This window comes from Silene latifolia, chromosome 7 (genome assembly GCF_048544455.1).
Source record: "Silene latifolia isolate original U9 population chromosome 7, ASM4854445v1, whole genome shotgun sequence".
Taxonomy (NCBI): Eukaryota; Viridiplantae; Streptophyta; class Magnoliopsida; order Caryophyllales; family Caryophyllaceae; genus Silene; species Silene latifolia.
In genome coordinates this window covers 5,313,057-5,384,061 of record NC_133532.1, presented here as the reverse complement: position 1 = coordinate 5,384,061, position 71,005 = coordinate 5,313,057, and the positions used below count along the sequence as shown (strand labels likewise).

At 40.4% G+C, this 71,005-nt stretch overlaps 6 protein-coding genes and 1 pseudogene across 14 annotated transcripts in view; 6 read left to right on the top strand and 1 right to left on the bottom strand.

Moving 5' to 3' along the window:
• Window positions 1-5,368, top strand: part of LOC141591475 (oxysterol-binding protein-related protein 3A-like) — a 7,095-nt gene extending 1,727 nt beyond the window's left edge. Inside the window, exons 3-11 of the mRNA XM_074411820.1 lie at window positions 513-629; window positions 740-812; window positions 895-1,013; window positions 1,338-1,459; window positions 2,381-2,557; window positions 3,071-3,215; window positions 3,919-4,097; window positions 4,421-4,676; window positions 4,928-5,368. Of these exons, the coding sequence (XP_074267921.1) occupies window positions 513-629; window positions 740-812; window positions 895-1,013; window positions 1,338-1,459; window positions 2,381-2,557; window positions 3,071-3,215; window positions 3,919-4,097; window positions 4,421-4,667 (1,179 nt within the window). The 3' untranslated portion in view covers window positions 4,668-4,676; window positions 4,928-5,368. The remainder of the gene's footprint in view (window positions 1-512; window positions 630-739; window positions 813-894; window positions 1,014-1,337; window positions 1,460-2,380; window positions 2,558-3,070; window positions 3,216-3,918; window positions 4,098-4,420; window positions 4,677-4,927) is intronic.
• Window positions 5,369-10,394: 5,026 nt separating this feature from the next.
• On the top strand, window positions 10,395-17,094 carry LOC141591474 (telomere repeat-binding protein 5-like). Its single transcript, XM_074411819.1, has 10 exons — window positions 10,395-10,820; window positions 12,229-12,344; window positions 12,442-13,234; window positions 13,524-13,718; window positions 13,795-13,857; window positions 14,052-14,131; window positions 14,241-14,482; window positions 14,872-15,186; window positions 15,535-15,598; window positions 16,438-17,094. Exons 2-10 carry the CDS (start codon window positions 12,267-12,269, stop codon window positions 16,612-16,614), a joined length of 2,007 nt encoding a protein of 668 aa, XP_074267920.1. The 5' UTR covers window positions 10,395-10,820; window positions 12,229-12,266; the 3' UTR covers window positions 16,615-17,094.
• A 5,292-nt stretch (window positions 17,095-22,386) lies between these two features.
• LOC141591473 (scarecrow-like protein 14) lies at window positions 22,387-25,285 on the top strand. The gene is made up of 2 exons (XM_074411818.1): window positions 22,387-22,481; window positions 22,849-25,285. Exons 1-2 carry the CDS (start codon window positions 22,442-22,444, stop codon window positions 24,972-24,974), a joined length of 2,166 nt encoding a protein of 721 aa, XP_074267919.1. The 5' UTR covers window positions 22,387-22,441; the 3' UTR covers window positions 24,975-25,285.
• Window positions 25,286-26,236: 951 nt separating this feature from the next.
• Window positions 26,237-41,416, top strand: LOC141591472 (plant-specific TFIIB-related protein PTF2-like). Of its 9 annotated transcripts, XR_012520907.1 has the most exons (7): window positions 26,237-26,422; window positions 26,713-26,793; window positions 27,450-29,172; window positions 29,925-30,000; window positions 30,094-30,149; window positions 30,242-33,482; window positions 41,264-41,416. XR_012520907.1 is itself a non-coding variant. In XM_074411816.1 (3 exons), the coding sequence occupies exon 3, from the start codon at window positions 27,452-27,454 to the stop codon at window positions 29,117-29,119; it is 1,668 nt and encodes a 555-aa protein (XP_074267917.1). In that variant the 5' UTR covers window positions 26,237-26,422; window positions 26,713-26,793; window positions 27,450-27,451; the 3' UTR covers window positions 29,120-29,419. The 9 variants fall into 9 exon arrangements, 2 of the variants coding, with proteins under 2 accessions (XP_074267917.1, XP_074267918.1); XR_012520908.1 differs by having other exon boundaries at window positions 30,101-33,482; XR_012520905.1 differs by having other exon boundaries at window positions 30,094-33,482.
• On the bottom strand, window positions 33,640-34,481 carry LOC141593168 (pathogenesis-related protein 1A-like; annotated as a pseudogene).
• Window positions 41,417-56,779: 15,363 nt separating the features above from the next.
• Window positions 56,780-59,953, top strand: LOC141593167 (uncharacterized). The gene has a single exon (XM_074414119.1). The coding sequence runs from the start codon at window positions 56,780-56,782 to the stop codon at window positions 59,951-59,953; it is 3,174 nt and encodes a 1,057-aa protein (XP_074270220.1).
• A 40-nt stretch (window positions 59,954-59,993) lies between these two features.
• Window positions 59,994-61,121, top strand: LOC141593165 (uncharacterized). The gene is made up of 2 exons (XM_074414118.1): window positions 59,994-60,285; window positions 60,598-61,121. Exons 1-2 carry the CDS (start codon window positions 59,994-59,996, stop codon window positions 61,119-61,121), a joined length of 816 nt encoding a protein of 271 aa, XP_074270219.1.
• The last annotated feature ends 9,884 nt before the right edge of the window (window positions 61,122-71,005 follow it).

Sequence of the window (71,005 nt, the reverse complement as noted above, 5' to 3'; positions counted from 1 at the left end):
CTAATAAAGTTTTGGAATTTGCCCACTCTTTATAAACTATATATATGTAAAGCATTGTAGATCTTCTTTGCTATGTAAGTGACTGATTTGTACTCCGGCTATCCTTAATGAAGGGAAAAAATCTAAGTAATTTAGCTGTTATTTTCCCTAAAAATGAAGGGAAGAGAAAAAGTAATAAGAGTATAACCACATTATTTGACCATTAATGTGAGCTCAACGTTTCCTTCATTAATGAAGGGTAATTTTCTTTCCGAAATTCAGTCGATAAACCGTTGCTTTGAGTTCAGACTTAAACAAGGTTTACCAAGTCACTGAGTGAAATCTATCCAGTGTTAGGTGTCTGTGACTTGGTGCTTTATCACATGTTTATAGTGGATATCTCTGTCTATCTCATATTCCTTGTACTAAGCATGTTATCTGCTTAGCAGAAAGACTTGTAGTGGGATACCTCTTTACTGTCAAGCACAGAGTGAGGGCTAAAATACTAATCCTTCCCATTTTACTTATCACAGGACAGAGATAGCTACTGGAAAATGATGCAGAAGTATATTGGAGCAGATGTAACGTCAATGGTCACACTTCCTGTAGTGATTTTTGAGCCAATGACTATGCTGCAGAAAATGGCGGAGGTTTGTGCAAACTGTTCTTCATAACAAGTGCTTTGTTTTTAGAAAGGAATTATGTTCAAAGGTTTGTGGCAATGGTGCTAATATCCAAAATTGATCTATGGCTTTGGCAGCTGATGGAATATTGCTACCTGTTAGATCAGGCCGATCAATGTGAAGATCCTTACATGCGAATGGTTTATTCTGGTGAGCACGATTTTTCTTGGAGGTTGTGTCTGATACAGTTATCATACAATTGAAAGGCTAATATTCCTGTCATTTTCTGCAGCATCGTGGGCAATCTCTGTGTACTATGCTTATCAACGCACTTGGAAGCCTTTCAATCCCATTCTTGGTGAAACTTATGAAATGGCAAATCATCATGGGATTTCCTTTTTGGCAGAGCAAGTATGTTTATTGTCGAACTTCAGGGCTCATTTTGGGATACTATCCTTTCACCGTTTTGATATGTCAGAAGCTTAAGCTTCATTGTTGATTGTTTCTATTTCAATCACTACTCCCTCTCGTCAAATCCAAGCGCCATGGTTCCCCCCTTTTACATGAGGCATTTTGAATTATGGGTTGTTAGGATTTGACCAGAGAAAGTACTAGATAATGAGTCTACACATTTTCCTTATTATTGCACTGATCAACATTGCTCAGACCTTAGAGAGGTTTAAGGGGATTAGTTGCTTATTAATGATCATTAATTATCTGTTTTTCCAAATTTAGGTGAGTCATCATCCACCTATGAGTGCTGGGCATTCTGAAAATGAGCACTTTGCATACGACTGTACGTCAAAGCTAAAAACTAAATTTTTGGGCAATTCTGTCGATGTTTATCCCGTCGGAAGGTACATTCCCTATTTTGGTTTGTGTAACTTTGTTATCATTTGCTTATATAGTTTTATTGATATTTGGTAATATGTAATACTTTGTAGTTGATTATTAGGCTTGTGTTAGATGTGTTCAACTGTTGCTTTAGTCGCTTGACCAAGGAATCCCTTTCTGCCGAATGGATATTTAATGCTCTTGGGCTCTTGGCGAAACCACAAGGGTGAACCTAACTGAATATTTAAAGATAACTCCTCGACCTGTATTACAAATGTGCAAAATGTGTCATGGCATGGTTGACTTGAAATTGTTATCAACTAGGCAAAATGACTTGCAACATTAGTGAAGGCAATTTCATTGTTGAGAGATACGTTAAAGGCCCAAGACATCTATATTGTCAGAAACTTGCAATAGGTCATTATTGTGTATGAATTTTTAAAACGCACAATTCCACTGCATTGCTTAAGATTGCCTAAAATTCTTTCACGTTAAAAGACAAAGTATACACGTTTTCAATGGAGCCAAAGACTCATTACTCTTTGGTTTTGGATTATGATGGAGTAAAGCAAAATGGCTTACTAAAGTGGCTGCGCTTCTTTCTCTTGTGAAGTAGCAGTCCTTTGATGCAGTTCTCGACGCAATTTTCATCTTGGATCATTCGGAAACAGCCTCTTTGTGTTTCTAACACAAGGGTAAGGCTGCGTACATCCGACCCCCCCTTACCCCGCAATTTGCGGGAGCCATTGAGGCATGGGGTAATGTTGTTGTTGTTGTTAAAAGACAAAGTATACACGCTCTGGTATGCACTATATGTAGTGCAAGTTTAACTGCCTAAGATTTTAGTGGCAGCTAATTTGAAAGATTTTAGTGGCAGCTAATTTGAAATGATAGGTTTGTAGCTAACTTATGACATGTTTCCCTGTGGTTAATGGCGGATGCAGGACACGTGTGACGCTGAAAAGAGATGGTGTAGTGTTGGAGTTGGTTCCACCTCTTACTAAAGTGAACAACTTGATATTTGGACGAACGTGGGTTGATTCACCTGGCGAGATGATAATGACTAATTTGACTACAGGGGATAAAGTTGTGCTGTATTTTCAACCATGTGGCTGGTTTGGGTATGTTAACCTTCGCCTTCAAAATTTTAGCCTTCCTTGCCATCAATTTATTTACCTTTTTGTTGGGTTTATCATTGATATAAGTATATAGTGTTTGTTGCTCAGTGAGGCACTAGCCAAGATGCGTATGTAGTATGCACCCAGCGCCCAAAGCACATCTTGTTGATAAGGTTCAACTAGCAAGGCACGAAATTATTCAGTTTCCACTTTTTCTTCTAGTTATTATGTTATGCCTTTCCCTTTGCCACTATCCCCCCATTTCATTGTTTTACTTGTACCTCTTTAAGCTCAAAAAAGGCATTTGTTTCGAAAAGAGTGTGCTTTGCGATTCGTAGTCTCAGTGCGCCTCTCACCTTTTTAATCTATGCTATGGTGGAGTATTTGATGTGAATAGCCAGAATTTATTTCTCACTGGTTATGTGTATCAGATTTGGCAATTCACTTGTGCTTTCTTTAATGTATTCTCCTTTTTTTAGTGCATGTTGGCTTACTTGAACTCGCGTTTTCTTCCAGTGCTGGACGTTATGAGGTGGATGGTTATGTATATGATGCTAATGAGGAACCTAAAATTTTGATGACTGGTAAATGGAATGAGTCAATGAGTTATCAACCATGTGATGCAGATGGGGAGCCTCTTCCCGGCACAGAACTGAAAGAGGTATATTTTAGAAGGCCGGTGTTTTTTCTGTCATATATTTGTCTTGCCTTGATACTTCCAAAAGCATATATAAAATGTGGTTCTTAGAACCAGATGTCAGGAAAATTCGCTGCCCGTTGTTTAGCTTAAAATTTCTAGGGCTATTATTTACCATGTAGTGTGTCAGAAGCTGGTCACTGGGCAGGCATTTTTCTCTATCCAATTAGTCTCTCTTAAGACGGATATACCCGTCAAGATTAAATCGGGTCAAATTGCATCGCACTTACATAGATAGGACAAGTTTTTGTCAATATCTAGGCATTATGCGTTTGTCTTATCTATGCTATTTGACCCGTTTAAGTTTAAGATGTATACGCCCGTCTTAAACAAGAATTTGTGTTCTCTCCACTACTCTACCTAAGCGTGAAAATATTTTCTTATCATTTTTTAGAGTAACAAAAATGTGAATCATACCTGTTATTCTGGATCTACAAGAGTGCTTTGATCTCATTGCCTGGGGGTACGGCAAAATTGTATCCAAAGCTGAAGTTAGTCACTCTTTGTGCTCGGTAAATATGCTGGACAACAGATCAAATATTCTATATTCCCTGATCTGACTCATCACCTTTTGAGTCAGTGAACTGTGTTACTTTTTACAGCATTAAGCTCCTATTAAGTTTGTTTTCCGTTACCCTCAATTTTGGACGATTAATTTGTTGTGCAGGTCTGGCATTTGGCAGATACCCCCAAAAATGACAAATTTCAATATACTCACTTTGCTCACAAGATAAACAGCTTTGACACCGCTCCCAAGAAATTATTGGCATCTGACTCACGTTTAAGGCCGGATAGATTTTCTCTTGAAATGGGTGACTTATCCAAGGCCGGTGCAGAAAAGAGCAGGTTTTCAATCTTTCTCGCTTCTTTTTTTGTTTACATATCTTATATGTTGCCAATTTTAAAGGTAGATTAAAGTTGTATCGAGGAATGATCCACCAACTATCATTTGTTATTCAATTTGGAGAATTTTTCACGGATACATATTGATTTGGAGAAGAGAACCCATCTCACAGTTAACTGTCGTTATTGAATTAACGGTGTTGGGTTAAATTGAGATGAACTTGTTAAACTTCGATTAACTAATGCCCCTTCAAATAGATATCTGTTTTAGAAAGAAAAATTTCTGCTGTTTGGTTCTGACTATTGTGGCTTTGCCCGATTTTCAGTTTGGAGGAGAGGCAAAGAGCAGAAAAAAAGAATCGAGAAGCCCATGGCGTTAAGTTTAGCCCAAAATGGTTTGACCTAACCGAAGAAGTTACAACCACCCCGTGGGGTGAGTTGGAAGTCTATCAGTTCAATGGAAAGTACGCTGAGCACCGCGCAGCTATAGACGAGACAGACGATATCGAAGTGGAAGACGTGAAGAACAAGGAGTTCAATCCATGGCAGTGTAGTGATTTATCTGCTGCTTGAGCTTTTAAGGTGAAGTTTCCTCTACAGCCAACACCAAGTTTCCCGTCTCCTGCCATCCCATTTATATTGTCTCCTATTACTTTGTTGGCCAAATTTAACCGCTATTTTCTCACTACATACAACAGCTACAAGCCTACAATTTTTTGAAAAACGGATAATACGAAATTAGTTTCTTTGTATTCTTTGTTCATACTTCATGCTACAACGCGTTGTAACTTATTTAACATTTGCGAACATTCTTCTTCTCAACTCTCCTGCAGACCTTAAAAATTTTATGGCGACAATGTGCTAGACACGAGCCCGTTTTAAATGCTGCTAGCAGTGAAAGGAGAAGCGTGATTTCAGATTTGTACAGCCCTCGACATCAAAGATGGTCAGTTCCACGAGCATCGACAGTCCCTGGTAAACTCTGATCGCTCACCATTTCTTCAACTTGGCTCATTGTTGCTAGCTTTCCCTTGAATTCTCTGCACATTGTTTATTTGATTTTTGTACTACCATGTTGCCCCGAAAATATTAGGCCATTGGAGGAGATGTGTGTTAATATGTCTTGACATTATTTTTTCCGATTCACGAATTCAAGCGTTGTTAGTAGCTATTGTTCTTTTTGGTATATTTTCAAGTTATTTAAGGATCTTATTTTTGGTTTCTATACATTTTCTATCACATTCTCCTATATATTCACTATTTTTTGAGTTTTCCTTCTCTTCTCTATTTTACTGTTTTATCTTTTTTATTATCTTACCGGACATTGATGGTTTCAGACTTTCAGACGATTATTATTATTAAGAATAATAACCAATTCCAAAGCCTCCAATTATTTGTTCTTCTTCTTGTCGCTGCGAGACACTGAATGCTAAACTTCCATCATTTGGCGTAGCTCTCAATCTCTCATAATGAATTTTTCACATTGCTGCGCCGGATTGTTTGTTTTTAGATGACCAATTTACTAAAATGATGATCTACAACCGCTGCAAAAGACGGAAAATTCAACTGAATTTCGTAAAGATCAAATAACATTACGCCTTTTAAAACAAAGATCGCTATTATTAGATAGAAAATGTACTGAATCATACAAAACAGTTACGATAAAGGAATAAGCTGATCGCGGATTATAATTTATTCGTGACTTTTTAACAGTAAAACCTTGTATTTTATTCAACAATTGGATGTTTTGTATATGAAAATAATTCCCTATTTAATGGCACAAATTCTTGTTTCAGACAGATACTTTTGGTCTTATTTGTCAGACGGATAAAATGTTGTCATTTTTTAAGAAAATAACCAATTAATTCACAAAATGTTATGACTAGAGGTGTTATTTTTTACCCTGAAAATGATGTGAACAATAATGGTAATATGTTATCAGAAAATAATATTTTATTGTAAAATGATGACATGTTACCCGTCTTATTTCAGACCAAAAGCAATGGTCTTAAGAAAACGGACTGATTTAATGGTGTACAGAAGAATCAAAATGTTGCGTTACCGTCAAGTCCGGACTCTGGAGTCTTCTCTGGAGTTCATGCTTTTCTTACGCTTTCACAATATCCACTCCTTTTTTTAATACTAAGGATAAGAAAAAGAATCTATATTGAGTTTTTATTCAATATAAGCAACCTTCTTGCAGAAAAAAAATACAAACACGTGGGGTTATAGGATCATGTAAAACCGTATTATACAAGTAAACTCGTGATAATACTTTGAACATAGGATTAAATATTATACAGGATAATGGTTCATTAGGAGTAATTCAAGCAATTATTTGTGTCGGGTTTTATGAAATCTCTTATACGAGAAGATAATCAAAACCTCGTGTTCTAAACTTAACCTAACCTAATGTTTGAGTCGACGATATTTGTCTTAAACTTACAACCTGGAAAGTATGGTATGTGAGATAGAAAGAATGATGTCTAGGGACTAATAAAAGGTTTGTCTTACATATGCACGTGAACGCATATTTAACCTGTTTTTATCTTAAAGCGGATTGTCGTTTTATGAGAGACTTAATGTAGATCAAATAATCAAACATGAATAAGTGAAATCCAAGACTTCAACGTAAATACTTATGTAAGGCGGTTTTACACGAGTTTTAGGTAAAACAAATTCTTTTACTGGGTATTAGTTACTTTTACATAAAGACGAAGCAAGACATTAATTCGGAGTAGTAGTACATTTTATTACCGTATTAAAACAAGGTAAGATTCCCGCATGTAAGTAAAAATTTGTGGGATTAATTACAGAATTTACTGTCTTGACACGTGCTGATTTTAATGCCGTACGAAGAGTGACGAAGTATGTATTATGTGTATGAGATCTACCTGCCACGTGCTACTTAAGTCTACTTTGTTGCTTCTTAATTCCTCCGTCTTACATATGTGATCTCTAAACATTTAATTTATGTATCCCAAGATTATACTCCCATTAATTTTATTTATATCAATCAGATTTTATGAATTACGATGATATACTCCCAACATTGTACTTTAATTATACCATTTGCTCTTCCAACGGTTTTTAAAATCAGTTAGTCTTGTTTAAGTAGTAAAATTAGTTTAATTTTTTTTATTTTTTTTAATTATTTAATTTTATGTTTAATTTATGGTTTTTTTTTAAAATTAGTTTTTTTTTTTTTTTTTTTTTTGGTATTATCCGTTTTAGTAGTGAAGTCCTACTCCCTTCATTTAACTTTTATCACCCCCATTTCAGTATAATACCCTCACATATATTGGAGAAATTGAGTGATAAAAGTTGAATGGAGGGAGTATTATTTTTGACGGAAATTGTTTGAACTGGATTGAATTTAATGAACATGATCCGAACTGGTTGAATAATAAGGAATTAAGGATAATAAGTTGAACTTAACTTAACTTAATAGACCTGAATTAAACTAAACTAATATCAATTGAAATTAAATCCAAAATAACAAGGTCTAAAACATATAAATACTATAACTTCATTACAATACAAGTATTATATTCAAGAACACAAGAAGTATATAATTGAAATTTCGTGTGTGGAGTTTTAAAAAGGAACTACACTATAAACTAAACTTTAACCTTATTTGTATAAAGCCGTTTATAAAAGTGTTATTGTACAACTAAATAACTAAAATAATTTACCTAAATATTTTCACTAAAATAACCTTTACAAAACCATTTTTTCATAATAAGGACAATAGAGTTTTTGTTAATATTGTTTTACAATTGTTTTACTACCGTTTTACGGGAGACTTGCTTAAACTTTAAATAACTATAAAAAAATTCACTAAATAAAATGGAATATTATCTCAAGATTCCATCTCATTATCTCATATTCTCATTTCTCAAGTACATGTCAAATATTTGCTCTAACTTACAAGTTTTATATTAATAGAGATAAGATTGTAATATTGAATTTCGAGAATACTTTTCACTCAACTGATTCCTTTGGTTCCTTGTCAATTTTTGATTCATTTATCACCTTTTAAACGCATCATGTTTACCGCAAATTCTAGATTTCTAGTATACAACTGTTGTAAGTGCAATCAAAAAAATTGTGACCACTTTTAAGCAAATAGTAACCACATTTTTTGTAACTAAAAAATGAACATTTATTGAGGCTGATAAGGTCCATTATCGGGCCTGAGCCACACCCGCATATAGAGGAGAGAAAATCCGACTTATAAGTCAAAGGATGTTCCATCCCAAAACTAATTGGCAATGGGTGGAGTATCTCCTTAGTTTATATGATATACAACTCTCTCCTCTTTTTTCGATGTAGATATTCACATGTGCTTTTATCATGCATGAGTTGTATCTTGACAGAGACGGTCATTATTTAATTTAAAGTGATTATTATTTACCAAAAAATGATCACATTTTACCAAAAAACACGGTAAAATTGTCGCACAAGAGATTTGCTCATCATTTATTTGTGTACCATGATAAGATTATAGAGGGAAGATAGCATAAAGGAATTATATTGATAATAGTTATTGTGTTACATTGATATGGTGAGGTATTTATAATACCTCTCAACTTAATAAAACATAACCCTATTATACTAAACCCTAGACGATAGCCGGCGGCCTTAATAGGCCTAATATCCTAATAGTTTTGTATTGCCTAATACCATGAACAACTAAAACAAGTTAAAAGAGTAATTTCGCGTCACGATTAATAATAACAAGATTACTAAAAGACGTAACAAAATTAGCCCGATTAATTGATCTGACCTAAAAAGCTGACTCGAAACCCAAAATTGTCCGAACTTCAACACCTAAATTTGACTAGAAACCCTAATTACCCGACCCAATCCGACTCGGACATGACTTCGGCTTTGTTGACCTGTCCAAATTGAGCTTATCCAAACACCCAACACAGTACAAAATGACCTGACCAACATATCCAAAACCTAAAATGAGCCGAGCTAACCCGAAATACCCCGATAATGCGACAACCCAAACTGACGCAATTTGAATTGGCCTGACTTGGGTCCGACCCGACTATCCCGTTTATCAGGAAAAAAAAAATGGTTTTTCAATAACATAATTAAAACCATTTCTCACATGTTTTTGCCAAAGTAAAGGTCTTATCAAACTAACCCATTTTCATTTTATAATTTTTTTTTTTGTAAACTATCCAGTTTAGTTCGGATGCAAGCCGATAGGACGACCACTAAAACGGTAAAACTCATCCTCGTGAATTTTAAACTGTTGTGCTTTTAGAGTTCGAACACGAGACATCTAATTAAGTTAAACAACCGTTTACCAGTTGATTTAAGTGCTCATTAATACAATATTCCCTCCGTTTCAATTATTTATTTGCCTATTTCATTTTTTTGTTTTAGCCAATTATTTACCTTTTATTTTAGAAATGTCTTTGATGGACAATTGAATCTTTTACACTTAATTCGATCTACTCGTCATCTTATAATTGACCTCTTATTTTCCAAATCAAGGGCGGCAAACAAATGATCGGGACAACAGAGGATGTACAATGTATTTGTAACAACTCAATTTTCCATAACAATTAATTATTCAAACATTCATCATAGTAATACGGAGTAACTTGCTTCTACAAATTACTCACTCACATGCAAAAAGAACAACTAGTCTTGCTTGTGACGGACTAATTCCGTCACAAGCTTGTGACCTCTTACAAAAAGAGAGAGGGGACAAGGTAAGACACCCCCTATGTGCTTCCCACTCACCTTTTAATGGGTAAATTGTGAGAGAAAATGGTATCCATTACAAGCTTGTGACGAATATCGCCCGTCTTCAATGAGATTTTGTGCAAAAAGAAATAAACATTAACTAATCTCTTCCTCTCTTTATTTTCCAACAGAAATTTCCAAAAATACAAAATTCATAATTCCATTTTTAGATTATGAGCGGGAATAGTAGCGCAAAACACAAATAGTAAATTTCATTCAAAAACACAAAATGCCCCACACCCCTAAAATAAAACCCTAAAATTTCTATGGCACTCCTAAATCTAAAAAAAATACTAAATTTTTTACAAAAAATCCAAAAAAATTATTAATTTAATTTAATTATTTTTTTTTAAGAAAATCACAAAAATCCTTTAATTGGTGACCCAACGTTTTTCTCGACGATAAATACCAACCACACCCACACGATTAACCCCATCTAATCCACGTGTCGACATCTTAACGCCTCTTAAAATCAATGGTGGGCCATAGTTTTTTTACAAACAAGTAACCGGTAATAGCCGGTAAAATATAAAAAAATAAAAAAAATAAAAAGTTTATATAAAGAGGGTTTAAGCAAATGAAAGATGGGTGGTTTTCAAAGGGTTTTTGGTGATCTAAGATAAACAAGAGAGAGAAAAAATAATCAAAATTATTCACAAAATAATTAAAAAAAGGGAAATAATATTAATATTATAATAAAAAGGGGGAATTTAGGGGATTTTGATTGATTGAAATTGTTGTTAATTTGTTGATTTTTTGGAAGATGGATAGGAATTGGAAGACGTGAAGCAATAGAATTTGTGGGGTTTTTGTAAAGTTTGAATCTATTTAACTTTTTAATTAGTGGGTTGTGAAGAACATTTGTGATTTGGGTGTAAATTGGGTTGATTTTAGGTTAACGATTTGATTTTTTTGGTGGGTTTTGTTGGAAAAGAAGGGAGTTGTTTAATTTTGAAGGTAAGATTGTCGAATTTAATCGTTATTTTTGCTTGTTTTTGAGACATTTCTGGGTTTTTTAGGGTTTTTGTTGACGATTTGGGGAATTCTGTGGGGTATTAGTTCGATCTGATGTAATGTTTGATTTAGGTATTGATATATGTTTGTGTTTTGCGGATTTGTTCAGTTATTTTGGTGAAATGTTGAAGATCTATGACTTTTAATTCATCAATTTTTGCTGAAATTGGTCGATTTTTTTTGGTCGAAATTGTTGATTTTTTTTTTAATTTTTTTTTTTTTGTAGAATTATTGAATTGAAATCATGGGTTCAGGGTTTTAGATCGAAAAAAATAAATAAATCCATGATATTTTTTTAATTTTAATTTTAATTTTTTATATCATAGAAAAATGCTTAGAATTGTGTGCATATATTCCTTTAGACGATTTTAGATCACAAAAATTCTCTTGTTTTTCCCCCACATCTCTTGTATCGTCTACTTGTGTTCAATCAATGGTATTACATGTAAAAAGTTTATCATGTCCCTTGTCTCCAAAGCTTGAATTGTATTTATGGTCCACAAAATATTGTTGTTTGGTGATAAATTTTGGTGACAAGATTGAATTACATCTACTTGACCAATATGTCCGTCAAAACCGATATATCCGTCTTAACCAAGAATTTGTGACCATATATTTGTATGCTAGAAATATGATGCTTTAGCTTTGGTTTTAGTTTGTTAGTTTTGTTGCTATGGTGATGATATATGATGTTGATGATGTATGGTGTGCTTGAGGGATGTGTGTTTTTGGTGTGATCATGTACTTTGTGTGGGTGTGTGGATGTATGTGTGCTTTGGATCATGATCATCATCTCCATCAATAATGTGGTGGGTCCCATCTCAAAAAAAGATTTTAATTTTGTTAAATTTTTTTTTTTTTTTTGGATTTTGTTTGCTTGAGCTTCAAGGAGGATTTCACTTGATCCCTTTTGTTCCCTGCACACATTTATTAGAATTAAATATGTTTGTGTCGGTTAAGAGTTCAATGATCATAGACTCATAGTGTACTGATTAATAAGGTATTGTACATTTGTACATCCTTATAATCCTAGATGATTGTTGTATGAACGAATCGACTTTGTCTCGTTTCCATTTGATCCTTGACTTGTCATTTATAATTTTAATTGTTTTCTGGATTTTTTGCCGTGTTTGTGGTGGTGAATGGTGATAGTGATGGTGTCTTCCTTGTTGATACTTCGGAATTTTGGATCATTCCATGTGTTTTCATGTTATGGTGATTGTTGGTTATCTTTAATGCTGTAAATTGATGAATGGTATTGTGAATGCTTGCTTGCTTTGAGTGAACATTTCGCATTAGAAATGTGTATATGCTTTCTTAGATTGTAATGTGAATGTGTTGCGATTTTCAGTTAATAACTGAAGGCACTTTGGGCATGTTCTTCGCGATATGCAGCAGAAGAGGTTAGATTATGGGTTCAGTGGATATCATGTGCCTTTCGTTCCTAGAGCTGCAAGGTCTACCAGGGTAAATTTACGCGTCCTTGGTTATTTTATCATGTTGCACATTTTCACCTTATAAACACCGCCAATTGAGATTAATTATTGAAGTTTTTGCATTCTAGAGGAGGGGCCTTGTCCAGAAGAAAGTGGAAGATAATCAACTGTGTGCATTCGATTTACTGGCTACGGTAGCTGGCAAAATTTTACTTGAGGGCGAAGGATCTCATGAAACGGTACCTGTAACTGATTTAAGCAATGTGAAGGATGTTGCCATGGATGTAGATAACAATGACATTCGGTCGTTGGTAGTTGAGCATTGTGATCGGGGAGGCCTTGAACCTGCTTCTCCTCCCTTGACCCTAGAGCTAGGAATACGAGGTTTCAACCAAGATCTCAATGTGAAGGAGACCCCAATCCCGACACCTAACACTTCAGTGGGCCTGACTTCTGTTTTACCTGTCTCTGATTGCTTGGAGAAGAATGGCCCTCTTGCGATGATTGATTTAAATGGCGCCTTTGGCTGTCACATAGAACCTCGTGTTCCTTTAGTCGCTGAAGATGCAAAATGCTGTGTACAGGAGGGGGATAGATTGTTTGGTAACGGGCCCAGTATAGAGGATCCTGAAATACTGGACGAGAAATCTCCCACCCTTGTCAGCTCTGATGCCAGTGTAAAGTTAACTTTAGGCAATGATCACTACCCTTGTAGTTCACAGTCGCCTTGTAGGGATAACAATAATGTAAATGTAGTTAGTAGAGATGATGACGAAAACTCTTCGGAGTGCATTCAGCCTAGCACCAAAAAGACCGCAAGGTCAACAGCTTGTATAGGTGATCGAAGAATTAGAAAGCTTTTGGAGTCTAAGTACCGGAGAATAGCTTCTCGAGCAAGGGATGGAGATCTTACCGACTCTGGTAAGTCGTATGCCCAATTAGTTTCATTGTTTTCTTAGGCACTTGATTTTTTTGGGTTGTCTCAATGTGTTATTTAGAATTTTTTTTTTGGCAAGCAACTAAGTTTAAGCACATGAATGTCACACTATTCGCTTTCCCTTTTCTCTCGTGTCTTACAAAAGTGTGTCAAACCAAAGCGCAAGGAACACTGAAACACACGGAGTAGCTTGCTTCTCCTTGATTATGTGAGCTTATTGATTGATCATTATCGCTATATTTATCTGATGGCGGTTGTCTTGTTGGTATGCAGAAGTACGTTGCATGTTCAGCAGCAGAAAAACTGGCTTTAAACGCCAAAGATCGCAGAGAATCTACCCATTTAAGAGGAGGAGGTTTTATCACCATAGTTCAAGTTCTCATGCTGATATTAGCTACAACAAGAGTGTCTATAATTATCCTGACAAGGCTGTTGATGCGAATGCCTCAGGTTTTGGCTCAATGGGAGGTGTGTCATCTGGTATATGTGCTGATTACCATCTAGTAATATGTGAAACATCCGCTAATTGTAAATCGTCTTGTAGTCAATGGTTCGTCTGCGTGTGTTGGTGGCCAAAGCACAACATTCTCATCGAGGGAATCTCGTGGTATGATAATCGCACTATATGGATCAATTCACATATTCCCTCTTTTCAGTCAATAGGCCTCATTGTTTAAAATTTCCGCATAGGAATGGGTTTTATCGATTGAAAAGGAAGTACTGTTTTCTTTTCGTTTTCTTTAACTTTCATTGGTGTTAGAGTGGAGTTTTTCATGTCGAGATGTCTTTCATTTGCTGCAGTGAAGCTTAGGATAAAGTCCTTTCGAGTGCCCGAGCTTTTCATCGAGATGCCAGAGACGGCAAGTATTGGTTCACTCAAGGTAATTAATTGTGCATATTAGACACTCTGAGTGCTATTAACTTTCTGAATGAATCGATCCCACATCTCTCTCTAATCAATACACCATCTGACATTTTGTACCACCACAGAGGACGGTTATGGAGGCGGTTTCTGCCTTACTTGGAGGTGGACTGCGTGTGGGGGTGTTTCTTCAGGGGAAAAAGATAAGAGACGATAATAGAACCCTTGTGCAATCTGGTATATGCCATGATAACAAGGCAGAATCCTTGGGTTTCAGTTTGGAGCCAAACCCTTCACAGGTCCGTGTACCTGCGTGCTCGGAAGATAATTCTCTTATCGTCTCACCTGATGTGCCTCAGCCTATATCTAGGTGAGCTCCCATTCCCTTCTGTGTCTGTTTCTTAACTTGTTGAAGTTGTTTGGACATTTCTGGCTAAGCATTCCTTGGTGTAATGCATCCGTTTTAGTTCGGATTCAAGTGTAGTGGGATCACAAGGGCGGTGAAGTTTTCGCTCCTGCTGCCTTCGTAGGTTAACTAGGTCAACGTCCTAGTTAGCACTGAGAGCAGTTATTGGCGTCTTTCTTTTCTACCCATTGGGCTTTCTGCTAAGTGATCGTGACTCGATGAGATGATTCAACTTACCCCAGTTGTTCAACCATGATGTGACAATAGAATCGTTTTAGATGGTCATGTAGCGTCTTTGTCGTACTTCTTTGTCTCACTTGTTTTGAAATATTAAACAGAAATCGTTTTCTCAGGTGTCCCCTCACAACTCCAGTTCAGCAAGGAACGTCAAATCTTTTAGCAGATCATCTGGCCACCAACCTAGCCAATGTCATAGAAAGTGATCATGATTCTACACCTTCTCCGGCTGATATCTCTGCAGAGAAAGTCACGGTTGATTCCTGCGCACTAGTCGCTCTTCCTGGCGGAACTCCACAGGCATTGTCAGTAGTTCACTCACACCCGAAACCTAAACGATCTGACATGGGTCAGCGTCGCATTCGCAGACCATTCTCTGTGACTGAAGTTGAAGCTTTAGTCCATGCAGTTGAGAAGTTGGGAACTGGAAGGTATGCCTACCAGACATACAATTAATAAGAATTTAATTCACTATATTAATAAATAATTCGTGTATAAATGAAGCCGTCCCACTAAAAACATTGGATAAGACCATCTCGGTTGAGAAATTGTTTTGTCTGATGCTATGTTACTCCGACTCTTCTAATTTCTTCACGTCACGTGTCTCGTGTCTCGACATTTCGGACGTGGGTATTTACACTTGACACCTCATTTTAGACCAAAAATATGCCTATTTTTCAAAAAAATAGCCGAGTCCGACACTTGGACACGCACCCGTGTCGGATACTTCTAAACGAGTCCAAGTAAAATAGGTCTGATGTTAGTGATGCTGTTTATAGGTGGCGCGACGTGAAACTGCGAGCATTTGACAACGTGAAGCATCGGACTTATGTTGATTTGAAGGTGAGTTTACTTATTTTTTTACAATGCGTCTACGAGACCAACCTAAATCCTTTCACGTATTCTTCATCTCGTTAGAGGTTTAACGGGTTGGTTTTACATTTTCACCCACCAGACGGTTTCATATACGTTTTCGTGATTTAGTTTAGAATATCATGAAGAGTTGTTGAATAATTATTGGATCTCTAAACTTTTTCTTTTGTCTTGCTTACACTCAACCTTATCTCTACACTTTATTACATGGACCACAAAGTTCATTACTTAATTCATGATCAACTGTTGGTACAACAAATCGTTGCTTGTGCTCGTACTCGTAATCATTGATCCTTCTTTATTAGTAATATACTATAAATAATCTTTCTTTATTAGGAATATGCCCTTAGGGAATCTTCTGTGGTTTAGCTTAATATAGTGTACCCTTCTAGATCTATAGATTAAGCAACGGAACGTTACAGAGTAGAAGTTACGTTCTTTTTGGTAAAACTCTTCGAGTCTTGACGACAGTAAGTGGATTATACATCTGATGTCAGATGGTATAGTTTTTGAGCATTAAGATAAAGTTTTTGAGTTTTAATTTAAAAAATTTGAGTTTTATGATTAAGTTTTTGAGTTCATTTACTTAAACATTAATCTCAATAGTTACTAAGCTCAGAAAAATTTAACTTTTTACGTCATAAAACTAAAATGTAATTTATAAACTATATAGAACTCAAAAAAAAAAAAAAAATACACAAAACCTCGACTGTATGTACTTGATGGTTCTCTGAGTTTAGGACTCGAATCATGAGTACTGCCCTTAATAACTTTACTGACCAAGTTAACTCGACTGTGTGAAATACCAGGATAAATGGAAGACATTGGTGCATACAGCAAGAATAGCTCCTCAACAAAGACGGGGAGAACCGGTTCCCCAGGACCTCTTGGACAGGGTCCTTGCTGCCCATTCATACTGGACACAACACCAATCCAAACAACCACCACCGCCACCGCCACCATCCGAGACCCGTCTCCTCCTTTGAAGTCACCTGCCATGGAGGAGCTTTCCATCAGATATTTCATGTTGGATTTATATATATATCACAAACAAACAAATTTCAGTTAGATATCGGTATGTCTAGATTTATTTTTACTTCGATGATGATGATGATGATAAATGAATGATTGTGCTGTAAAAATTAGTGACAGTGGGGAGTAGGGTGAAAGTGAAGATGAACTTGTTCCCATGATGTAACCAACTAATAGTTAGCTCATTCGCCGTGGTATCCTTGTAAATGGCTGACGGAATAAGAGCTTGGCTGGCTTACAGAATTGGGACGAGTGACGAGTCTTTATGTCGTTCTTCTCCCGACATTGGGGCTTGACGATTATGTCATAGGATTAGTGTTAGATGGATAATCTCTTGTTTTTAGTTTTAACCATTGTTGAACATTTTTACATTGTTACTGCTGTCTGATGTAATTGAAAATTTAGTTGTAATGTGTAATTGATTTGATTTCTTACCGTTTTCTTCCTTTTAGTTCTCGAGTTTTTACCGTAGTGATTAATTAATAAACATGAAAATTTGTAAATCAATTCGGAATGTCTGCAACCTGTTCACTCGACAACGTCAAAGCTTTGGTTCCAAAATGATTTGGGGTTGGTTGACATGATCATCATCTGAAATGGCCCAAGGCATCCAATAAGGCTCCACAATGAGGCGGTGTAGGGCTCATGCTTGTCGTACCCTAAGTACACTTACTCGAATTGACCTGATCATCAAATAACGCAGTTTAGCACTCCTAGGCTATAACTTGGATTTAATTTCAGTTTACTTCAGTTCAACAAGTTGCTACAGTTTTAGTTTTTTTTTTTTTTTTTTTTTTTTTGCAGCGGTAAAAAAAAAAAGTTCCTTACGCAAAGTCTACCTGCATCTCTAAGTCAGGTGCAAGCACTACATTATTATTACAAAAACTAAAACAAGTTGCTACAGTTGGTTTACTTTCATTTAGACGGTTTCAATCTAAAAGAGCACGGTTTTGACAATTAAGACGTCACATGTTAGCACGTGGTTAGTCTGCCTAATTATTGATTAGGTAATCAAAAATTCAATTTAAAGGCAATTAGCAAAGCAATGATGACAAATGTTTGAGTGAGTCAGGAATTGGCACTGAGACTGTATCCTGCCAATATTCGGCAACACTCGCCTTCAGCAAGACTAATTGTTAAAACACCCTTTATAAAAATTAAAAAACACATAAATAATTGGGACAAAAGGAGTACTCCGTAATATATTAGTGGATATGATGCGTAAATTGATCTTAATAAAATTAATTCTCTAATTCAGTTTCGTTGGGGTCCGTTTTTTTTTTAATATTATCTACATTATCGACTATATAATCCTTTTAAAATATTTGTATTTACGTTTTTTTTATTTCTCTACATTGAACTTGTTATTCTTCTTACGTCATCATTTATATCTTCTTATTTCGTCTTTAGATGTCTAGGAAAAAGTAGAACGGAATGGGTTATTTGCTATTATAACAGGATATGCATTTATTTTGAAGTAATTCTTTCGCTAAAAGTTATATTAAAAACCGGTTTTAGCCACACAAATCACATCAAAATTTGCAATCGCAAAAAGCTACATATTCCCTATTATTATAGTCACTATATCTAGATGAGTAGGGAAATTCAATAATTGAAGTAGAAATAGGAATTATTTATTACTGTACAATCTTAATGTCTTTTTGTGGCTATTATATAGGGATTTTCTCTTGTCCATTTTTTGTCAAACTTTTTTTAATATCTTATCTTAAATGTGAAGTTGAAATTTTGTGCATTGAATTTTATGTTCTATTTAATTAATTTATCAATATGGGCCACAAAACTAGTGAGGTGGGCCTTAGAGGTTTATGTCATGGTCCATGTGGGTTTATCCATTTGTTTGTGGCCCTTGACAACACATGTGAGCTATCTCATCTAGACCTGACAAACAGATCGGGTCGTGTCGGGTTCGTGTTCGTGTCACATGTAAACGGGTCACAGACCCTCCAACCCAAACCCGACCCAATTAAATTTCGTGTCGTGTTCGTGTCGACCCACTTACATAAATGGGTCATCAAGCCTCAACCCTAACCCATTAATTTCGTGTCGGGTTCGGGTCGTGTTTTCGTGTCTTGTCCATATTTGGAAAGTTTAAGTATATTTATGTGATGAAAGATCAAGAAAAATTAGGATTAATTTAGTAAGCAGATCTTTCGTGTCGGGTTCGTGTTTAGAGAGCTCAACCCAAACCCAACCCAATTAAATATCGTGTCGTGTTCGTGTCGACCCACTTACATAAATGGGTCATTAAGCCTCAACCCAAACCCGTTAAATTCGTGTCGTGTTTTCGTGTCGTGTCATTGTTTGCCAGCTCTAATCTCATCAACTACTTTAGTTTACATCATCTATCATTAGTCTTTCATGATAGTGATTAATTTATTTAATAATATATTGATAAATATAGTTACTTTCAAATACATAAAAAATTATATACAAAGAAATTGAAAAAAAAAAGTACACTTTAACAACATTTGCTTAAATATATTTGGAGAAACGTCAGAAAGTAAATAAATGCCTCGCTAAAATGACATATATATGATAAAACAAATCTCAATTTTCGGTGTCAAAGTCTCTTGTAAGGATATTCAACAATACATCAATGTAAAACCGCATTATATTTACCTAAATAATCTCATAAAAGTAATTGGTAAACTACTCTTACATAAGCAGTTAAGTAAAATAAGATCAAGTTTTACAATCACTCTTGTATAAGATGATTTTATGCAAGTATTTTTGATTGACATTTGATTCTCATAGAAAATCATTAATTATGGTTTATGACCTGAATAGAGATGGCGATCGGGTCAATCGGGCCGGGTTTGGGTTGAGCCAAGTCGGGTCATGTCATGGGGTCAGCCTACCCTTTCGCATCGATTGGGAGTCGGGTCGGGTCGGATTTCGGCCGGGTCTAGTTATTTGATCGCATTACTTCAATTTTTAACCATTATAATTAGTTTTTTGACCATTATTTGAGTTAGTTACTGCACTATTAAGTCAAACGTATCAAACTAAACACTATACTACTTACATTCGATCAATATTAAGTTTAATAATTGTCGAGTCATAACTTTAATAGGGTCAATACCGGGCCGAGTCGGGTCGGCTCATTGATTATTGGATTGTATCGGGTTACAGGTCATCATCGGATTGGAACAATTTCGATTTGCATTATTTTCGGGATCTGTTGGATCGAGTTTGCTTGGGTTCGAATTGAGTCACTCGAATCGGCTGAACTTGCCAGCTCTAGACATGATTATTTGCTACAAGAAGTACAAATGTTCTTTTAATAGGCCCATGGGTCAGCAAATCATAAGGTGTTGGGTGAGTACTGCGAAAGTAAAGGTCATATGGGCTTATATCAATGTATATTGGTGGGCCTCATGACGAAAAAGGTGAAATTTTCAGCCCATTTCAATCTAAACTAGAGGGGCATTACTAATCTATATCGGGTCTTTTCCGAACTTCTCTTCTAACAATTTAGAAAGATATTACTCTAGTGAGTCGCATTTATAATCATGCTCTATTTATTTCAGCTTAGCTCAGTTCAACTAAGTTCTATTCAAATTAACTCTTAATTTAGCTTAGCTTCATTTAATTGAGTTAAGTTCATTTCAACTTCTTTCAACCGAAAAGAACATAGCTAAAGTTGAGAAAAAAAAAACCAAAATGTAAGGTCCCTTAGCCGATTTGTGGAACTTTCATTGTCACTCCATCATAAACAAATGAAAACTTAGTTTATTAAGGAATCAAAGACCGTGACGAGAATATTGTTAACTTGAGTCAACATTGTTGTATACTCAATGGTTGATATCCTATCTTTAATTCATCATCTTCTTATAAATTATTATTATTATTATTATTTTTTTTTTGATAGCATCTTCTTATAATATACGAAGTAATACATAAAGTTTTCAAAGAACATGAACACTAAACCTAACTTATTTACTCCCTCCATTCAACTTTTATCACCCCACTTCAATATAATACTCCTCCTATTTATTAGAGAAATGGGGTGATAATTGTTGAATGGAGGGAATACTTTATAATAAACGTCACACTTATTTTGAATGCGTCAAAGTTGTAGACATGCAACGACAAATTAAAGCATTTGGTGGGAGTTGAGAAAACGACCTTGTTATAATATTGCTATCGAGATTTCAAAGTTCTAACGACCTTGTTATATCCGGTAGAGTATAAAATCGATCTTGAAATTCTAATTATCAACTTAAACTTTATTGACATGATTTTTTTTAATATGGTACTCCCTCCGTCACGGTCAATTGTTGTCCTTTCGTTTTGGCACAAAGACCAAGAAATGAGGAAAAGACCAATTACTAAATGACAAGTGGAACAAATTGAATGGGAATGATCAAATTACTCATCAAGTTCATTCTTAAAATAGAAAGGATAACAAATGACTGAGACACCCAAAAATGAAAAAGGACAACAAATGACCGGGACAGAGGGAGTATTAGATTATTAGAGTCGTGTAACTGAAAGGTCACAAATTCAAATGTTACCACCCGCATTTCCTGGACAATCTAAAAAGGGGTTTGAAGAGGTTCTTAGAACCAGGGCTCATAACATAAAAGGGCCTCATGATCTATATTAATATCTTATAAAAATTCAATTTTTTATATTGATTTGAACGGAATGTATAATACATAATACAATTTCTTATATTTTCGGGGCCTTATTTTGGTATTTAGTTTAGGGCCTCTCAAACTCATTAGACGGTCTCCTTGCACAATTCTAAATGAAATGTTAAACACAAAATATAGAGAGACCTGCAGTTGCATCCACACTTCAAATGAGTGAGCGTGTTAGAGTATAAAACCGAATGAGGGAAATGGACTCGTGCCTGGTAGATTTAGGGGGGCTAGTGATAGATGAACCATCTCAACCAAAACCTTAAGGTGATGGTTGAGGCTCAACTATTATAAATATTCCTATTACGCTCCCTCACTCAAATGCCCATTGGGCTTGAAGAGTGGTTGGTTGTGCACCGGCTCTCCCGTACCGTGTGTTGAAATTCCACTTCGAATTTCTGGCTCTGATACCATGATAAATGAACCATCTCAACCAAAACCTTAAGGTGATGGTTGAGGCTCAAGTATTATAAATATTCCTATTAGCTAGCAGGATACCATAAATCTTAAAATTTTCGATATTTTTTGCTCAGTTTTTCTTTTAGCATAGACCTGGCAAAAGCAACCCGACCCGATTGACCCGACCCGAAAAAGCTGACCCAAGACCTGAAGTGACCCGAACTAAATCACCCAAATGTGACCCGAAAACCCGAATTGACCCGACCCGACCCGAACATGACCCGAGCTTTCTTGACCCGTACTGGCCCGACCCGAAAATGACCCGATCTAGAACCACTAAACCCGAAAATGACCCGACAAAATATAACTCTAATTGAACCGAAAAGACTTGAAATGACTATTTCTCTATTATTCATTAACCCGAAAATGACCCGACCCAAAATGACCCGACCCGCTTGACCCGAAACAGACCCGACAACAAACCCGACATAGACCCGAAACCCGAAAAGACCCGTCCCGACCCGAATTAACCCGACCCGAATTGGCCCGACCCGAACCCGACCCGTTGACCCGTTTTGCCAGGTCCAAGCATAACTCGTTCAGTCGATTGAAATACTTTTCCTAACCTCGAATACTGGCTCCGTCACTTATTTTATAATGAGTATATATAACTAGCACTTCAAGTGATAATCACATCAACCTTTTCTCTTGCTTAATGCTCATTGCTCACTCATCATTTTCCCCTCTATTTCAAGGTATTTTTTGTTTTCTTTATTACCATTCAAATCTTTAGCAAGTTGCTCCCTTTTATTCATTGATCACCTTAACATATCTTAGTTTAAACTGGGTTTCTCATAAATTTTATTGATTCTGCAAGAATATTACTGTGTTGTCAATTCTGTAATCTACAGGTTTTTGATTGGTTAGGGTTTGGAAAATGTGTAACTTTGTCTGTTGACCTACCTATTAGTCTCTTGTGAAGCGGTTTTACACTAATATTGTGTAATACGGATCACTATATTGGTTTAAACTTTAAACTGTTTAAAAGCGGTAAAAAATACCGTTTTATACAAATTCTTGTGTAAGGCTGCCTTATTCCGTAATTTGTTTTGTGCAATTTAGGAGCAGGAGTAATCATGGGTTCAAAATCTGGGAACTTTACTGATAATTCTGTAAATGAACAGCATTCTGATAACCCTGGTTTTGATGAAACCTTAAATTATGTTAATTTGTTCAATTATAAAGACCAATCTGAAGATCTTAGTTCACTGAATCTACCAAGCCCATCAGCTGACCCAACACAGTATGATTCGGGTTCGTATTCGAAGGTTGGCCAGGGGTTGGGGGTGGAAGTATCTGAGGATAATGATTCTGATTCTGATAATGTTCTGAAGTACATTAGTGAAATACTCATGGAAGAGGATATGGATCAAAAACCCTGTATGTTCCATGAGTCTCTATCCCTGCAAGTTTCCCAAAGACAGTTTAGTGACGCTGTAGGGACTAACGACCCTATTATAAGCGGTTTTGTGGATAGCTCGGGAGGTCATTCTTTGATTTCGGCTAATGGTTTGAGTACTAGTGAGGGACATGATTCCTTGTTTGATCAAACAGCTCCTGTTGAGTCATATTCGCAACATTCTCAGACGTTATTTGGTTCAGGAAGTGTTTTAGATAGTACCTCGTTTGGTTTACCAGCGGAAAATAATGTATTTACTGAAGATTTGATGATGCAATTTCAGAAGGGAATGGAGGAGGCTAGTAAGTTCTTGCCAAAGAGTAATAATATCGTTATTGACATTGAGAACATGGATTTCCCGGATGAAACGGAGGACGCTGCAATCCCTCTGGTGAAGAATGAAGAGGATGAATTTGCGCCAGATGGGTCTGTCGGGACAAAGATTCATTCTCGTGAGGAGGACGAGTTTGATGAAGACAGGAGTAACAAGCAATCTGCTGTTTCCACTGAAGAGGCTGAGTTGTCTGATATGTTTGATAGGGTTTTGCTGTGCCAGCCTACAGAACAAGAGGGTACTTGCACCATGCGCTTCGACTCCAAGGAAGGGTCGGGCCAAACACCAGGTCCAAGCAAGCTGGATGATAGTAAGAATCAAGCTGTGGATTTAAGGACGCTGTTGATACTGTGCGCTGAATCTATTGCATCTGATGATCGTAGAACGAGTGATGAATTGTTGAAGCAGATTAGAAAGCATTCCTCCAGTGACGGTGATGGGTCTCAAAGGTTGGCCTATTATTTTGGTAATGCTCTGGAAGCTCGATTAGCGGGTACTGGCGCACAGATTTATACCTCTCTGAGTTCCAAGAGGACGACGGCTGCTGATATGATAAAAGCGTATCAGTTGTTCTATTGTATTTGTCCATTTAAGAGAATATCCATTGGGTTTGCTAATCATAGCATTCTGAAAGCTGTCGAAAACAAGTCAAAGCTCCATATCATAGATTTTGGCATTCTCTATGGTTTCCAATGGCCTCTCCTCATTCAAGGCCTTTCAGAACGACCTGGTGGACCGCCTAAACTGTGTATTACTGGGATTGATCTTCCTCAACCAGGGTTTCGACCATCAGAGAGAGTCGAGACAACAGGGGTTCGTTTGGCAAATTATTGCCGAAAATTCAATGTACCCTTTGAATATCATGCCATTGCGCAGAGATGGGAAACAATCACGCTTGAAGACCTCAAGTTAGAAAATGACGGAATTATCATTGTCAACTGTCTCTTCCGGTTCAAGAACCTCCTTGATGAGACAATAATGGTCGATAGCCCAAGGAATGCAGTCCTCAACTTGGTGAGAAGGATAAAACCTGACATCTTCCTTCACGGAGTTGTAAACGGGTCTTATAACTCTCCCTTCTTTGTCACGCGTTTCAGAGAGGCTCTCTTCCATTACTCAACCCTATTTGACATGTTTGAAGCCAATGCTAGTAGAAAAGATCCAGAACGGGTTTTGTTTGAAAAGGAGTTATACGGAAGGGAGATCATGAATGTTGTGGCCTGTGAAGGTACTGAGAGGGTTGAAAGGCCTGAGACATACAAACAGTGGCAGACGCGGAACATTAGAGTTGGGTTTAGGCAGCATTGTTTGGACCTAGAGGTTTTGGCTAAACTGAGGAGCAAGGCTAAAGGGAACTATCATAGAGATTTCGTCATTGATGTTGATGGTCAATGGATTTTACTCGGGTGGAAGGGCCGGATTATCCATGCAATCTCAGCTTGGGTTCCTGCCTAGATTATCTGGATGCTTACTATAATTTTGCCTGTCTCATGGCTGCAGGATATGAAGAATCTCGACTCGTAAGGAACATGTTATATTCTGAAGATTTGGTTTACTGTTTACTGTAACCTGGAATTGGTGATAACCTAAAACGTTTGAGTTCATATCTCGTCAACATCAAAATTGTTCTTCTGGCTCCCATTTAAAATGTTAGTTAGATGGGCGACGAGTCGACGACTAATTGCTGGGATGCAAGTCTGTAACAATGTGTGTATTAGCTATGGGTTTTGATTATGATCGGAAAATGAGATCGTGCCACCGGATAATATTAAGTGTTTCTGTATGTGTAAAGTTGTGATGCTAGTATGCTACTTCCTCCATTCAACTCCACTTTGCAACTATGCTTTTTGCGCGGGTATTAAGAAACGGATTAAAAAAACTATTAAAAGTACATATGGAAAGGGAATGGTGGGGTTAAAGATATTAAAAAAATATAAAGGTGAGTTTTATGGTGGATTTGTGTGGGGTATGAATGACATTTTTTGTAAATATAGATTTTCAATAAGGATATAAAGGTCTTTTACATGTCCAAATAAGGAAACTTGTAAAGTGGAGTTGAATGGACGGAAATAGAATACTTGTAAAGTGGAGTTGAATGGAGGGAGTACATTTTAGAGTTTACTGAATTAATGTTAACTTCTTGCACATCTTATGGGCTATGGGACTTCATTGTTCATGTCTGTTCAGTGGTGTATTATACAAAAATAATTATGTACTCCGTATTTAATATACTCCGCTAAATTCAAAAAAAGTTATGCTACGGGAACTAGAAAATACTTGTGAAAATCATTTTCTAAGACCATTGTATGGTGTATAGTGGCTTTACAATATCTTGTACACCTCATTTAATGATAGCAATAAAAGAGATTATAAAGAATAAGAGTTAGCTCGAGTGGTAAGAGCGCTCTTACTCTAATTATAAAGTTGAGGTTCGATTCTTACCCGCCACATAGTTGCAGGCGACGAGGACGTTGAGTTGGCGGTGGAGAAACCCTCAGCATCCAACTGAACTAATATTGACCCGACCTGAACTGCATGCGACTCGAATAATACAAATCGATTAAAGTGGCTAATCGAAATCGAACCGAAACCGAAATTACAGTCAACCCCAATTTAAACCGATCTGATTTAACCCGTCCAAAACCGAGTCTAATGACCCGTTTATCAGGTTTACCCCTATAACCAGGACGGGTCGAATAGAAGAATAAGCCCAACAATATTAGTTAGAATCAAAACAAAAAAAAAACCATGGGCCAACCGGAAACCTCCATCTCTCTCTTTCAACCGCGACCAGTCACCGTCAACCATCACGGCACCACCGTCCACCGGGATCCGGTGCTGCAACAACCACCGCGTCACCGGCGACGACTGATGAGTCGTCATCAGTACTACAAGATTATTACGTAAGTCCTTCACTCTTTCCTGCCTCTTCTCAAATTGTTTTCCCCAATTTCCCCAAACCCTAATTTCCTAATTTTTTCCCCCAATTGCTGATCTGCTTATGTTATTTTCACTTGATAATGAATTGATTTCTTATAAATCCAATACTAGTATCCAATAATCATTTGGTAGCTTTTATATATGGTATAGTTCCATTATGCTAATCATAAATCCAATAGCTGAAATCAAAAACACAATTGATTTGAGTTGATAGCTTTCCCCTAATTGATTTCGTATCGATTTCTGATTTCAGCTTAATTGATTACAAAGGTATATACAAGGGATTTTGGTAGCTTCATACTTGACTTCAGTTGTTGCCTTGTTGGTGATTTTGGTAAAGTTTGCACCCTAATTCAATTATGCTCAGTAATTGTTGGTTTCTTCCTTTGTTAAGATGAAGAGTAAAAGTATTCTAGACTATTGGGGTAAAGGAAGTCACATAAACCTTCTTCATCATCTTTGCCATTGTTACAAATTAATACTTCATCCGTTTTCTTTGTATCTTCCCATTTCAATAAAATACTCCTCACACTATAATAGAGAAATGGGAAGATAAAGAAAAATAGAGGAAGTATGTAATGTAGACGATAAAATTTATGTAATCAAATTTAAATTTTTTCTTCTCTTTGTGTATATTTTTTTAGCCCTAGTGGCTAAAAAATAGGTCTTAGAGAACAATTTGTGAAAAAAAAATGAAAAAAATTGAAGCCCTAATGGCTAATACTCATTAACCCTGTTGCTTAAATCATAATCGCAAGTTTGTATATTTTGATAATTTGTAATTGTTATGTTGATTCATCTTCGACAATTCTCCTTTCATAAATCGAGTTAGTACTATATTTTGGATGATTTGTGTTTTAATTCTGATACTTAATTAGAGATTGTATGCTTGTTTGTCCATCTGGTATGATAAGTTTTCGATTTTGAGGTTAATGGGTAGTTTGTATGATCAAATTGGTGCCTAAAATCTGAAACACTGTTTTGTCTCAGTAATGGCAGTGTGCAAGAGGTGCAAGAATAAGACTTTGGTAACCAATGATGTCACTGGAGATACTGTTTGTTCCTCTTGTGGAGTTGTCCAAGACTTCACCAACTTCCACCACCAATTTGGCGACGGCGGAGGAAATTTTGTTACCCCTGGCACCACCGGTTCAGCCCACGATTACACTTACAAAGACCGCAAATTCTACCACTCCAACAATATCATCGAGGACATTGCGTACCACCTAGATTTATTAGATCGGGCTTGGGAGGTTAAAGACATGGTCAACAAGGTGACGGATGGCGAGTATGGTTTAGGCAATTGGTTTAGTGTCTTGGTTGGTGCTTGTTGTTATATTGTTATGAGACAGAAAAATAAGGTTTTGACTATTGATGGGGTATGTGATGTTGTGGGGAGTGACTTGTATGAGATGGGGAGGATGGTAGGAAGGGTGGTCGATTTTTTAGGGTTAGAGTTACCTGAATTTGATGTTGTTGGGTTGTTGGAGAGGACGATCCGTATGTTTTCTGGGTTTAAAGAGGTTGACAAGGAGAAGGTTGAGGTTATGGTGAAGCATGGGAATTTTGTGGTCCAATGCTGTATAAAGTGGTGGTTGACTACCGGAAGACGGCCAGGGCCAGTCGTCGTGGCAGTATTATTTTTTGTGGCCGAGTTGAATGGATTTAAGGTGAGGATTGAGGAGGTAGCTAAAGAAGTTAATGTGGGGATAGCGACATGTAAGTTGAGGTACAAGGAGCTCCGGGAAGCACTTGTGGAGGTGGCAAAAGGATTGCCTTGGGGAAATGATATTAATCTCAAGAATATTATGAGGCATGCACCATCTGTAATAAAGTATATGGAGATGAAATCCATGGGGAGTTCAAAGAAGAGAGGTCATGGGAATGGTTTGGGAGATTTTGGTGATGCACATAGGGAAGATCATAAGAAAACAAGGTCTGGCAATAGACTTGGTGAATTTGATTCTAATAATGATCTTAGGGACCTTTTTGACGGGGATGCAGGACACAAGATCGATATTGGTGGTAGTGGTGTTGAAAATGGTTTACAGCCTGATGGTGAGGCTCATGGTTGCTATTCTTGTAATGGCGACTTGAAGGATCTTAAGGCCTCATATGAAAATTTAGCAAAACTCTATTCCAAGTTCAAGGCCGAGTTTGCAAGTAATAGAATTACTAATAGGGATGAAGTCCATAATTATGAAGATGAACATAATGACCTTGATCTTCATAATGAATGGTGGAGTGGGGAATCAGAGTTGTTTGAAAAGCTCTTCTTGAAGCAGTTAGAGGAGAAAGATGTTGGTTTGGATGCACTTCCACCATCTTATATTCGCGGTTGCCTGGCAGTTAAGAAGAGAAGAGAAAAGATTGGAGCAGCTAAGATGCGCATTAATAACATTCGTTTCCCTTCAACTGACGATGGTTTGTGTAGTGGAATTGAAAGCAGTAGTGATATGTGTGTATCCGAAAATGTTATTCATCATAAGAAGAGAAAAAGTAAAAGTAGACGTACGAAGAAAGAGGAGCCACATGATATTATCGATTGGGAAGATTTTATCATCGAGACGCTTTTGCTACATAAAGTAAAGGAGGAGGAAATTGAAAAGGGCCATTACAAAGCCTTGCTCGGCCTACATGTTTTTAAAGGATCTGAATAATACATTCAAGTATCGATGTGGTACTTGGCATTAAGAATCAGTTATCGGTTCAGGTAAATTTCGGTGATGTATAGGAAGCGGAATATTTTTTTATAGATGATGAGTGGTATTTTTTTTACTCTTAACAATTGATGAATATGTGAATATAATTTTTTGTCCCGTGGTTCTATACACGCGAGTTGCTTCATCGGTGCTGAAAGTTTGTTTGAACTGGAATCTGGGGTATCTACACTCCTTTAAAAGAAGAAACTTCCTGTACTGCTAGCAATAGTGCTTCACTATCTTGCGCGTTACTTTCTACTTCTGCTGCTAATTTCCATCTGTTCCTGTGCCCAAGTATATTAGGACACTAAATTTCCCACCCCACCAGCACCCACTTGCCCATCCTTTCCTGCCACTCCCTTGCTTCTTTGCATTGATGAATATGAATATAATTTTTGTTCGTGGTTCTATACATGGGAGTTGCTTCATCGGTGTTGAAAGTTCGTTTGCACTTAAATATGGAGTATCTACACTCCTTTAAAAGAAGAAACTTCCTGTACTGTAGCTAGCAATAGTGCTTCACTATCTTGCGCGTTACTTTATATACTTCTGCTGCTAATTTTCTTCTGTCCCTGTGCCCAAGTATATTAGCACACTAAGTTTCCCACCCCGCCAACACCCACTTGCCCACCCTTTCCCGCCACTCCCTTGCTTGTTTGCTCTCTTTTCCTCTCCTTTTATTATGGTGTGCCTGGCTGTTTTAACAGTACTCGACTCAAAATCCCCTATAATCATCCCCATGAACATAATCGTACATTCGTAGGTAAGGAATCAGAGTTAACTGGTACTCCCGACCTGACTCAGCTAAACTCGGGAACATAACTGCATTTCATCTCCAGGTGAGGTTCTTTTTCCTTACGAATTTGTGCGTTGTTTCATCAATTATGATGATGATGATGATGATTGAATCTATTATGATTATGATTGTTTAGAATGCAGTTGCTGTCGGATAACTTCATCTCATGCTTTGTGTTCTGGATATGATCAGGTTTTTTGTTTTCATCAATTGACTAGTTACTTGGAGTTTGCGGATGTGAATTTCCTGATTCTAAGTCCAAAATTTGGTCGAATTTGATGTAGGATTTTGATTAAAAAAAACCGTGAAATTGATCTTTGAAGGTGAATTATCTTCTCTTTTTTGTCTGTTTATGATTATAATTGTCATTCTGATGCATGAGATTGTGATGTTTTGTATATTTATGGATCGATTAATTTTATTTCGTATTATTTAAAATATTCTTGCCCTCAACAAGTTCTTCTTGAAGGTTAGTCTTGGAGCTTTCTTTTTTAGGTGACTTAATGTAGATCGTGTAATTTCTTTTGAATTTTCCTTAGTTGAGTCTGAATTTTCTCAAGTGTCCTGAACTGAGTTGCATTGTTATTGGAAGGGCTATTTGGCAAGCTTACTGTCTGCCACCCCGAAATCCGTCATCGTACGAAAACATATTGTAACATATTTTAGCTGGCTTTGACTGACTAGTCATGGCACCTTGGGAGTAGAAATGGAGGTTTGGTGGATGGGTTGTTGTGTGTGAGGGAGTAGAGATAATGTTGTCCAATTTCAGAACTGAACCACCGCGTGATCTTGGTTTCAAGATAGGTATGTAAGTTACATTTCATCCTCTGCAATTAACGTGGATCTTGTGGTTGGAATCTATGATACCTAAATGCAGTGGCAAGTAGTAGCACGTGGGTTCATGTTACAATTTTTTTTGGGAGAAATAAATTAATGTGCGCCTTCGACGCGTAATCCCCAAGGCTCGATGAAGAACTATCTTACCAACTGTTTTTAGATGTCATAAATCTATCATTTTGCAAATTTTTCTTATTCCTTCCTTTTTTCTCATTTCAGTTACGTTTTATTTCAATCTTAATTTGCTTTTGCTTTTTTAGAAGAGACGGTGTTGAAGAAGTATAGCAAAGAGTGAGATTTTCGACGAAGAGACAATTGCTAGCTAGGTAGTATGAGGGTTTGAATGGGAAGAAAATGTATTTCGTTATCAAGGCTTTAGACGGTTAGTGTTGGTGCTGGTGATTCAATCGCATTTTCAGTAGATTTTCCTTTTTCTCAAAGGCACGGTTCTTTCTATTTTGGTCTCATTTTGTGTTGAATGTTATCCTTTTGTTGCTGTTTTATCGTTGTTATCTCAAATTAGATATAAACAGTTTTTTAAAAAACTATAATTTGTTGAATTTTTGTAAAAGATGGCGAAGGAGATAGTATACTATGATTTTTTAGGAGTTAGTGTTGATGTTTCAGACATAGATCTTAAGGTCAACCATCTTATGGTTAACTTACTCTGATTGATTCCTATAATCAGGTCTAGTTTATGAAATTTGAGATTTGAGTTATTTTTATTAGATTGCATTTTATCCATTTATAAAGTGAGACACAGTATATGTTTGTTGTTAGTTGTGTTGGTATTCGACCTAATTTGAAGTGATCATGTGTTGCTCAATAGGGCGTCTGCTTGTTAGAATGGTTGTTGGTTAGTTTGGTAGTACAGCCAAGGAGTCACTTGGCCTGAGCCAACTTGCATCTAGCAGGTCTTTCTTAAGATCATCTTAAATTGTGAAACAGATCAAAGAACATATCTCTAGCAATCGTTTTTGATGTTGCTGAAGGTTACTCTTTGTCATGGTAACTTATGTCTCTCTTGATGGCTTGCTATACTGCCTGGTATCATTTTTCTGTCATGTCATTATGGATTTGTGTCAGTTTTAATCTTGTCATTTCGAGTATGGGTGAGGTTGCTTAAGTCAGGTTCTTTTGGCTCGTTTTCATCAATATATTGCGTGTGTGTAGCATTATCATATGACCATCTTACCCTAGCCATTGCCATATGGCATAAAGAGTTTGGTTGTTCTTGGTTTGATGATTGACTTGACATGGGCATACATATATAAGAGGGATGAGTCTTTGGAAATAGTCTTGAGCCTTGCATTGCTAGATGGGCATTGCATCCATACGGCGGAAGGGTGGTCATTGAGAGCAAGAGATTTATGTGGTAGAGGCTTTGGAAATTTCTTGAACCTTGCATTGCTAGGTCTGTGGGTGAGCATGGGGGTGTACTGATCTTGTTTGTCAAGCTTCTCTGAGTAGCTTTAAGGTATGAGTGTTAAAGTTTACTTTGCGGACTGTTTTACTTGGGCATTGTCATTAGGCTTTATTAGAACTGCAACGTTTAGTCCGTACCTTTAAATTTGAGGCATATTATTACTTTCTCCTGTTCTGTGCAAATGCCGTCTGATTCTTTCAGTAACATTCTACATTGTTTCTACCCATGGGAAGCCGAGAAATGGAAGATTAACAGCTAAGCTGGTAATGTGACTATTTGACCGTCTTTGTCTTTAGATTCTGAATTGATGTGACTGATAATTTTGATGTTTGTTTTTGTGCTTTCTGAAGGATTTTGGTCAAGAGTTTCTGATGGTTATATACTTTACTTATATTGTGTTACTCTGCCTAACTCAACTTTTTACTCCTCTGCCACAAAAGTTCATTAATCTTTAGAGATTATTCTAAATATAACTCTGTAGAATGCTGCTGTTAAGATTTTATTTGATCAGAAATACAGCAGGTTCAGGTTCCTGAAGTAACTGTATCATATATTTGTCGCAATGGGATAATATTGTTGTTAGTGGCAGGAAATTAATTGTGTAGACAGGAGTTTCCAATTAGGAGTGTGGAAATATTTTGTCGTACGCTTGAAATTTACAAAGAGTAAGCTTGCAGGATCGCTTCACAGAGGTCAACATTCCCGGAATAATAGGATCTCTGTATAGCTAGATTGTCAACCTGACAATAAGAAAAGCTATCAATTATGTTTTAGCCAATGCCATGTCAAATCTGAATTCAAATCATTGGTAACTAGTGATTTATTTCAGGGGGATATGGTGATCAATAAAGTTTGGGAATGTACGCAGTTATGCTGCTGGATACTGCTTATCTAATGGGACTATTACATGCAGCCTTTCACTGTTGGTATTTGATCAGGGCCTGTTCTGTATGCTGCGGAGAATCAGTGTTTCTGGTGAAACTATCCTCCTGTTGGTAGTTATGCATGCCTGTATTATACGAGAGGACAATGGTTTGTGATGATATGCTTTGGTGGTGGTATGTGGAGAAGGCATGGCTGCATTGTGATGACGTTGTTTATACTCTTGTAATGTTTATGCAGCTGACTATCTCTATACATTGTTATTTTTATGGTGGTTATTGTAAATGCAGGCCGTAGAACATCTCCGTGTTATGTTGGTGCAGTATAAGCAACTTGGACCTCTGATCCATGATGGACGATCATTTTGCTTGCTGATTTTTGTAAGTCACGAATTTTCTCTTACCTTTGTCATCTATGGCTGCTGCTTTTATGTGATTGCTGCATATTATTGCTGGCTGCACTGTTTCATCACTTTTTCAATGCAAGAACTAAATTGACTAAGGTTCAGATGTTATAAAAGTTTGGCGCTATATTCCTTTGACTCGGTTAGAAGTATGTGACAAGCTACGGTAAATGTCCAAGTGTGGGACTCCTCTGGGGTGAATGTCCAAGGGTAACATAACTCAGCTGTAAAGGAACAGTAGACAAGTATGAAAAACATTACGGTTCTGACTTCTGAGCGAGTCTAGTATGGCGTTTCCCCGTCATAATTGCCGAGTGTAGTACTCACAGGTAATGAAAATATCTCCTGTATCACACTTGATCATAGCACAACCCACTAGTTTTGTGTCACGCAAAACGGCTTGGGTGTAGTGACCACACTCTTCATCCCCGAGACACGAGTAGAGTTGTTCTGATAGTTATACCACTGCTTTTCTGCCACCCACCCCTGGCAACTGCATCTTTTGGGTACAAGTTCTCCCCAAATACAGTACCAGGAGACTAGGAGAGTGAATCAGTTGGCAGTCTTTTCTTCTTTCTTTTGTCGAATAAATCCTGGAGTATACCCAGCAAATCTAGCCACTTCAGAGGTGGGACCCCCACTTGCTGTCTTGCTGCATTGTGCCCATCTAGGAACTGTTTTATGAGCTCGATAGCTTTGCTTCTGTGGATTTGGGTTGGTTCATGACGATAAGCGTTATGATTAGAAAGAGCGAGCCTTGGATTAGGTATGTTTTATTAGATTTCAGCCCCAAATAACAAGTATCAATCTCTTTTTCTTATCTCATACCGGAACGCTCAAATGTCCTCTGCTGCTACTCAAAATCTGTATAGCCGCTTTATTTGACCTGAGAAACCGTCTGTGTGATTTACGAACATTTTTGTTCCGGGACCCTGTAATCTTGAAAACCGTGTATTATGCCAGCAATAGAGGTCATTGAGGCTGCTAGTGTGCGATAAACCGGTCTCGGATTTAAATAGGATACTCATTGTAATTGGTTTAATATTTATTGTTTGGTACTCAAATTGAATAGGGTAACTCTTGAAACGACGATAGACACGTGGTAGAAAAACCGGGAGAAAATTAAACACGATCCGGAATGGCCTCTCAAACGGCTCAAATTGAAGTGTATATAATGTCCGTTTTTCGGGTTTCTAAGTTCCCGGAGCAAAAAATGTCCGTAATCCACATGGATAATTTCTCGGGTCAGAAAAAGTAGGCTCACAAAATATAAGTAGCAAAAGAGGATATTTGAGGCTCTCGGTGTCGGATAAATCAGTGTCGGGCTTAAATCGAACACTCGTTGAAATGGGCTTAATACTTATTATTTGTTACTGAAATTAAATAGGGTAACTCCTGAAGCGACCCTAGACAAGGTGGTAGAAAAACTGGGAGAAAAAGAAACACGATCCGGAACAGCCTCTCGAACGGCTCAAATTGAAGTGTATAATACAAGGTTTTTCGGGTTTCCAATGTCCCGAAACAAAATTCTCCGGAAATCACATAGAAAGTTCATCAGGTCAGATAAAGCGGCCACGCAAAATTTGAGTAGCAACGGAAGACATTTTGGGGTGTCGGTATGCCATAAACCAGCATTCGTCGAACCTCAGATAATCGTGAAAAATGGATTAATGCTCGTTATTTGAGGCTGAATCGAATAGATTAACTCCTGAAATAACCTCGGACGCGTGATTGAAAAACCGGGAGAAAAAGAAACCGGGTCGGTACGACCTCCCGAACGGCTCAAACTGAAGTGTATAATACACGGTTTTTCGGGATTCCAGGGTCCCGAAACAAAATTCTCCAGAAATCACATAGAAAGTTCCTCGGGTCAGATAAAGCGGCCCCGCAAAATTTGAGTAGCAACGGAAGACATTTTGGGGTGTGCCGATATGCCATAAACCAGCATTCGTCGAACCTCGGATAATCGTGAAAAATGGATTAATGCTCGTTATTTGAGGCTGAATCGAAAAGGTTAACTCCTGAAATGACCTCGGACGCGTGATTGGAAAACCGGGAGAAAAAGAAACTGGGTCCGGTAGGACCTCCCGAAAGGCTCAAATTGAAGTGTACAATACACAATTTTTCGGAATTCCAGGGTCCCGGAACAAAATTCTCCGGAAATCACATAGAAAGTTTATTGAGTCAGATAAAGCGGCCACGCAAAATTTGAGTAGCAACGGAAGACATTTGGGGGTGCCGGTATGCCATAAACCAGCATTCGTCGAACCTCGGATAATCGTGAAAAATGGATTAATGCACGTTTAATGCTCGTTATTTGAAGCTGAATCGAATAGATTAATGCCTGAAATGACCTCGGACGCGTGATTGAAAAACCGGAAGAAAAAGAAACCAAGTCCGGTACGACCTCCCGAACGTCTCAAATTGAAGTGTATTATACACGGTTTTTCGGGATTCCAGGGTCCAGGAATAAAATTCTCCGGAAATCATATAGAAAGTTTATTGAGTCAGATAAAGCGGCCACGCAAAATTTGAGTAGCAACGGAAGACATTTGGGGGTGTTGGTATGCCATAAACCAGCATTCGTCGAACCTCGTATAATCGTGAAAAATGGATTAATGCTCGTTATTTGAGGCTGAAATCGAACAGGTTAATTCCTGAAATGAGCTCGGAGGCGTGATTGAAAAACAGGGAGAAAAAGTAACAGGGTCCGGTACGACCTTCCGAACGGCTGAAATTAAAGTGTATAATACACGGTTTTTCGGGATTCCAGGGTCACGGAAAAAAATTCTCCGGAAATCACATAGAAAGTTCCTCGGGTCAGATAAAGCGGCCACGCAAAGTTTGAGAACCAACGGAAGACATTTGGGGGTGCCGGTGTGCCACAAACCAGCATTCGCCGAAACTCGGATTATCGTGAAAAATGTGTTAAAGCTCGTTATTTGAGACTAAAATCGAACATGTTAATTCCTGAAATGAGCTCGGAAGCGTGATTGAAAAACAGGGACAAAAAGAAACAGTGGTCCGATCGACCTTCCGAACAATTTGAAATTGAAGTGTATAATACACGGTTTTCGGGATTCGGGTTCCCGGAACAAAATTCTCCGGAAATCACATAGAAAGTTCCTTAGGTTAGATAAAGCGGCCACGCAAAGTTTGAGCACCAACGGAAGACATTTGGGGGTCTTGGTGTGCCAAACCAAAGATTCGCGAAACTCGGATTATCGTGAAAAATGTGTTAAAGCTCGTTATTTGAGACTAAAATCGAACATGTTAATTCCTGAAATGAGCTCGGAAGCGTGATTGAAAAACAGGGACAAAAAGAAACAGGGTCCGGTACGACCTTCCGAACGGCTGAAATTGAAGTGTATAATACACGGTTTTTCGGGATTCCGGGGTCCCGGAACAAAATTCTCCGGAAATCAGATAGAAAGTTCCTCATGTCAGATAAAGCGGCCATGCAAAGTTTGAGCACCAACGGAAGACATTTGGGGGTGCCGGTGTGCCACAAACCAGCATTCCCCGATAATTTGATTATCGTGAAAAATGTGTTAAAGCTCGTTATTTGAGGCTGAAATCGAACAGGTTAATTCCTGAAATGAGCTCGGACGCGTGATTGAAAAACAGGGAGAAAAAAAACAGGGTCCGGTACGACCTTCCGAACTTTGAAATTGAAGTGTATAATACACGGTTTTTCGGGATTCCGGGGTCACGGAACAAAATTCTCCGGAAATCACATAGAAAGTTCCTCGGGTCAGATAAAGCGGCCACCCAAAGTTTGAGCACCAACGGAAGACATTTGGGGGTGTCGGTGTGCCACAAACCAGAATTCACCAAAACTCGGATTATCGCGAAAAATGTGTTAAACCTCGTTATTTGAGGCTGTAATCGAACAGGTAAATTCCTGAAATAAGCTCGGACGCGTGATTGAAAAACAGGGACAAAAAGAATCTGGGTCCGTTACGACCTTTCGAACGGCTGAAATTGAAGTGTATATACACGGTTTTTCGGGATTCCGGGGTCACGGAACAAAATTCTCCGGAAATCACATAGAAAGTTCCTCGGGTCAGATAAAGCGGCCACGCAAAGTTTGAGCACCAACGGAAGACATTTGGGGTGTGCGGTGTGCAACAAACCAAAGATTCGCCGAAACTCGGATTATCGTGAAAAATGTGTTAAAGCTCGTTATTTGAGGTGAAATCGAACAGTTAATTCGAAATGAGCTCGGACGCGTGATTAAAAAACGGGGGGAGAAAAAGAAAAAGGGTCGTACGACCTTAGAATAGTGAAATTGAAGTGTATAATACACGGTTTTCGGGATTCCTGGAGTCCGGAACAAAATTCTCCGGAAATCACATAGAAAGTTCCTCGGGTCAGATAAAGAGGACACGCAAAGTTTGAGCATCAAGGGAAGACATTTGGGGTGCTTGGGTGTGCCACAAACCAAAGATTCGCCGAAACTCGGATTATCGTGAAAAATGTGTTAAAGCTCGTTATTTGAATCTGAAATCGAATAGGTTAATTCCTAAAATGAACTCGGACGCGTGATTGAAAAACAGCGAGAAAAAGAAACAGGGTTTGATCGACCTTCCGAAAGTGAAATTGAAGTGTATAATACACGGTTTTTCGGGATTTCGGGGTCCGGAACAAAATTCTCCGGAAATCACATAGAAAGTTCCTCGGGTCGATAAAGCGGCCACGCAAAGTTTGAGCACCAACGGAAGACATTTGGGGATGCGGTGTGCCCAAACCAATTCGCCAAAACTCGGATTATCGTGAAAAATGTGTTAAAGCTCGTTATTTGAGGTTGAAATCGAACAGGTAAATTCCTGAAATGAGCTCGGACGCGTGATTGAAAAACAGGAAAAAAAAGAAACAGTGGTCCGACGACCTTCCAAACTATTTGAAATTGAAGTGTATATACACGGTTTTCGGGATTCGGGGTCCGGAACAAAGTTTTCCGGAAATCACATAGAAAGTTAATCGGGTCAGATAAAGCGGCCACACAAAGTTTGAGCACCAACGGAAGACATTTTGGGGTGTCTTAGGTGTGCCCAAACCAAAGATTCGCCGAAACTCGGATTATCGTGAAAAATGTGTTATAGCTCGTTATTTGAGGCTTAAATCGAACAGGTTAATTCTGAAATGAGTTGGACGCGTGATTAAAAACAGGAGAAAAAGAAACAGGTCCCGACGACCTTCCAACTGAAATTGAAGTGTATAATACACGGTTTTTCGGGATTAGGGGTCCGGAACAAAATTCTCCGGAAATCACATAGAAAGTTCCTCATGTCAGATAAAGCGGCCACGCAAAGTTTGAGCACCAACGGAAGACATTTGGGGGTGCTTAGGTGTGCCAACCCGCATTCGCCAAAACTCGGATTATCGTGAAAAATGTGTTAAAGCTCGTTATTTGAGGCTGAAATCGAACATGTTAATTCCGAAATGAGTGGGACGCGTGATTGAAAAACAGGGAAAAAAGCAGAGTCGACCTTGAACAGTGAAATTGAAGGGTATAATACACGATTTTTCGGGATTAGTGGTCACGGAACAAAATTCTCGGAAATCACTTAGAAAGTTCTTGGTCGATAAAGCGGCCACCCTAAGTTTGAGCACCAACGGAAGACATTTGGGGGTCTTAGGTGTGCCAAAACAGAATTCACCAAAACTCGGATTATCGTGAAAAATGTGTTAAAGCTCGTTATTTGAAATTTGAAATCGAACAAGTAAATTCTGAAATGAGCTCGGACGCGTGATTGAAAAACGGGGAGAAAAAGAAACAGGTCCGTTACGACCTTCGACATTTGAAATTGAAGTGTATATACACGGTTTTTCGGGATTTCGGGGTCACGGAACAAAATTCTCCGGAAATCACATAGAAAGTTCCTCGGGTTAGATAAAGCGGCCACGCAAAGTTTGAGCACCAACGGAAGACATTTGAGAGTCTTGGGTACCCAAACCAAACGATTATTTGAAATTCGGATTATCGTGAAAATGTGTTAAAGCTCGTTATTTGAGGCTGAAATCATACAGGTTAATTCCTGAAATGAGCTCGGACGCGTGATTGAAAAACAGGGAGAAAAAGAAACAGGTTCCGGTACGACCTTCCGAACGGCTGAAATTGAAGTGGTCATAGGAGCTAGTCGTGGGTTATTATAACCCAAAGCTAGTCGTGGGTTGTATTGGTGGCTATTTGGGGGATGAGTGGTGCTGTGTGGTCTGGGCAGCGGCTGCCTGGCCTGGCCGTGGCCTGCTTGGCTTAGGTAGTGGCTTGGATGGGTGTATATATATACGTATAATATCCGTCTCAAGCTTGTTCTTATGTCCGTCTTTTGGTTTACATGTGGGTTGTTTTGGGTGAGTTGTGGTGGTTGTGAGGAGGCCGGGCAGAAACTAGCCGTGAGCTGTGATGCCGACCCCAGTTGGTTGGGCGTAACGCTAACCACGGTTGATGACTCGGGTAGTTTGTCACGGTTGTAGTAGGTCGTCTTACTTCCTTTGTTTTCCCTTATGGTAATGGTGTTTGTGATTTGAGCTTGGTGTCATGTTTTATAAATGGGTTGGTTTACATGTTTTATTGTTGGGCCATAGTTTATTGTCTTATAATTGGACTAATTTATATTCCTTTGTCATTGGGCCAACCTCATAGGATGGTGTAGAATTACGAGTGACCCAATTGTTATTAGTTACATTTTATCCCGCATATTTCATATAACATAAATTATTCATTATCATTTATTATATTTTATTTAACCGGCATGTTAAATTAAAAATGGAATATCTATTAATATAGGACAAGTATGAGTTATTATTATTAAACAGTTATTTGTGAAGAGTCATATTCTTGATAATGTCTTGTATTGTTTGGTTGTGAGAGTCTTGGTCCTATCGGATACTAGAGGTGAGCTATAAGCCCTCTAGTTGCGATATGATCGTCGGGTTTAATGTTCCCATCCGTACTTATGGTGAGATGCAAGCCATAAGTATGAATGTGACATTAGCAATTCCATGATATATGACATTCTATTGCATTTATATTCGCATGATCATTCTTACTCTTATTGTGACTCAAGTGTGACGTTTTACATTGTGTGACGACTTGACATTCCTCCTTACCCCTTTCGGACCTTTGGTCACGAGTGTGAGCCATGTTTCCGGATTGGGTTATCTTTCCTGTTTCGGACCTTTGGTTACGAGTGCGTGCCATGTTTCCGAACTAGGATATCCTTCCGCCTTTTTTTGGACCTTTGGATACGGGTGTATGCCATGTTTCCGATTAGAGGTTACTCGACCTTTGGTTACGAGTGCGTGCCATGTTTCGAGTCTTGGATACGATTGGTATATCGTTTGTCGAATCGGGTGTCGTCCATCCCGAGAGTCTGGATCCAGGTTTAGACTAGTACCGTATTATGATCGTCGTCCTACCAAGAGGTTGGAGTCTAGATGGTTTGTCTTGAGTTCATACTAAGTATATGTCTTACACTTGTTGAGCCGAGTCAATATGAGTTAGTTGACTTGATTATTCTATTTCCTTGATTGCATATTTATTCTCATTTATCATGCCTATTCTATTAAGAAAGTATTATGCCTGTCTGATCATGACTTTCATTATATCTTCTTGTTCTTTATTGTTCATATATGATTCATGATTAATATGTTTAATTAAGTGTTTGTTACTTGTATTTCGGCATATTGTGGCTGGGAGAACCTTGAGTTACTCCTCACTGACTCTGGCGTTCATGTTTACATGAATGACAGGTGGTGAATATGCTTACGTGGGGAAGACGTGTGAGCTAGCGAGAACTAAATCCTTGGACCTTAGTTGCTAGTTTAGAAACCCTTTATATGTTTATTCGTGGGATATCTTTTCCCCGCTTTCTAGCTTTGGGTTGTAATAACCTAATTTGGCCTATTAATGTATTTGTTTCATTTCATCTTTGGCACCCGCGTGTTAATCTTTATCTAGTAATTTAAAAGTTTTTAAAAACTCAATAATTTACGCTTTAATTTATTAGTTATATTTTCCGCTTTATCGCGGGGTGTCACAGTTGGTATACACAGTTTTTCGGGATTCCGGGGTCCCGGAACAAAATTCTCCGGAAATCACATAAAAAGTTCCTCGGGTCAGATAAAGCGGCCACGCAAAGTTTGAGCACCAACGAAAGACATTTGGGGGTGCCGGTGTGCCAAACCGAAAGATTCAACGAAACTCGGATTATCGTGAAAAATTTGTTAAAGCTCGTTATTTGATTCTGAAATCGAACAGGTTAATTCATGAAATGAGCTCGGACGCGTGATTGAAAAACGGGGAGAAATAGAAACGAGTCCGACGACCTTCCAAACTACTTGAAATTGAAGTGTATAATACACGGTTTTTCGGGATTTAGGGGTCCCGGAACAAAATTCTCCGAAATCACATTGAAAGTTCCTCGGGGCGAGATAAAGCGGTCACGCAAAGTTTGAGCACCAACGGAAGACATTTGGGAGTGCGGTGTGTCGAAACCGGCATTCGCAAAACTCGGTTTATCGTGAAAAATGTGTTAAAGCTCGTTATTTGAGGGTGAAATCGAACGGGTTAATTCGGAAATGAGCTCGGACGCGTGATTGAAAAAAGGAGAAAAAGAAACAAGGTCCGCACGACCTTCCGAACAGTTGAAATTGAAGTGTATAATACACGGTTTTTCGGGATTAGGGGTCCTGGAACAAAATTCTTCGGAAATCACATAGAAAGTTCCTCGGGTCGATAAAGCGCCACGCAAAGATTGAGTACCAACGGAAGACATTTGGGGGTGGTGTGTGCCGAAACCAAAGATTCGCCGAAACTCGGATTATCGTGAAAAATGTGTTAAAGCTCGTTATTTGTGGCTGAAATCGAACAGGTTAATTCCTGAAATGACCTCGGACGCGTGATTAAAAAACAGTGAGAAAAAGAAACAGGGTCCGGTACGACATTCCGAACGGCTGAAATGGAAGTGTATAATACACGGTTTTTCGAAATTTCGGGGTTCCGGAACAAAATTTTCCGGAAATCACATAGAAAGTCCCTCGGGTCAGATAAAGCGGCCACGCAAAGTTTGAGCACCAACGGAAGATATTTGGCGGTGCCGGTGTGCCAGAAACCAGCATTCGCCAAAACTCGGATTATCGTGAAAAATGTGTTAATGCTCGTTATTTGAGGCTGAAATCGAACAGGTTAATTCCTGAAATTAGCTCGGACGCGTGATTGAAAAACAGGGAGAAAAAGAAAAAGGGTCTGGTACGACCTTCCGAACGGCTGAAATTGAAGTGTATAATACACGGTTTTTCGAAATTTCGGGGTCCCGGAACAAAATTCTCCGGAAATCACATAGAAAGTTCCTCGGGTCAGATAAAGCGACCACGCAAAGTTTGAGCTCCAACGGAAGACATTTGGGGGTGCCGGTGTGCCAAAAACCAACATTCGCCGAAACTCAGATTATCGTGAAAAATGTGTTAAAGCTCGTTACTTGAGGCTGAAATCGAACAGGTTAATTGCTGAAATGAGCTCAGACACGTGATTAAAAAACAGGGAGAAAATGAAAGTGGTCCCACGACCTTCCGAACAGTGAAAATGAAGTGTATAATACACGGTTTTCGGGATTTGGGGTCCGGAACAAAATTCTCCGGAAATGACATAGAAAGTTCCTCGGGTCGGATAAAGCGGCCACGCAAAGTTTGAGCACCAAGTGAAGACATTTGAGGGCGCCGGTGTGCCACAAACCAAAGATTCGCCGAAACTCGGATAATCGTGAAAAATGTGTTAAAACTCGTTATTTGATTTGAAATCGAACAAGTTAATTCTGAAATCGATCGGACGCGTGATTGAAAAACGGGAGAAAAAGAAACAGGGTCCGAGACGACCTTCCGAACGGCCGAAATTGAAGTGTATAATACACGGTTTTTCGGGATTACGGGTCCCGGAACAAAATTCTCGGAAATCACATGGAAAGTTCCGGGTCGATAAAGCGGCCACGCAAAGTTTGGGCACCAACGAAAGACATTTGGGGTGCGGTGTGTCTAAACCGGCGATTCGCCGAAACTCGGATTATCGTGAAAAATGTGTTAAAACTCGTTATTTGAGGTGAAATCGAACAAGTTAATTCTGAAATCGATCGGACGCGTGATTGAAAAACAGGAGAAAAAGAAACGAGGTCCGACGACCTTCCGAACAGTGAAATTGAAGTGTATAATACACGGTTTCTCGGGATTCGGGGTCTGGAACAAAATTCTTCGGAAATCACATAGAAAGTTCCTCGGGTCGGATAAAGCGGCCACGCAAAGTTTGAGTACCAACGGAAGACATTTGGGGGTCCCGGTGTGCGCAAACCGGCGATTCGCCGAAACTCGGATTATCGTGAAAGCGTGTTAAAGCTCGTTATTTGGTGAAATCGAACAGGTTAATTCTGAAATGACCTCGGACGCGTGATTAAAAACGGGAGAAAAAGAAACGTGGTCGACGACATTCGAACATTTGAAATTGAAGTGTATAATACACGGTTTTTGAAATTTCGGGGTCCGGAACAAAATTCTCGGAAATCACATAGAAAGTCCCTCGGGTCAGATAAAGCGGCAACGCAAAGTTTGAGCACCAACGGAAGATATTTGGCGGTGCGGTGTGCGAAAACCAAAGATTCGCCAAAACTCGGATTATCGTGAAAAATGTGTTAAAGCTCGTTATTTAAAGGTGAAATCGAACGGGTTAATTCTGAAATTAGCTCGGACGCGTGATTGAAAAACAGGAGAAAAAGAAAAAGGGTGCATGTACGACCTTAACGGTGAAATTGAAGTGTATAATACACGGTTTTTGAAATTTCGGGGTCCGGAACAAAATTCTCGAAAATCACATAGCAAGTTCCTCGGGTCAGATAAAGCGACCACGCAAAATTTGAGCTCCAACGGAAGACATTTGGGGGTGCCGGTGTGCCAAAAACCAACATTCGCCGAAACTCAGATTATCGTGAAAAATGTGTTAAAGCTCGTTACTTGAGGTGAAATCGAACAGGTTAATTTTTGAAATGAGCTCGGACACGTGATTAAAAAACGGGAGAAAAAAAAGCGGTCGACGACCTTCCGAACGGTGAAATTGAAGTGTATAATACACGGTTTTTCGGGATTTCGGGGTCCCGGAACAAAATTCTCCGGAAATGACATAGAAAGTTCCTCGGGATAAAGCGCCACGCAAAGTTTGAGCACCAAGTGAAGACATTTGAGGGTGCCGGTGTGCCACAAACCAAAGATTCGCGAAACTCGGATTATCGTGAAAAATGTGTTAAAACTCGTTATTTGATTTGAAATCGAACAAGTTAATTCTGAAATCGATCGGACGCGTGATTGAAAAACGGGAAAAAAAACAGGGTCCGTGACGACCTTCCGAACGCATCGAAATTGAAATGTATAATACACGGTTTTCGGGATTAGGGGTCCGGAACAAAATTCTCCGAAATCACATGGAAAGTTCCGGGTCGAGATAAAGCGGCCACGCAAAGTTTGGGCACCAACGAAAGATATTTGGGGGTGCCGGTGTGTCACAAACCAGCATTCGCCGAAACTCGGATTATCGTGAAAAATGTGTTAAAACTCGTTATTTGAGGCTGAAATCGAACAAGTTAATTCCTGAAATCTGATCGGACGCGTGATTGAAAAACAGGGAGAAAAAAAAATGTGGTCGTACGACCTACCTTCCGAATTTGAAATTGAAGTGTATAATACACGGTTTCTCGGGATTCCGGGGTCCTGGAACAAAATTCTTCGGAAATCACATAGAAAGTTCCTCGGGTCAGATAAAGCGGCCACGCAAAGTTTGAGTACCAACGGAAGACATTTGGGGGTGCCGGTGTGCCATAAACCAAGATTCGCGAAACTCGGATTATCGTGAAAAGCGTATTTAAAGCTCGTTATTTGAGGTGAAATCGAACAGTTAATTCTGAAATGACCTCGGACGCGTGATTAAAAAAACAGGAGAAAAAGAAACGGTGGTCCGCACGACATTCGAACAATTTGAAATGGAAGTGTATAATACACGGTTTTTCGAAATTTCGGGGTCCCGGAACAAAATTTTCCGGAAATCACATAGAAAGTCCCTCGGGTCAGATAAAGCGGCCACGCAAAGTTTGAGCACCAACGGAAGATATTTGGCGGTGCCGGTGTGCGAAACCAAAGATTCGCCAAAACTCGGATTATCGTGAAAAATGTGTTAAAGCTCGTTATTTGAGGCTGAAATCGAACAGGTTAATTCCTGAAATTAGCTCGGACGCGTGATTGAAAAACAGGGAGAAAAAGAAAAAGGGTCCGGTACGACCTTCCGAACGGCTGAAATTGAAGTGTATAATACACGGTTTTTCGAAATTTCGGGGTCCCGGAACAAAATTCTCCGGAAATCACATAGAAAGTTCCTCGGGTCAGATAAAGCGACCACGCAAAGTTTGAGCTCCAACGGAAGACATTTGGGGGTGCCGGTGTGCCAAAAACCAACATTCGCCGAAACTCGATTATCGTGAAAAATGTGTTAAAGCTCGTTATTTGAGGTGAAATCGAACGGGTTAATTTTGAAATGAGCTCGGACACGTGATTAAAAAACAGGAGAAAAAGAAACAGGTCCCACGACCTTCCGAACGGTGAAATTGAAGTGTATAATACACGGTTTTTCGGGATTTCGGGGTCCGGAACAAAATTCTCCGGAAATCACATAGAAAGTTCCTCGGGTCGATAAAGCGGCCACGCAAAGTTTGAGCACCAAGTGAAGACATTTGAGGGTGCCGGTGTGCCACAAACCAGCATTCGAAACTCGGATTATCGTGAAAAATGTGTTAAAACTCGTTATTTGAGGCTGAAATCGAACAAGTTAATTCCTGAAATCTGATCGGACGCGTGATTGAAAAACAGGGAGAAAAAGAAACAGGGTCCGGTACGACCTTCCGAACGACTGAAATTGAAATGTATAATACACGGTTTTTCGGGATTCCGGGGTCCCAGAACAAAATTCTCCGGAAATCACATGGAAAGTTCCCCGGGTCAGATAAAGCGGCCACGCAAAGTTTGGGCACCAACGAAAGACATTTGGGGGTGCCGGTGTGTCACAAACCAGCATTCGCCGAAACTCGGATTATCGTGAAAACTGTGTTAAAGCTCGTTTCGGAAATCACATAGAAAGTTCCTCGGGTCAGATAAAGCGGCCACGCAAAGTTTGAGTACCAACGGAAGACATTTGGGGTGCTGGGTGTGTGCATGAAACCAAAGATTCGCCGAAACTCGGATTATCGTGAAAAGCGTGTTAAAGCTCGTTATTTGAGGCTGAAATCGAACAGTTAATTCTGAAATGACCTCGGACGCGTGATTAAAAAACGGGAGAAAAAGAAACGGGGGTCCGACGACCTTCCGAACGGTGAAATTGAAGTGTATAATACACGGTTTTTCGAATTTCGGGGTCCGGAACAAAATTCTCGGAAATCACATAGAAAGTCCCTCGGGTCGATAAAGCGCCACGCAAAGTTTGAGCACCAACGGAAGATATTTGGCGGTGCGGTGTGCGTAAAACCAAAGATTCGCCAAAACTCGGATTATCGTGAAAAATGTGTTAATGCTCGTTATTTGAGGCTGAAATCGAACAGGTTAATTCCTGAAATTAGTTCGGACGCGTGATTGAAAAACAGGGAGAAAAAGAAAAAGGGTCTGGTACGACCTTCCGAACGGCTGAAATTGAAGTGTATAATACACGGTTTTTCGAAATTTCGGGGTCCCGGAACAAAATTCTCCGGAAATCACATAGAAAGTTCCTCGGGTCAGATAAAGCGACCACGCAAAGTTTGAGCTCCAACGGAAGACATTTGGGGGTGCCGGTGTGCCAAAAACCAACATTCGCCGAAACTCGGATTATCGTGAAAAATGTGTTAAAGCTCGTTATTTGAGGCTGAAATCGAACAGGTTAATTCCTGAAATGAGCTCGGACGCGTGATTAAAAAACAGGGAGAAAAAGAAACAGGGTCCGGTACGACCTTCCGAACAGCTGAAATTGAAGTGTATAATACACGGTTTTTCGGGATTTCGGGGTCCCGGAACAAAATTCTCCGGAAATGACATAGAAAGTTCCTCGGGTCAGATAAAGCGGCCACGCAAAGTTTGAGCACCAAGTGAAGACATTTGAGGGTCTTAGGTGTACCCAAACCAAAGATTCGCGAAACTCGGATTATCGTTAAAAATGTGTTAAAGCTTGTTATTTGAGGCTGAAATCGAACAGGTTAATTCCTGAAATGAGCTCGGACGTGTGATTGAAAAACAGGGAGAAAAAGAAACAGGGTCCGGTACGACCTTCCGAACGGCTGAAATTGAAGTTGTATAATACACGGTTTTTCGGGATTCCGTGGTCCCGGAACAAAATTCTCCGGAAATCACATCGAAAGTTACTCGGGTCAGATAAAGCGGTCACGCAAAGTTTGAGCACCAACGGAAGACATTTGCGGGTGCCGGTGTGCCAGAAACCAGCATTCACCGAAACTCGGATTATCGTGAAAAATGTGTTAAAGCTCGTTACTTGAGGCTGAAATCGAACAGGTCAATTCATGAAATGAGCTCAGACGCGTGATTGAAAAACAGGGAGAAAAAGAAAACGGGGTCGATCGACCTTCCGAAGGCATTTGAAATTGAAGTGTATAATACACGGTTTTTCGGGATTTCGGGGTCACGGAACAAAATTCTCCGGAAATCTCATAGAAAGTTACTCGGGTCAGATAAAGCGGCCACGCAAAGTTTGAGCACCAACGGAAGAAATTTGGGGTGCGGTGTGCGAAAAATGACATTCGCGAAACTCGGATTATCGTGAAAAATGTGTTAAAGCTCGTTATTTGAGGTTGAAATCGAACAGTTAATTCTGAAATTAGCTCGGACGCATGATTGAAAAATATGGAGAAAAAAAACAGGTCCGTACGACCTTCCGAAATTTGAAATTGAAGTGTATAATACACGGTTTTTCGGGATTCCGGGGTCCCAGAACAAAATTCTCCGGAAATCACATAGAAAAATAATCGGGTCAGATAAAGCGGCCACGCAAAGTTTGAGCACAAACGGAAGACATTTGGGGGTGCCGGTGTGTCACAAACCAGCATTCGCCGAAACTCGGATTATCGTGAAAAATGTGTTAAAGCTCGTTATTTGAGGCTGAAATCGAACAGGTTAATTCCTGAAATGAGCTCGGACGCGTGATTGAAAAACAGGGAGAAAAAGAAACAGGGTCCGGTACGACCTTCCGAACGGCTGAAATTGAAGTTGTATAATACACGGTTATTTGGGATTCCGGGGTCCCGGAACAAAATTCTCCGGAAATCACATCGAAAGTTACTCGGGTCAGATAAAGCGGCCACGCAAAGTTTGAGCACCAACGGAAGACATTTGGGGTGCGGTGTGCGAGAAACCAAAGATTCGCGAAAACTCGGATTATCGTGAAAAATGTGTTTAAGCTTGTTACTTGAGGCTGAAATCGAACAGGTTAATTCCTGAAATGAGCTCAGACGCGTGATTGAAAAACAGGGAGAAAAAGAAACAGGGTCCGGTACGAGCTTCTGAAATTGAAGTGTATAATACACGGTTTTTCGGGATTTCGAGGTCCCGGAACCAAATTCTCCGGAAATGACATAGAAAGTTCCTCGGGTCAGATAAAGCGGCCACGCAAAGTTTGAGCACCAAGTGAAGACATTTGAGGGTGCCGGTGTGCCACAAACCAGCATTCCCCGAAACTCGGATTATCGTGAAAAATGTGTTAAAGCTCGTTATTTGAGGCTGAAATCGAACAGGTTAATTCCTGAAATGAGCTAGGACGTGTGATTGAAAAACAGGGAGAAAAAGAAACAGGGTCCGGTACGACCTTCCGAACGGCTGAAATTGAAGTTGTATAATACACGGTTTTTCGGGATTCCGGGGTCCCAGAACAAAATTCTCCGGAAATCACATAGAAAATTAATCGGGTCAGATAAAGCGGCCACGCAAAGTTTGAGCACAAACGGAAGACATTTGGGGGTGCCGGTGTGTCACAAACCTGCATTCGCCGAAACTCGGATTATCGTGAAAAATGTGTTAAAGCTCGTTATTTGAGACTGAAATCGAACAGGTTAATTCCTGAAATGAGCTCGGACGTGTGATTGAAAAACAGGGAGAAAAAGAAACAGGGTCCGGTACGACCTTCTGAACGGCTGAAATTGAAGTTGTATAATACACGGTTTTTGGGATTCCGGGGTCCCGGAACAAAATTCTCCGGAAATCACATCGAAAGTTACTCGGGTCAGATAAAGCGGCCACGCAAAGTTTGAGCACCAACGGAAGACATTTGGGGGTGCCGGTGTGCCAGAAACCAGCATTCGCAGAAACTCGGATTATCGTGAAAAATGTGTTTAAGCTCGTTACTTGAGGCTGAAATAGAACAGGTTAATTCCTGAAATGAGCTCAGACGCGTGATTGAAAAACAGGGAGAAAAAGAAACAGGGTCCGGTACGAGCTTCTGAAATTGAAGTGTATAATACACGGTTTTTCGGGATTTCGAGGTCCCGGAACCAAATTCTCCGGAAATGACATAGAAAGTTCCTCGGGTTAGATAAAGCGGCCACGCAAAGTTTGAGCACCAAGTGAAGACATTTGAGGGTGCCGGTGTGCCACAAACCAGCATTCCCCGAAACTCGGATTATCGTGAAAAATGTGTTAAAGCTCGTTATTTGAGGCTGAAATCGAACAGGTTAATTCCTGAAATGAGCTAGGACGTGTGATTGAAAAACAGGGAGAAAAAGAAACAGGGTCCGGTACGACCTTCCGAACGGCTGAAATTGAAGTTGTATAATACACGGTTTTTCGGGATTCCGGGGTCCCGGAACAAAATTCTCCGGAATTCACACAGAAAGTTACTCGGGTCAGATAAAGCGGCCACGCAAAGTTTGAGAACCAACCAAAAACATTTGGGGTTGCCGGTGTGCCAGAAACCAGCATTCGCCGAAACTCGGATTATCGTGAAAAATGTGTTAAAGCTCGTTATTTGAGGCTGAAATCGAACAGGTTAATTCCTGAAATAAGCTCGGACGCGTGATTGAAAAACATGGAGAAAAAGAAACAGGGTCCGGTTCGACCTTCCGAACGGCTGAAATTGAAGTTGTATAATACACGGTTTTTCGGGATTCCGGGATCCCGGAACAAAATTCTCCGGAAATCACACAGAAAGTTACTCGGGTCAGATAAAGCGGCCACGCAAAGTTTGAGCACCAACCGAAAACATTTGGGGGTGCCGGTGTGCTGTAAAAACAAAGATTCGCAAAACTCGGATTATCGTGAAAAATGTGTTAAAGCTCGTTATTTGAGGCTGAAATCGAACAGGTTAATTCCTGAAATTAGCTCGGACGCGTGATTGAAAAACATGGAGAAAAAGAAACAGGGTCCGGTACGACCTTCCGAACGGCTGAAATTGAAGTGTATAATACACGGTTTTTCGGGATTCCGGGGTCCCGGAAGAAAATTTTCCGGAAATCACATAGAAAATTAATCGGGTCAGATAAAGCGGCCAGGCAAAGTTTGGGCACAAACGGAAGACATTTGGGGGTGCCGGTGTGTCACAAAACCGCGATTAGAAACTCGGATTATCGTGAAAAATGTGTTAAAGCTCGTTATTTGAAGTGAAATCGAACAGTTAATTCTGAAATGAGCCCGGCGCGTGATTGAAAACGGGAGAAAAAGAAACAGGGTCCGGTACGACCTTCCGAACGGCTGAAATTGAAGTGTATAATACACGGTTTTTCGGGATTCCGGGGTCCCGGAAAAAAATTCTCCGGAAATCACATCGAAAGTTACTCGGGTCAGGTAAAGCGGCCACGCAAAGTTTGAGCACCAACGGAAGACATTTGGGGGTGCCGGTGTGTCACAAACCTGCATTCGCCGAAACTCGGATTATCGTGAAAAATGTGTTAACGCTCGTTATTTGAAGCTGAAATCGAACATGTTAATTCCTGAAATGAGCCCGGACGCGTGATTGAAAAACAGGGAGAAAAAGAAACGAGGTCCCATGACGACCTTCCGAACGGTGAAATTGAAGTGTATAATACACGGTTTTTCGGGATTTCGGGGTCCCGGAACAAAATTTCTCCGGAAATCACATAGAAATTTCCTCGGGTCAGGTAAAGCGGCCACGCAAAGTTTGAGCACCAACCGAAAACATTTGGGGTTGCCGGTGTGCCAGAAACCAGCATTCGCCGAAACTCGGATTATCGTGAAAAATGTGTTAAAGCTCGTTATTTGAGGTTGAAATCGAACTGGTTAATTCCTGAAATGAGCTCAGACACGTAATTGAAAAACAGGGAAAAAAGAAACAGGGTCCGGTACGACCTTCCGAACGGCTGAAATTGAAGTGTATAATACACGGTTTTTCGGGATTGCGGGGTCCTGGAACGAAATTCTCCCGAAATCACATAGAAAGTTCCTCGGGTCAGATAAAGCGGCCACGCAAAGTTTGAGCACCAACGGAAGACGTTTGGGGTTGCCGGTGTGCCAGAAACAGCATTCGCCGAAACTCTGATTATCGTGAAAAATGTGTTAAAGCTCGTTATTTGAGGCTGAAATCGAACAGGTTAATTCCTGAAATGAGCTCGGACGCGTGATTGAAAAACAGGGAGAAAAAGAAACAGGGTCCGGTATGACCTTCCGAACGGTGAAATTGAAGTGTATAAATACACGGTTTTTCGGGATTCCGAGGTCCCGGAACAAAAGTCTCCGGAAATCACACAGAAAGTTACTCGGGTCAGATAAAGCGGCCACGCAAAGTTTGAGCACCAACGGAAGACATTTGGGAGTGCCGGTGTGCCAGAAACCAGCATTCGCCGAAACTCGGATTATCGTGAAAAATGTGTTAAAGCTCGTTATTTGAGGCTGAAATCGAACAGGTTAATTCCTGAAATGAGCTCGGACTCGTGATTGAAAAACGGGAGAAAAAGAAACAGGGTCCGTACGACCTTCCGAACATTTGAAATTGAAGTGTATAATACACGGTTTCGGGATTCCGGGGTCCGGAACAAAATTCTCCGGAAATGACATAGAAAGTTCCTCGGGTCGAGATAAAGCGCGACGCAAAGTTTGAGCACCAAGTGAAGACATTTGGGAGTGCTTGGTGTGCCACAAACAAGATTCGCCGAAACTCGGATTATCGTGAAAAATGTGTTAAAACTCGTTATTTGAGGTGGAAATCGAACAGGTTAATTCTGAAATGAGCTCGGACGTGTGATTGAAAAAACAGGGAAAAAGAAACAGGGTCGATTTACGACCTTGAACGGCTGAAATTGAAGTTGTATAATACACGGTTTTTCGGGATTAGGGGTCCGAACAAAATTCTCGGAAATCACATCGAAAGTTACTCGGGTCGATAAAGCGGCCACGCAAAGTTTGAGCACCAACGGAAGACATTTGGTGGTGCGGTGTACAGAAACCAAAGATTCGCCGAAACTCGGATTATCGTGAAAAATGTGTTAAAGCTCGTTATTTGAGGCCGAAATCGAACAGGTTAATTCCTGAAATTAGCTCGGACGCGTGATTGAAAAACATGGAGAAAAAGAAACAGGGTCCGATACGACCTTCCGAACGGTTGAAATTGAAGTGTATAATACACGGTTTTTCGGGATTGCGGGGTCCTGAAACGAAATTCTCCGGAAATCACATAGAAAGTTCCTCGGGTCAGATAAAGCGGCCACGCAAAGTTTGAGCACCAACGGAAGACATTTGGTGGTGCCGGTGTACCAGAAACCAGCATTCGCCGAAACTCGGATTATCGTGAAAAATGTGTTAAAGCTCGTTATTTGAGGCTGAAATCGAACAGGTTAATTCCTGAAATTAGCTCGGACGCGTGATTGAAAAACATGGAGAAAAAGAAACAGGGTCCGATACGACCTTCCGAACGGTTGAAATTGAAGTGTATAATACACGGTTTTTCGGGATTGCGGGGTCCTGAAACGAAATTCTCCAGAAATCACATAGAAAGTTCCTCGGGTCAAATAAAGCGGCCACGCAAAGTTTGAGCACCAACGGAAGACGTTTGGGGTTGCCGGTGTGCCAGAAACAGCATTCGCCGAAACTCTGATTATCGTGAAAAATGTGTTAAAGCTCGTTATTTGAGGCTGAAATCGAACAGGTTAATTCCTGAAATAAGCTCGGACGCGTGATTGAAAAACAGGGAGAAAAAGAAACATGGTCCGGTATGACCTTCCGAACGGCTGAAATTGAAGTGTATAATACACGGTTTTTCGGGATTCCGGGGTCCCGGAAAAAAATTCTCCGGAAATCACATATAAAGTTACTCGGGTCAGATAAAGCGGCCACGCAAAGTTTGAGCACCAACGGAAGACATTTGGGGGTGCGGTGTGCGTAAAAAAAAGAGCATTCGCCGAAACTCGGATTATCGTGAAAAATGTGTTAAAGCTCGTTATTTGAGGCTGAAATCGAACAGGTTAATTCCTGAAATTAGCTCGGACGCATGATTGAAAAACATGGAGAAAAAGAAACAGGGTCCGGTACGACCTTCCGAACGGCTGAAATTGAAGTGTATAATACACGGTTTTTCGGGATTCCGGGGTCCCGGAACAAAATTCTCCGGAATTCACATAGAAAATTAATCGGGTCAGATAAAGCGGCCACGCAAAGTTTGAGCACAAACGGAAGACATTTGGGGGTGCCGGTGTGTCACAAACCTGCATTCGCCGAAACTCGGATAATCGTGAAAAATGTGTTAAAGCTCGTTATTTGAAGCTGAAATCGAACAGGTTAATTTCTGAAATGAGCCGGACGCGTGATTGAAAAACAGGAGAAAAAAGTGGTCCGGTACGACCTTCCGAACGGCTGAAATTGAAGTGTATAATACACGGTTTTTCGGGATTTCGGGGTCCCGGAACAAAATTTTTCCGGCAATCACATAGAAATTTCCTCGGGTCAGATAAAGCGGTCACGCAAAGTTTGAGCACCAACCAAAAACATTTGGGGTTGCCGGTGTGCCAGAAACCAGCATTCGCCGAAACTCGGATTATCGTGAAAAATGTGTTAAAGCTCGTTATTTGAGGTTTAAATCGAACGGGTTAATTCTCGAAATGAGCTCGGACGCGTGATTGAAAATCGGGGAAAAAAAAAGGTCCCATTACGACCTTCCGAACGGCTGGCCGAAGTGTATAATACACAGTTTCTCGGGATTCCGAGGTCCCGGAACAAAATTCTTCGGAAATCACATAGAAAGTTCCTCGGGTCAGATAAAGCGGCCACGCAAAGTTTAAGCACCAACCGAAAACATTTGGGGTTGCCGGTGTGTCAGAAATCAGCATTCGACGAAACTCGGATTATCGTGAAAAATGGGTTAAAGCTCGTTATTTGAGGCTGAAATCGAACAGGTTAATTCCTGAACTCGGACGCGTGATTGAAAAACATGGAGAAAAAGAAACAGGGTCCGGTACGACCTTCCGAACGGTTGAAATTGAAGTGTATAATACACGGTTTTTCGGGATTGCGGGGTCCTGGAACGAAATTCTCCGGAAATCACATAGAAAGTTCCTCGGGTCAGATAAAGCGGCCACGCAAAATTTGAGCACCAACGGAAGACATTTGGGGGTGCGGTGTGCGAAACCAAAGATTCGCCGAAACTCGGATTATCGTGAAAAATGTGTTAAAGCTCGTTATTTGAGGTGAAATCGAACAGTTAATTCTGAAATGAGCTCGACGCGTGATTGAAAAACAGGAGAAAAAGAAACAGTGGTCCGTATGACCTTCCGAACGGCTAAAATTGAAGTGTATAATACACGGTTTTTCGGGATTCCGGGGTTCCGGAACAAAATTCTCCGGAAATGACATAGAAAGTTCCTTGGGTCAGATAAAGCGGCCACGCAAAGTTTGAGCACCAAGTGAAGACATTTGGGGGTGCCGGTGTGCCACAAACCAGCATTCGCCGAAACTCGGATTATCGTGAAAAATGTGTTAAAGCTCGTTATTTGAGGCTGAAATCGAACAGGTTAATTCCTGAAATGAGCTCGGACGCGTGATTGAAAAACAGGGAGAAAATGATACAGGGTCCGGTACGACCTTCCGAACGGCTGAAATTGAAGTGTATAATACACGGTTTTTCGGGATTCCGGGGTCCCGGAACAAAATTCTCCGGAAATGACATAGAAAGTTCCTCGGGTCAGATAAAGCGGCCACGCAAATTTTGAGCACCAAGTGAAGACATTTGGGGGTGCCGGTGTGCCACAAACCAGCATTCGCCGAAACTCGGATTATCGTGAAAAATGTGTTAAAGCTCGTTATTTGAGGCTGAAATTGAACAGGTTAATTCCTGAAATGAGCTCGAACGCGTGATTGAAAAACAGGGAGAAAAAGAAACAGGGTCCGGTACGACCTTCCGAACGGCTGAAATTGAAGTGTATAATACACGGTTTTTCGGGATTCCGGGGTCCCGGAACAAAATTCTCCGGAAATCACATAGAAAGTTCCTCGGGTCAGATAAAGCGGCCACGCAAAGTTTGAGCACCAAGTGAAGACATTTGGGGGTGCCGGTGTGCCACAAACCAGCATTCGCCGAAACTCGGATTATCGTGAAAAATGTGTTAAAGCTCGTTATTTGAGGTTGAAATTGATCCAAATGTGGATCATGAGAATCTCATTTTGAACCCGGATAAGCTAATTGAACTCACAAGAACTCAAGGGTCTTAAATGTACACGGTGGGCGTAGGAGTCTTTGGTGAATGTGTGGCAAGCATGACATACGTGGAGCAATGAAGGAAGCATCGAAAGTCTGTTATTTCCATATTTTCTAAAATAAGGTTATTTCCATGTTTTCTAAAATAAGGTAGATTGTTAGATTGTTAGTTTAAGGCAATAAGTTTCCTCATAGGAAACAGGTAGTTTAATTACGGAAATAGTTAAGAGTTTGTTTTCCATATTTCTCTCTTAGAATTAGAATTAGAATTTTATCAAGGAGTCATATTAGGAATATGTATGGGGTATAAATATAGGTTGTCTTGGCCAAATTAAGGAACCAATCAATTCAAGTTATTTCATAAGAAACGTGTGTTCTTACTCAATACAATAAGGTACTTTGTATTTCAAATCGATAAGGTACTTCGATTCAACGAGTTCAAGGAGGATTGGCGTCCAATTTGGCTCACGACAAACAACAAGATTGGCGTCTTGTTCTAGTCACACTATCCAGTTCGTTTTAGCTTCCGCTTACGCATCATAAGTGGTATCAGAGCTTCGGCTCTTGATCCTAACACAATGGCTGAATTGGATGATGAAACTATACTCGCTGAGGTGCGGGATTATCTACACACGAGACCTACGGGGCTCAGAAGTGGGGCAAGGCAGAAAACCGTGGATGAGTTCAAAGTCACGGAGCTGCCGGAATTTGCTGGTGGAACCGACCCTGAAGATTACTTAGAATGGGAAAGAAAGATCGAACGAATGTTCGAGTTTAAAGATCTATGCGATGAGAAAAGTTGTAAGTATGCAATCCTAAAACTAAGCAAAAACGCTTCCTTGTGGTATGAGAACTTAAAGACTCAGAGGGCGAAGGATGGCAAGGAAAAGATCCGCTCTTGGACTAAATTAAAAAAGAAATTGCGTCAACGATATGTGCCTCACACCCATAAGTTGGGGCTATATCGAAGAATGGCAGAACTTACTCAAGGAACACGAAGCATTGCTGATTACTTAACTGAGTTTGAGGAACTTGTCATGTTGAGTGAAGTTGAAGAACTTGAAGATCAAAGGATGGCTCGTTTTTGCAGAGGTCTTAATCGTGCCTTAGCTAACGTGGTGGACTTACATAATTACACATCTTTTGATGAATTGTGTAACTTATGCCTTAAGGTTGAGGCTCAACAAAAAACAAATCGCTCTAGCACCTCGCCTGCACCTAGAACCAGTCCGTGGACTCGTCCAGATTCGACCAAGGGAGTCACAGTTTCAGCTGGGCCGAGTACCACAACCACGAGCACCCCACTCGTGCGTAGCAAGACTGAGGCGGCACCTCTACCTAAAGATCTTTCGAAGGTACGTTGTTTCAAATGTCAAGGTTTTGGACACTTTCAAGCGGCATGTCCTAACAAACGAATCGTTACCCTACGAGAGGCAAATACTTGGAGGGACAGCCTCCATGATGAGGAGTTAGAAGAGGAAGGTATATTCAATCTCAACCTCAACGAGAAAGAAGAAGGGCATTATGAGGAAGAAGAGTTTGAGGCACCTATCTATGATTCCGCATTGGTATTACGAAGAGCTTTGCATTCTGAAATTGAGATAGTGGACAAAGAGCAGAGGGATCAGCTGTTTCATACTAAGTGCCAAATCAAGGATAAGTGGTGCAATGTGATCGTGGATGGAGGGAGTTGTACGAATGTGGCATCTACTGAATTGGTGAAGAAACTGGCATTGAATACCACGGCTCATCCACGTCCTTATAACCTTCATTGGCTCGATGATAGCAACAATTTGAGAGTTACTAGGCAGGCCCGTGTCATGTTCACCATGGGTTCATATCAGGACGAGGTATTGTGTGATGTCATCCCAATGGATGCGTGCCATCTATTGTTGGGAAGACCATGGCAGTTTGATAGGGATGTGGTGCATCATGGGAGGAGCAATAGCTACACATTGTTGGTAAAAGGAAAGAAGATTACCCTTAAACCCATGTCCCCAGAAGCTATTCGAAAAACGCATATGAAGGCACCTAAAACGCCAAACCTGACACTTATGGCGAGTGAAAGAGAGGTGGAAGAAGTGATTCAAGAGGGAGGGCAGGTATATCTGATGGTTGCTCAGAACACGACAGAACCGGCCCAAGAGCATCAAGGGGAGATTAAGGATTTACTTAACGAGTTTGTTGATGTATTTCCAGCTGACTTACCACCAGGATTGCCGCCGATTAGAGGGATTGAGCATCAAATCGATCTCATACCAGGAGCTTCTCTACCAAATAGAGCAGCCTATAGATGCAATCCAGAAGAGACTAAGGAGCTCCAAAGACAAATCGATGAGTTACTTGATCGTGGGTATATCCGTGAGAGTTTAAGTCCGTGTGCGGTTCCAGTTTTGCTTGTTCCGAAGAAGGAGGGAACTTGGAGAATGTGTGTTGATAGTCGTGCCGTAAATAACATTACTATCAAGTACCGGTTCCCAATGCCACGATTGGATGATATGTTGGACGAGTTACATGGTTCTACTATTTTCTCTAAAATCGATCTAAGGAGTGGATATCATCAAATTCGAATGAGGGAAGGAGATGAGTGGAAAACAGCGTTTAAAACTAAGTATGGACTATATGAGTGGTTGGTAATGCCATTTGGACTCACAAATGCACCTAGTACATTTATGCGTCTCATGAATGAAGTGTTGAAGCCATTCTTAGGTAAATGCGTAGTTGTTTACCTCGATGATATTTTGGTCTACTCAAAAGATTTAAGAGAACATATGGAGCATTTGAGAAGTGTTCTGGAAGTATTGAGATTTCAAAAACTTTATGGTAAATTGGAGAAGTGTTCATTCCTAGTAGATGCAGTTATGTTCCTTGGATATGTGATTTCAGGACAGGGGGTGGCTGTGGACCAAGCTAAAGTGGAAGCGATTCGTTCTTGGCCTGTACCTACTACCATTACAGAGGTACGATCGTTCCATGGTTTAGCATCATTTTATCGTCGTTTCATAAGGGATTTTAGCACAATTATGAGTCCGGTTACGGAATGCTTGAAGAAGGGAAAGTTCACATGGGATTTACACGCCCAAAAAGGTTTTGAGACTATTAAAGAGAGATTATGTGCAGCACCCGTCCTTGCCTTACCAGATTTCACGACTCCATTTGAGGTGGAATGTGACGCTAGTGGGGTGGGTATCGGGGCTGTTTTGATTCAAGGGAAGAGGCCCATAGCCTATTTTTCAGAGAAGCTAGGTGGGGCTAGATTGAACTACTCGACATATGATAAAGAATTCTATGCAATCATACGAGCTCTAGATCATTGGAGCCATTACTTGAAGCCACATCACTTCGTATTGCATTCCGATCACGAATCTTTGAAGAACATAAATGGGCAGCGGAAACTCAACTCAAGACATGCTAAATGGGTTGAATTCCTACAATCATTTAATTTTTCAGCCAAGTACAAAAAGGGAAAAGACAATGTGGTGGCGGATGCTTTGTCAAGGCGTTATACATTGTTGGCCACGTTGGAGGTGAGGCTATTGGGGTTCGAATTTTTGAAAGGCTTCTATGAGCAGGATGTGGATTTTAAGGAGGTCTATGCAGTATGTGTCAGGGCTGGTTCGAGTAAAGAATACGTGATCCAAGAGGGGTTTCTCTTCAAAGGGAATCGTTTGTGCGTTCCTAAACACCCAATGCGCGAGTTGTTGATTCGAGAGGCACATGGGGTGGATTGGCAGTCATTTCGGGATTACTAAGACATTGGAGGTATTACAAGAACATTTTTATTGGCCTAAGATGTTAGGAGATGTTACAAGTATCGTGAACAAATGTGTGACTTGTCATATGGCCAAAAGTACTTTTAAGGCGGGTTCTTATACTCCCTTTGCGCGCCCGGTTCGAGAAAAGCCATGGGAAGATGTTTCAATGGACTTTATAGTGGCGTTACCTCGCACACAACGGGGTAAGGATGCAATCATGGTAGTGGTTGATCGATTCTCGAAGATGGCTCATTTCATTCCATGCCATAAAACGGATGATGCTGTAAATGTTGCGGATTTATATTATAGAGAAGTGTTGAGACTCCATGGTATCCCACGCACCATTGTTTGGATCGTGATTCAAAATTTCTAAGTTATTTCTGGAATACCTTGTGGAGGCGAGTTGGAACTAAGCTCCTTTTTAGTACCTCACATCATCCACAAACAGATGGGCAAACAGAGGTTACTAATCGGATACTTGGAGCATTGTTGAGAGGACTTGTGAGCAAAACTCAGAAAGATTGGGACTTGAAATTAGCGCATCTTTGAGTTCGCATATAATGTGTCGCCTACCTATGCTACTAAACACTCACCATTTGAGGTAGTATATGGGGTGAATCCTTACTTACCAATTGATTTAGTGCCTTTGCCAAAGAATGAGCTGTTGCATAAAGATGCTGAAGCAAAATTGAAGTCCATGATGAAATTGCACGACCAAGTTAAGACCAGAATTGAACACGTGAATGAGGTGTATAAACGAAAGGCAAACAAAAATAGGAGAGCTAAGGTGTTCAAAGAGGGTGATCTTGTATGGTTGCACTTGAGGAAGGAACGATTTCCAGGAAAACGCAAGAACAAACTCATGCCTAGAGCGGAAGGACCTTACAAAGTGATACAACGCATCAACGACAATGCCTACAAGATTGAATTCGGAGATTATGGAGTGCATGCCACTTTCAATGTGGGGGACTTATCACCGTACATAGATGATGACGGGTTGCTGGAATTGAGGACAATTCCTTCTCAAGAGGGAGGGGATGATCCAAATGTGGATCATGAGAATCTCATTTTGAACCCGGATAAGCTAATTGAACTCACAAGAACTCAAGGGTCTCAAATGTACACGGTGGGCGTAGGAGTGCTGGTGAATGGTGGGCAAGCATGACATACGTGGAACAGCAAGGAAGCATCAGAAAGTCTGTTATTTCCATATTTTCTAAAATAAGGTTATTTCCATGTTTTCTAAAATAAGGTAGATTGTTAGATTGTTAGTTTAAGGCAATAAGTTTCCTCATAGGAAACAGGTAGTTTAATTACGGAAATAGTTAAGAGTTTGTTTTCCATATTTCTCTCTTAGAATTAGAATTAGAATTTTATCAAGGAGTCATATTAGGAATATGTATGGGGTATAAATATAGGTTGTCTTGGCCAAATTAAGGAACCAATCAATTCAAGTTATTTCATAAGAAACGTGTGTTCTTACTCAATATAATAAGGTACTTTGTATTTCAAATCGATAAGGTACTTCGATTCAACGAGTTCAAGGAGGATTGGCGTCCAATTTGGCTCACGACAAACAACAAGATTGGCGTCTTGTTCTAGTCACACTATCCAGTTCGTTTTAGCTTCCGCTTACGCATCAGAAATTGAACAGGTTAATTCATGAAATGAGCTCGGACGCGTGATTGAAAAACAGGGAGAAAAAGAAACAGGGTCCGGTATGACCTTCCGAACGGCTGAAATTGAAGTGTATAATACACGGTTTTTCGGGATTCCGGGGTCCCGGAACAAAATTCTCCGGAAATCACATAGAAAGTTCCTCGGGTCAGATAAAGCGGCCACGCAAAGTTTGAGCACCAACTGAAGACATTTGGGGTGCCGGTGTGCCACAAACCAGCATTCGCCGAAACTCGGATTATCGTGAAAAATGTGTTAAAGCTCGTTATTTGAGGCTGAAATCGAACAGGTTAATTCCTGAAATGAGCTCGGACGCGTGATTGAAAAACAGGAGAAAAAGATACTGGTCCGGTACGACCTTCCGAACTATTTGAAATTGAAGTGTATAATACACGGTTTTTCGGGATTTCGGGGTCCCGGAACAAAATTTTTCCGGAAATCACATAGAAATTTCCTCGGGTCAGATAAAGCGGCCACGCAAAGTTTGAGCACCAACCAAAAACATTTGGAGTTGCCGGTGTGCCAGAAACCAGCATTCGCCGAAACTCGGATTATCGTGAAAAATGTGTTAAAGCTCGTTATTTGAGGCTGAAATCGAACAGGTTAATTCCTGAAATGAGCTCGGACGCGTGATTGAAAAACATGGAGAAAAAGAAACAGGGTCCGGTACGACCTTCCGAACGGCTGAAATTGAAGTTGTATAATACACGGTTTTTCGGGATTCCGGAAGAAAATTCTCCGGAAATCACACAGAAAGTTACTCGGGTCAGATAAAGCGGCCACGCAAAGTTTGAGCACCAACCGAAAACATTTGGGGGTGCCGGTGTGCCAGAAAACAGCATTCGCCGAAACTCGGATTATCGTGAAAAATGTGTTAAAGCTCGTTATTTGAGGCTGAAATCGAACAGGTTAATTCCTGAAATTAGCTCGGACGCATGATTGAAAAACATGGAGAAAAAGAAACAGGTCCGCACGACCTTCCGAACTTTGAAATTGAAGTGTATAATACACGGTTTTTCGGGATTCCGGGGTCCCGGAAAAAAATTCTCCGGAAATCACATAGAAAATTAATCGGGTCAGATAAAGCGGCCAGGCAAAGTTTGGGCACAAACGGAAGACATTTGGGGGTGCCGGTGTGTCACAAACCTGCATTCGCCGAAACTCGGATTATCGTGAAAAATGTGTTAAAGCTCGTTATTTGAAGCTGAAATCGAACAGGTTAATTCCTGAAATGAGCCCGGGCGCGTGATTGAAAAACAGGGAGAAAAAGAAACAGGGTCCGGTACGACCTTCCGAACGGCTGAAATTGAAGTGTATAATACACGGTTTTTCGGGATTCCGGGGTCCCGGAAAAAAATTCTCCGGAAATCACATCGAAAGTTACTCGGGTCAGATAAAGCGGCCACGCAAAGTTTGAGCACCAACGGAAGACATTTGGGGGTGCCGGTGTGTCACAAACCTGCATTCGCCGAAACTCGGATTATCGTGAAAAATGTGTTAACGCTCGTTATTTGAAGCTGAAATCGAACATGTTAATTCCTGAAATGAGCCCGGACGCGTGATTGAAAAACAGGGAGAAAAAGAAACAGGGTCCGGTACGACCTTCCGAACGGCTGAAATTGATGTGTATAATACACGGTTTTTCGGGATTTCGGGGTCCCGGAACAAAATTTCTCCGGAAATCACATAGAAATTTCCTCGGGTCAGGTAAAGCGGCCACGCAAAGTTTGAGCACCAACCGAAAACATTTGGGGTTGCCGGTGAGCCAGAAACCAGCATTCGCCGAAACTCGGATTATCGTGAAAAATGTGTTAAAGCTCGTTATTTGAGGCTGAAATCGAACAGGTTAATTCCTGAAATGAGCTCGGACACGTAATTGAAAAACAGGGAAAAAAGAAACAGGGTCCGGTACGACCTTCCGAACGGCTGAAATTGAAGTGTATTATACACAGTTTCTCGGGATTCCGAGGTCCCGGAACAAAATTCTTCGGAAATCACATAGAAAGTTCCTCGGTTCAGATAAAGCGGCCACGCAAAGTTTAAGCACCAACCGAAAACATTTGGGGTTGCCGGTGTGTCAGAAACCAGCATTCGACGAAACTCGGATTATCGTGAAAAATGTGTTAAAGCTCGTTATTTGAGGCTGAAATCGAACAGGTTAATTCCTGAAATTAGCTCGGACGCGTGATTGAAAATCACGGAGAAAAAGAAACAGGGTCCGGTACGACCTTCCGAACGGTTGAAATTGAAGTGTATAATACACGGTTTTTCGGGATTGCGGGGTCCTGGAACGAAATTCTCCCGAAATCACATAGAAAGTTCCTCGGGTCAGATAAAGCGGCCACGCAAAGTTTGAGCACCAACGGAAGACGTTTGGGGTTGCGGTGTGCTTAAAAACAAAGATTCGCCGAAACTCTGATTATCGTGAAAAATGTGTTAAAGCTCGTTATTTGAGGCTGAAATCGAACAGGTTAATTCCTGAAATGAGCTCGGACGCGTGATTGAAAAACAGGGAGAAAAAGAAACAGGGTCCGGTATGACCTTCCGAACGGTGAAATTGAAGTGTATAAATACACGGTTTTTCAGGATTCCGAGAACCCGGAACAAAAGTCTCGGAAATCACAGAAAGTTACTCGGGTCGATAAAGCGGCCACGCAAAGTTTGAGCACCAACGGAAGACATTTGGGGGTGCCGGTGTGCGAAACCAAAGATTCGCCGAAACTCGGATTATCGTGAAAAATGTGTTAAAGCTCGTTATTTGAGGTGAAATCGAACAGGTTAATTCTGAAATGAGCTCGAGACGCGTGATTGAAAAAAACAGGAGAAAAAGAAACAGGTCCTGTGACGACCTTCCGAACTATTTGAAATTGAAGTGTATAATACACGGTTTTTCGGGATTCCGGGGTCCTGGAACAAAATTCTCCGGAAATGACATAGAAAGTTCCTCGGGTCAGATAAAGCAGCGACGCAAAGTTTGAGCACCAAGTGAAGACATTTGGGGGTGCCGGTGTGCCACAAACCAGTATTCGCCGAAACTCGGATTATCGTGAAAAATGTGTTAAAACTCGTTATTTGAGGCTGAAATCGAACAGGTTAATTCCTGAAATGAGCTCGGACGTGTGATTGAAAAACAGGGAGAAAAAGAAACAGGTCCCATTTGCGACCTTGAACGGTTTGAAATTGAAGTTGTATAATACACGGTTTTCGGGATTCGGTCCCGGAACAAAATTCTCCGGAAATCACATCGAAAGTTACGGGTCGATAAAGCGGCCACGCAAAGTTTGAGCACCAACGGAAGACATTTGGTGGTGCGGTGTACTTAAACCAAAGATTCGCCGAAACTCGGATTATCGTGAAAAATGTGTTAAAGCTCGTTATTTGAGGCTGAAATCGAACAGGTTAATTCCTGAAATTAGCTCGGACGCGTGATTGAAAAACATGGAGAAAAAGAAACAGGGTCCGATACGACCTTCCGAACGGTTGAAATTGAAGTGTATAATACACGGTTTTTCGGGATTGCGGGGTCCTGAAACGAAATTCTCCGCAAATCACATAGAAAGTTCCTCGGGTCAGATAAAGCGGCCACGCAAAGTTTGAGCACCAACGGAAGACATTTGGTGGTGCGGTGTACTTAAACCAAAGATTCGCGAAACTCGGATTATCGTGAAAAATGTGTTAAAGCTCGTTATTTGAGGCTGAAATCGAACAGGTTAATTCTGAAATGAGCTCGGACGCGTGATTGAAAAACAGGGAGAAAAAAAACAGGGTCCGATACGACCTTCCGAACGGCTGAAATTGAAGTGTATAATACACGGTTTTTCGGGATTGCGGGTCTGAAACGAAATTCTCGGAAATCACATAGAAAGTTCATCGGGTCGATAAAGCGGCCACGCAAAGTTTGAGCACCAACGGAAGACGTTTGGGGTTGCCGGTGTGCGAAAAAGATTCGCCGAAACTCGATTATCGTGAAAAATGTGTTAATGCTCGTTATTTGAGGTCAAATCGAACAGTTAATTCACGAAATAAGCTCGGACGCGTGATTGAAAAACAGGGAGAAAAAGAAACATGGTCCGGTATGACCTTCCGAACGGCTGAAATTGAAGAGTATAATACACGGTTTTTCGGGATTCCGGGGTCCCGGAAATCACATATAAAGTTACTCGGGTCAGATAAAGCGGCCACGCAAAGTTTGAGCACCAACGGAAGACATTTGGGGGTGCCGGTGTGCCAGAAAACAGCATTCGCCGAAACTCGGATTATCGTGAAAAATGTGTTAAAGCTCGTTATTTGAGGCTGAAATCGAACAGGTTAATTCCTGAAATTAGCTCGGACGCATGATTGAAAAACATGGAGAAAAAGAAACAGTGGTCCGACGACCTTCCGAAGCATTTGAAATTGAAGTGTATAATACACGGTTTTTCGGGGTTCCGGGGTCCCGGAACAAAATTCTCCGGAATTCACATAGAAAATTAATCGGGTCAGATAAAGCGGCCACGCAAAGTTTGAGCACAAACGGAAGACATTTGGGGGTGCCGGTGTGTCACAAACCTGCATTCGCCGAAACTCGGATAATCGTGAAAAATGTGTTAAAGCTCGTTATTTGAAGCTGAAATCGAACAGGTTAATTTCTGAAATGAGCCCGGACGCGTGATTGAAAAACAGGGAGAAAAAGAAACAGGGTCCGGTACGACCTTCCGAACGGCTGAAATTGAAGTGTATAATACACGGTTTTTCGGGATTTCGGGGTCCCGGAACAAAATTTTTCCGGAAATCACATAGAAATTTCCTCGGGTCAGATAAAGCGGCCACGCAAAGTTTGAGCACCAACCAAAAACATTTGGGGTTGCCGGTGTGCGAAAACCAAAGATTCCGAAACTCCTCGGATTATCGTGAAAAATGTGTTAAAGCTCGTTATTTGAGGTGAAATCGAACAGGTTAATTCCTGAAATGAGTGGGACGCGTGATTGAAAAACAGGGAAAAAGAAAGTGGTCCGTGACGACCTTCCGAACGGCCGTGAAATCGAAGTGTATAATACGTTTCTCGGGATTCCGAGGTCCCGGAACAAAATTCTTCGGAAATCACATAGAAAGTTCCTCGGGTCAGATAAAGCGGCCACGCAAAGTTTAAGCACCAACCGAAAACATTTGGGGTTGCCGGTGTGTCAGAAATCAGCATTCGACGAAACTCGGTATATTGTAAAAAATGTGTTAAAGGTCGTTATTTGAGGCTGAAATCGAACAGGTTAATTCCTGAAATTAGCTCGGACGCGTGATTGAAAAACATGGAGAAAAAGAAACAGGGTCCGGTACGACCTTCCGAACGGTTGAAATTGAAGTGTATAATACACGGTTTTTCGGGATTGCGGGGTCCTGGAACGAAATTCTCCGGAAATCACATAGAAAGTTCCTCGGGTCAGATAAAGCGGCCACGCAAAGTTTGAGCACCAACGGAAGACATTTGGGGGTGCCGGTGTGCGTAAACCAAAGATTCGCCGAAACTCGGATTATCGTGAAAAATGTGTTAAAGCTCGTTATTTGAGGCTGAAATCGAACAGGTTAATTCCTGAAATGAGCTCAGACGCGTGATTGAAAAACAGGGAGAAAAAGAAACAGGGTCCGGTATGACCTTCCGAACGGCTGAAATTGAAGTGTATAATACACGGTTTTTCGGGATTCCGGGGTTCCGGAACAAAATTCTCCGGAAATGACATAGAAAGTTCCTTGGGTCAGATTAAGCGGCCACGCAAAGTTTGAGCACCAAGTGAAGACATTTGGGGGTGCCGGTGTGCCACAAACCAGCATTCGCCGAAACTCGGATTATCGTGAAAAATGTGTTAAAGCTCGTTATTTGAGGCTGAAATTGAACAGGTTAATTCCTGAAATGAGCTCGGACGCGTGATTGAAAAACAGGGAGAAAAAGAAACAGGGTCCGGTATGACCTTCCGAACGGCTGAAATTGAAGTGTATAATACACGGTTTTTCGAGATTCCGGGGTCCCGGAACAAATTTCTCCGGAAATGACATAGAAAGTTTCTCGGGTCAGATAAAGCGGCCACGCAAAGTTTGAGCACCAAGTGAAGACATTTGGGGGTGCCGGTGTGCCACAAACCAGCATTCGCCAAAACTCGGATTATCGTGAAAAATGTGTTAAAGCTCGTTATTTGAGGCTGAAATCGAACAGGTTAATTCTTGAAATGAACTCGGACGCGTGATTGAAAAACAGGGAGAAAAAGATACAGGGTCCGGTATGACCTTCCGAACGGCTGAAATTGAAGTGTATAATACACGGTTTTTCGGGATTTCGGGGTCCCGGAACAAAATTTTTCCGGAAATCACATAGAAATTTCCTCGGGTCAGATAAAGCGGCAACGCAAAGTTTGAGCACCAACCAAAAACATTTGGGGTTGCCGGTGTGCCAGAAACCAGCATTCGCCGAAACGCGGATTATCGTGAAAAATGTGTTAAAGCTCGTTATTTGAGGCTGAAATCGAACAGGTTAATTCCTGAAATGAGCTCGGACGCGTGATTGAAAAACAGGGAAAAAAGAAACAGTGGTCAGACCTTCCGAACGGTCAAATCGAAGTGTATAATACACAGTTTCTCGGGATTTCGAGGTCCCGGAACAAAATTCTTCGGAAATCACATAGAAAGTTCCTCGGGTCAGATAAAGCGGCCACGCAAAGTTTAAGCACCAACCGAAAACATTTGGGGTTGCCGGTGTGTCAGAAATCAGCATTCGACGAAACTCGGATTATCGTGAAAAATGTGTTAAAGCTCGTTATTTGAGGCTGAAATCGAACAGGTTAATTCCTGAAATTAGCTCGGACGCGTGATTGAAAAACATGGAGAAAAAGAAACAGGGTCCGGTACGACCTTCCGAACGGTTGAAATTGAAGTGTATAATACACGGTTTTTCGGGATTGCGGGGTCCTGGAACGAAATTCTCCGGAAATCACATAGAAAGTTCCTCGGGTCAGATAAAGCGGCCACGCAAAGTTTGAGCACCAACGGAAGACATTTGGGGGTGCCGGTGTGCCAGAAACCAGCATTCGCCGAAACTCGGATTATCGTGAAAAATGTGTTAAAGCTCGTTATTTGAGGTGAAATCGAACAGTTAATTCTGAAATGAGCTCGACGCGTGATTGAAAAACAGGGAAAAAGAAACAGTGGTCCGGTATGACCTTCCGAACGGTCGAAATTGAAGTGTATAATACACGGTTTTTCGGGATTAGGGGTTCGGAACAAAATTCTCGGAAATGACATAGAAAGTTCCCGTGGTCGATAAAGCGACCCACGCAAAGTTTGAGCACCAAGTGAAGACATTTGGGGGTGCCGGTGTGCCACAAACCAGCATTCGCCGAAACTCGGATTATCGTGAAAAATGTGTTAAAGCTCGTTATTTGAGGCTGAAATCGAACAGGTTAATTCCTGAAATGAGCTCAGACGCGTGATTGAAAAACAGGGAGAAAAAGATACTGGTCCGGACGACCTTCCGAACGGTGAAATTGAAGTGTATAATACACGGTTTTTCGGGATTCCGGGGTCCAGGAACAAAATTCTCGGAAATGCCATAGAAAGTTCCTCGGGTCGATAAAGCGGCCACGCAAAGTTTGAGCACCAAGTGAAGACATTTGGGGTGCGGTGTGCCACAAACCAAAGATTCGCCGAAACTCGGATTATCGTGAAAAATGTGTTAAAGCTCGTTATTTGAGGTGAAATCGAACATGTTGATTCCTGAAATGAGCTCGGACGCGTGATTGAAAAACGAGGGAGAAAAAAAACAGTGGTCCGGTATGACCTTCCGAACGGCTGAAATTGAAGTGTATAATACACGGTTTTTCGGGATTCCGGGGTCCGGAACAAAATTCTCCGGAAATGACATAGAAAGTTCCTCGGGTCAGATAAAGCGGCCACGCAAAGTTTGAGCACCAACTGAAGACATTTGGGGGTGCCGGTGTGCCACAAACCAGCATTCGCCGAAACTCGGATTATCGTGAAAAATGTGTTAAAGCTCGTTATTTGAGGCTGAAATCGAACAGGTTAATTCCTGAAATGAGCTCGAACGCGTGATTGAAAAACAGGAGAAAAAGATACGTGGTCCGACGACCTTCCGAACGGCCGAAATTGAAGTGTATAATACACGGTTTTTCGGATTCGTGGTCCGGAACAAAATTCTCCGGAAATGACATAGAAAGTTCCTGGTCGATAGATAAAGCGGCCACGCAAATTTTTAGCACCAAGTGAAGACATTTGAGGGTGCTTAGGTGTACAAACCAAAGATTCGCCGAAACTCGGATTATCGTGAAAAATGTGTTAAAGCTCGTTATTTGAGGTGAAATTGAACAGTTAATTCTGAAATGAGCTCGGACGCGTGATTGAAAAACAGGGAGAAAAAGAAACAGGGTCCGGTACGACCTTCCGAACGGCTGAAATTGAAGTGTATAATACACGGTTTTTCGGGATTCCGGGGTCCCGGAACAAAATTCTCCGGAAATGACATAGAAAGTTCCTCGGGTCGATAAAGCGACCGCGCAAAGATCGAGCACCAAGTGAAGACATTTGGGGGTGCGGTGTGCCACAAACCAAAGATCGCCGAAACTCGGATTATCGTGAAAAATGTGTTAAAGCTCGTTATTTGAGGCTGAAATCGAACAGGTTAATTCTTGAAATGAACTCGGACGCGTGATTGAAAAACAGGGAGAAAAAGATACAGGGTCCGGTACGACCTTCCGAACGGCTGAAATTGAAGTGTATAAATACACGGTTTTTCGGGATTCAGGGGTCCCGGAACAAAATTTTCCGGAAATCTCATAGAAAGTTAATCGGGTCAGATAAAGCGGCCACGCAAAGTTTGAGCACCAACGGAAGACATTTGGGGGTGCCGGTGTGCCACAAACCAGCATTCGCCGAAACTCGGATTATCGTGAAAAATGTGTTAAAGCTCGTTATTTGAGGCTGAAATCGAACAGGTTAATTCCTGAAATGAGCTCGGACGCGTGATTGAAAAACAGGGAGAAAAAGAAACAGGGTCCAGTACGACCTTCCGAACGGCTGAAATTGAAGTGTATAATACACGGTTTTTCGGGATACCGGGGTCCCGGAACAAAATTCTCCGGAAATGACATAGAAACTTCCTCGGGTCAGATAAAGCGGCCACGCAAAGTTTGAGCACCAAGTGAAGACATTTGGGGGTGCCGGTGTGCCACAAACCAAAGATTCGCGAAACTCGGATTATCGTGAAAAATGTGTTAAAGCTCGTTATTTGAGGTCTGAAATTAATCAGTTAATTCTGAAATGAGCTCGGACGCGTGATTGATAAACAAGGGGAGAAAAAGAGACAGGTCCGGACGACCTTCCGAACGGTGAAATTGA

Coding starts and splice junctions, on each gene's coding strand:
- LOC141593167 (XM_074414119.1), top strand. CDS start 56,780: ATGGCTGAATTGGATGATGAAACTATACTCGCTGAGGTGCGGGATTAT.
- LOC141593165 (XM_074414118.1), top strand. CDS start 59,994: ATGTTAGGAGATGTTACAAGTATCGTGAACAAATGTGTGACTTGTCAT. Junction 60,286..60,597: donor AGAAGTGTTGAGACTCCATG/GTATCCCACGCA, acceptor CAATTGATTTAG/TGCCTTTGCCAAAGAATGAG.
- LOC141591473 (XM_074411818.1), top strand. CDS start 22,442: ATGCTCATTGCTCACTCATCATTTTCCCCTCTATTTCAAG. Junction 22,482..22,848: donor ATTTTCCCCTCTATTTCAAG/GTATTTTTTGTT, acceptor TGTGCAATTTAG/GAGCAGGAGTAATCATGGGT.
- LOC141591472 (XM_074411817.1), top strand. CDS start 27,452: ATGGCAGTGTGCAAGAGGTGCAAGAATAAGACTTTGGTAACCAATGAT.
- LOC141591474 (XM_074411819.1), top strand. CDS start 12,267: ATGCAGCAGAAGAGGTTAGATTATGGGTTCAGTGGATATCATGTGCCT. Junction 13,858..14,051: donor CTCATCGAGGGAATCTCGTG/GTATGATAATCG, acceptor CATTTGCTGCAG/TGAAGCTTAGGATAAAGTCC. Junction 15,187..15,534: donor GAGAAGTTGGGAACTGGAAG/GTATGCCTACCA, acceptor TGCTGTTTATAG/GTGGCGCGACGTGAAACTGC.